Raw genomic sequence first — 72,089 nt, forward strand, 5'->3', positions numbered from 1 at the left:
AACATAACATCATTCAAATTTCACATTACCAAACATGAAATAAGTTAAAACATTCACAACATAATAAATATAATATAAACTTACCCAAATATGATAGCTAGCAACAAGCGACGACGATTACCTGACGACTTTTCCTTTCCCCTATTTATCAATAGATTGATTCATTTCTTGATCTAAATATAATAATTTTATTCAATTAATGACAGCCTCTGGACGTACTAATGTCTAAAGTGTGAATACTAAAATAAAAATATATGAAATTAAGGCGGTGTTTGCAAGTATATGGGCCAGGTTGTAATAGAGTTTGTTTACAACAAAACACAAGGTAAGTATTTTGAGGATCGTACCTGAGGGATTGCAGTTTAGAGAAAATTGTTATTAAGTTAATTAGCAAAAATAATTACTAATCTACTTGAGTTATGAATTAGTAGTGTTAATATCGAAGCAAGTTGATAATAATATTAATAAACTATATAAATTTAAATAAACCTAAATCTACTCTTAAGTTCATGTATCAACTTCTCTTATCCCTTTGTTTTGACTGTACGAGTTCATTTAGCAAATTAATTATTGATTTTAGTAGTGTTAATATCTAATTATTTTAACAAATTAATTATTGATGTAGGGCTTTATTCAATTAGCTAGTCGTCAACCTAGTTGTGCCTCTCGGTATCCAACTAAGTTAATGAGTTGGCAAGAACTACTTATCTCTCGACCTCACAGTTCAGACCAGTTTGGGGCTAAGGTGTTTATGGATAGACCATACCAATTTTGGGTTAATTCTCATCTAAATGACTTTCTAGGGTCGTTAAGCCTGGGGTTTAAGATATTCCTCTCACAAAGAGTTGATCCACTAAGAAACTCTATCCTTCAATGACTTAATTAGGTTAAAAAAAGAATAAATTGATTCTAATATTTACACAAACATTCAACTAGCAATGTTAAAGAAAGAGATATAAAGAATAGAATAAGGAAAAGAGAAGCTCATGTATTTATTGAACAAAGCAAGCCTCTAGAACAATATCCACTCGCGGAAGTCTTACTTCAGAATAGGATATTCTGATTACAAGAACATAAAATACCCTAAGTGAAAACTAAGAACAAAATAAAAACCTAAGAATAATTTTTGTCTCCCTAAAATTGTGTATTTAAACTTATTACAATGGCCTTTATATATGATGAACATGGAATATTAAATTACCTAAATTATCCTTGAAGTCTTTAGAGTTTGACTGGGAAAAATACTCCTAATTTCCCTAAAAAAATGCAATTATCTCGTGCATCGGCTTTTTGGGCTGTGTAGGGGCGGTGTTGTAACACAAGCATGTAGTGTTGCAACTTCGGATCCAACATCGCGACATCAAAGGGATGTGTCACAACACCGAAGGCAGTGTTGCTTTAGGGCTTTGTTTTTGCTTCTATCTTTGATATTCCAACCTTGGTGTTTTGGTGTCATGACATAGGCATTATTTTTTTCCAGAATATGCATCTTTAGCTCCTGATTTTTCCTACAAGACCATGTAATCTTATTTAGATGTATAAAATGTAATAAAAACTACTAAAAAGCATAAATTACTACTTTAAGAATGAAAACCTAAATATATACTAAGATGCTTCAGTTTAACTATTAAATAAGCTAAAGTTAAGTGTAAAAAGTATGTAAATACTAGTAAATCGTGGCAGATCAATCCCTCACACTTAACTTGTTGCTTTTCTTCGAGCAACCAAGACACATATATAAGAAAAAGAGAAAAAATAAAAAAATTAATGTGAAAATGAATTGATTTCTTTCTTTAAACACTCTAGATTTAGTGAAGATGGATGTAAATAAGAACCTCACAACTGAAGTCCCCCACACTTAACTTTTTGCTTGTCCTCAAGCAAACTAGGTCTAGACACACAACATGCAATAAGAATACGTCTATTGGATTTTATTACTACTAAAGAACATGATTATCAAATATTAAAGGTATAACAATTCTTATCACACATGTAACTTAATCTTGATAGTTCGATACCTTGAAATTTTTTAAAAGTAGATTAGAACTAGTATACAAAGTTACATTACTAACAAATTAGAAGTAGTTTCCATGACCAACTATTTAACAATATCACTATTAACATAAATTAAATAGATATGTAGCAGACACAATCATGTGAATCAAAAAAATATTTATCATGTATAGCTGTTAGCTATTCTAGAAGATTATGCACAGAGAACGCTTAAGTCACATTTTTCTTTTAGGTATGTAACATTCTGAGGCTTAGGACGGTATGAGTTCAAAGAAAGATATTACTCAAAACGGTTCAAACACTAGAAATAGTTAGGTACATGACATTGTTCCTTTTCTTCCCCCTTAATGTCCTACCCAAGCTCACCACCTTTTGTCTCCATCACTCACCTACCTTATCTCTCCATGTAGGAAGATACAATATAATACTAGCAATTATGGTCATCTTAATGAGTTTTGGTGCACTGATGATTAATTTTTCTCACTTTTGTGACTTTTTGTTTTGCCACTTGAATTTTTACTCTTTTCACAGTGCTTTTGTTTCTATTCTGTATTTTTTCTTATCATTTTTACTTTTGACTTTTTTCTAGATTTTTCTTTGCCTCACAGTTTTTCGTGACCTATAATCATTGTATCACATTTTTTCTTCCTTTTTCACTCTTTATTTTGAAACCACTGTGATGTATCTACCTAAACCCTCAATATCTATGGCTTGATGTCTATTTTGAAATGTATTAAAGGACCAAGGATAGGGAAGAGTTCAAATTTTATGCATGGTCTTTGGGTTTCAATTTTTTTGGTTCGTCAAAAAGGAGTTATTAATCTCAAATAAGGAGACTAGGGATGGTCATTTGAGAACTAACTATTCAAACAATGCCTTTGTTCATCCCTAAACATCCCACCATACACAATTTCTTTCATGCTTCAGATTAAATCGAATGAATAATAATCAATTCAAGCATTCATGCTTCTATGACTATCTATAAGACTTATATCTCATATGGCTTCATCAAACATTCTTGCCTAGGTACTTCTAATCTATTATGGAATTTAACTAAGTAACCTAATCAATTTCCCTTTAAAAATAATCAAATTATCTCCTATCAATAAAAAATTTCATGCTTGAAAAAAATCATTACATGCTTTATTATTTTCAACCACTATTCACAGTATTAATATAACCCAAGCATCATGTAACAAAAACAATAAAAAAATTTTAATGAAATAATCAACTAAAATAAAGCAACACAAAAAAATTAATCCTATGTACTTCCCCACACTTTAGGACATACATTATCCTTGACGTAAAGAAAATAAAAGCATGAAAAAAAACCTCCTTATTTCTGTGATAGTCTCTATGTGTTTCAGGCGAATGAAAGAGTACCTAAAATATTCTACAAAAAGAAATATGAAATATAATGTATAGAAAATAAAAATAAAAAATAAGAGGAAAAAAGAAGAAGTGTTGATAATGGATGACAAAACATCTTAGATGAACTTTTCCCTTCAATGTTGCAAGGTTTCGTTCTGTTTAGGATGTCGCAACATCAAGCCTAGTTTCTGGCTTCTTTGATTTTATTTCGATTCTATCACTCCATGGTATCTACACTTGCCATGGGAGGAAAAAAACTAAATACAACTATGATTAATAAAAATAAAAGAAAAAAGAAACAAAAATTAAAGTAAGAAATATAAGTTCTTTAAAAACAAGGACGATCCATGTTGCCACCATAGAAGAACTTCTAGTTGGTTCTCGACACTTCGATTTGACATTTGTTCTGCTGTCGATATATATGAACCAGCCTCTTCAATTAATTCCAATGATGTTGCCTTATTTTTGACAGACGTGACATCCACGTTACGAGCCACTTGGTACCAAATCTGAGCCAACCTCAAATCATTTTTCGGGGTATTATTGCCTCGAGCTTCCTTCCTTCCATGTCGCATGAAGTTTTAGTCACTCGAGCTTTATTTCCCTTGTCAAATGAGAATGAATCGAACTCATCGATCTCTTCAACTGATACCTTTTTTGCTATGGCCAGAAAGTGTATTGGCTCTTCTACATTTTCATTCTGAATCGATTTAAGCTCCATGTTAGTAGTTAATTCTACTTTTACATCCATGACTAGATCTACTATTCTGTCTGATTCTACGTCAATTGGATCAGAGACCACTTCATTCATATTCAATTCATCCCCATGATCTCCAGTTCCAAATTATTGTTGACTACTATTGTTTAATTTAGGGTGGTATACAATAAAACAAAAGTCCTCTAGATCAAGGTTGGGAACATCATGCACGACCTCTTCCCTAGGAGATAATGCCAAGGATATTTCTTACAGCTTCTTCATCTATTCTATCATGTCTGACATGTTTGATAATCTTTTGAAGCCAGACGACTCAGCAGTTTTGTATGAGGGCATCTTATGCAAATCACAAGGAGGCTCATCTTAGTGTTTAGGCATATCATCATCTTTATCATACGAATCATAAAGAGGTTCATATAAGTACTCATTGTCCTCACACCCTTCATCATCGCTCTATTGGTTTGTCGTGGCTTCACTCGACCAACCTGTTATGTAGTTCAATTCATTGTCCCAAGAAGTTCCTTCATCATTAAACCACCTATAATAAAAAAATTTGAGAAACACAATTAATGAATATAAAAATTAGTACACTATCTAGCTCATTCATTTTTTGACAAATCTTAATTAAAAGTAATTGATTTAATAACGAGTATCATCGTTGCAATCCTTGGCAACAACGCCAACAACTTGACCACCTCCAGACGTACTAACGTCCATAGTGTGAATATTGCAATAAAAAGATAGGAAATTGAGGCGGGGTCTGCAAGTATACCGGTCAGGTTGTAATATATTATGTTTACAACAAAACACTTGGTAAGTATTTCGAGTATCATACCGAAAGGATTGTAGTTTAGGGAAAACTGCTATTAAGACAATTATCAAAAATAATTACTAATCTACTTGAGTCACAAATTAGTAGTATCGAAGCAAGATGACAATATTATTAACTAACTAAATAAATTTAAAAAAACCTAAATCTACTCCTAAGTTCATGTATTGACTTCTCTTATCCCTTGTTTCGATTATGCGAGTTCCTTTAGCATAGATCAATTTGTTTTACCTAATTAATTACTAATGTAGGGCTTTATTCAACCAACTAGTCATCAACCTAGTTGCACCTTTTGACGTGCAACTAACCTAATGAGTCAGCAAGAACTACTTATCTCTTAACCTCACAATCCAGACTATTTCAAGGGTAAGGTGTTAATGGATAGACCATACCAATTTTGGGTTAATTCACATATAAATGACTTCCTAGGGTCGTCAAGCCTAGGATTTAAGTTCTTCCCCTCCCAAACAGCTGACCCACTAAGAAAATCTATCCTTAAATCGATTAATTAGGTGAAAACAATTGAAACATGCGAAATATATATAAAGCATAAATTGAGTCTAATATTTACACAAACATTCAACTAACAATGTTAAAAAAAGAGATAAAAAGAATAGAATAAGGAAAAGAGATGCTCATGGATTTATTGATGAAAGCGTGGCTCTAGAATAATCTCCACTCGTGAAAGTCTTACTTTGGAATAGGATATTTCTATTACAAGAACATAAAATACCGTAAGTGAAAATTAGAACTAAATAAAAACCTAAGAATAATTTTGTCTCCCTAAAATTGTTAGGTTAAATTAATTACAATGGCCTTTATACAGGATGAACTTTGAATATTAAAGTGCCCAAATTATCCTTGAAGTCCTTAGAGTTTGTCTAGGACAAATACTCCTAATTTCCCTAAAAAAAGTAATTATCTCATGCAGGGACTTTTTGGGTGTGTAGGGGCAGTGTTGTGACACAAGCCTGCAGTGTTACAACATCGGATCCAGTGTCGCGACATCAAAGGGTCGTGTCGTGACACCGAAGGAAATTTCGCTCTAGGGCTTTGTTTTTGCTTATCCCTTCGGTGTTGCAACATTGGTGTCTTGGAGTTGCAACATAGGCATCAATTTTAACCTGAATATGCATCTTTAGCTCACGATTTGTCCTACAAGACCATGTAACCTTATTTAGATATATAAATTGTAACAAAACTAATAAAACACATAAATTACTACTTTAAGCATGAAAACCTAAATATATACTAAGATGCTTTGATTTAACTATTAAACAAGCTAAAGTTGTGTAAAAATGATATAAATAATAGTGTAATTTGTGGCAGATCAATTAACTAACTCAATATCATAAAATATTTAAATTTACATTTTTGACTCTTTAACAACATTTTACGCTTTTACGCTAAACTTTTACATTTTCTTCAATTTAATCACTAAACTCGAAACTCCAATTAAATCACAAATTCACTCAAATAAGGCAATCCAAATTTTGGTTTATGTATAAAAAACTCATTATTATCAATAAAGTACAAGAATTTCATGATAAATTTATTATTTTATCATATTAGTCCTTAAACTTAAAACTAACTAAAGTCACTTACAAAATAGTCCTATCTAACATCCAAGCTTAATAATCCATGAAACTACAAAAACATTACAAATTCTTCAATGACATAATTTTGAACATTTAATAGTTTTACAAATTAGTCCTTGGGTTAACTAGGTTAAGTTACAACGATCTTAAAAACATAAAAATCACTAAAAATGTGCTTAGATTGATTGGAGAATAGTAAATAAAGAAGATGAATGATGTCTTTTCTTTTTGTTTATTATTATTATTACTTTTAACATTAAAATAATAAACATTTTAATTATAAAACTACTTAATTAAGATATAAAATCGATCACTAATATTAACCTTGGCCTAATTACCAATTAGTTTTAGTAGTCAATTAGGCCTTTTAAACTAATAAAGATGGACTTTTGTGACTTTTATGATTTAGCCCTTTTATTTAATTAACTATTTAAAAGTAACCACTATTTCTGACACCACTGAAAAAGGGTTGTTACAATTCTCCCCCTAAAGGAATTTTTGTGTTAAAAAATCTTACTAAAAAAGAGGTTCGAGTATTGTATTTTCATAGTCTCATTGGGTTCCCAGACAGCTTACTCGATACCATGACGCTGCCAAATAACTTTTACCAACGATAGCAGTTTGTTTCAAAGTTCTTTAACTTCCAAAGCTAAAGTATTAACTGGTTCTTCACTACAGGTCATACCAGGCTACAAATCTATGTCAATCAAAGAAATCACATGGGAATGATCTTATCTATATCGTTTCAAGATTGAGACATGAAAAGCATTATGAATCTTTTCAAGTTTTGTCGATTAATGCCAAACGGTAGGCTACTGGACTTATTCTTTTAATAACTTCGTATGGACCAATAAACCTTGGGGTGAGTCTTCCTTTCTGGCCGAAACAAAGAACCTTCTTCCAAGGTGAAACTTTCAGGAATAATTTCTCACATACCTGAAACTTAATGTCATTTGTTTTTAAATCAACATACAATTTCTAATGATCTGACGCAGCTTTCAAAAATCCTGAATAATCTTGACTTTATATTCAGTCTCGCAAATAAAATATGTACCACAAATCTTTCTATCACTTAAGTCAGTCCAATACAATAGAGTTCTGCATTTATGTCCATATAAAGCTTCGTATGGTGCCATTTTAATACTTTACTAGTAACTGTTACCATAAGTAAATTCAACCAACATAATAAACTTTTCCTAGCTACCTTTAAACACAAGTATACAACACCAGATCATATCTTCAATACCTGAATTACTCGCTTTGACTGTCCATCCGTTTGTGGATGAAAAGTTGTACTGAATTGCAGTTTGGCACGCAAAGACTCATGTAGCTTACCCTAAAACTTACAAGTAAACCTCGGATCACGATCAGAAATAATATATAGTGGAACACCGTGTAATCTGACTATTTCTGAAACATACAACTCTACCACTTAATCAAGTGTGTAATTCGTACATACGGGTATAAAATGTACAGACTTCGTTAACCAATCAACTATCACCCAGATTGCGTCTTTCTTTCTTGGCGTTAATGGAAACCCCAATACAAAGTCCATAGTAACACACTCCCATTTCCACTCAAGAATCATAATAGGCTGCAACAACCCGGATGGAACCTAATGCTCGACTTTTACCTATTAGCGTACAAAGCATTTAGATGCGAATTCAAAAATGTCACGTTTCATTCTCGGGTAAAAATAAATTTGTTTAAAATCGCAATACATTTTTGTGCTTCTCGGGTGTAATGAATAAACACTATTGTTAGCTTTATTTAAAATAATCTGTTTCAACTGTGAACCATCAAGTACACATAACCGGTTATGGAAATATAAATTGCTATCCGTACCAATACTAAAATCAGCTATCTAACCATTTTTAACCATTTTTTGTTTAGCTAGCAAATCTGGATCACGAAATTGTAACTTCCGAATGTTCTTTAAAAATAAAGGTTTAACCCTCAACTTAGCTAAAATAGAACCATCACACTGCAACAGAAGCTGAGCATTCATCAATTGAAGAGCAAAAAGATAAGCATTGACAACGACCTTTTCTTTGCCCGGATGATTGTTTATTATCAAATTGCAATCTTTGAGCAACTCTAGCCACCTCCATTGTCACAGATTCAACTCATTTTGTGACGTTAAATATTTCAGACTTTTGTGATCAGTATAAACGTGACATTTCTCCCTGTATAGATAACGATGCCAGAATTTCAACGTAAAAAACAATTGTAGCTAACTCAAGATCATGCTTCGGGTAATTATTTTTATGAATTTTAAGCTGTCGAGAAGCATATGCAATAACCTTGCCCTCCTACATCAAAACACATCCCAAACCGTTTAAAGAAACATCAATGTAAACAACAAATTCTTTCCCAGATTTGGGCTGTGTCAACATTGGTGCCTTAGTCAACATATTTTTCAACTGATCAAAACTTTGTTGAACTTTCTCAGACCATACAAAGCTAACATCTTTCTGTAATAGTTTTGTCGTAGGTAACGCTATTATCAAAAATTTCTTAACAAACCATCGATAATATCCAGTTAGTCCCAGGAAACTACGTACTTTATAAATGTTTCACTGAGGTTTCTAGTTTAGAATACAAGAAATCTTGTTTGGATCAACCTGTATCCCTTCAGCGGAAATCACATGACCGAGAAATTTTACTTCTTTAAACCAAATTATGCGTTTACTAAACTTTACGTACAATTTATTTTCACACAAGGTCTATAATACGATCCTTAAATGTTGATCATGTTCACATTCATTTCTGGAAAAAATCAGAATATCGTCAATAAAAACAATAATGAACCTGTCGAGGTGTAGCTAAAAAACTAGATTCATGAGCCAAAATGTATAACTAGAAATTCATATTGTCCGTAACGGGTTATGAACATTATTTTCGGCACGTCGACATCTTTCACTCCCAACTTATAGTAACCAGATCTGAGATCAATCTTCGAAAACACTGTGAATCCTTTCAATTGATAGAATAAATCATCAAATACAAAGTAATGGATATTTATTTTTTATCGTCAAATTTTTTAATTGTCGATAAGCTATACACAACCTCATTGATGCATCTTTATTTTTCACAAACAAAACAGGTGCACCTTAAGGTGATGTACTTAGTCGACTAAAACCTTTGTCAATTAATTCTTGCAATTGAGCTTTTAGTTCTTTTAATTTGATTGGAGTCATTCAACATTAAGCAATCAAAATCGGAGCAGACCTTGGCATTAACTGAATAACAAATTCAACTTCTCGCTCTAGTGGTAAATACCGCCCGACAACTCTTCAGGAACAATACTTGTAAGCTCGTATACTTTCGGGACCTGATCAACTTTCTTTTCTGATACTCGAATAAATTTCTATGCTGAAATCACTTAAATTATATTTAAAACACAAGTAGAATTCGTGGATTCAATAGAAATCAATTAACCATTCTGACATATCAAATCAATCTATTTTTAACGGCAATTCACAATAGCATCATGAATAGTCAATCAATCCATTCCCAGGATAATGTTAAATTCATTAAATGGTAGTAATATCAAATCAGTAGGAAAGTTGTAGCCTTGAATATTTAGTGGACACTATTTGCATATCAAGTCTACTACGACAGTCTGGCCTAATGGGTTTGTTACTTTAATGACATATTTTGTCGACCCAATTGGTAAATTCTTTTTGATTACTAATGTAGTGCATACATATGAATGTGTCGATCTAGGGTCAAGTACATAGTAACATCAAATATAGAAAAAGTACCAGCAATAACATCAAGAGCTGAAGCTCCTTACATGCATAAATTACATTAGCTCTGGCAGGAGCTCAATCTTCAGATTGATCAGTAGAATCCTTGGTCCCACTTCTGCTAACTCCTATGGCACCATTATTTCTTGGTCGTCTACCTCTAATAGAAGTAACAACAGGTTTTGCATTTTGATCTCTCTTTGAATCAGTTCATTTTGGGTAATCACTCTTGAAATGATCAAGAGATCCGCAAATAAGGTAGGATACATCTTTCAACCTACACTCACCAAAGTGATACCAAAAATATTAACTATATTTTGGTTTGTTTACATTTTGGACGCTACCTGCACAGATGACCGAAGGCATTGGTGATTTCATGTTGTTCTGCTTCGATCAATCTTTGCCCAAAAACTCAGATGGTGCTGAGAAACGACTATTCAATTCTTTCATGTTCTTTAGTGTGAGAGTAGAAAATGTTCTGGTTGAGTTACTGTAAACTAAAAAATATATAAAATTTTTCCTATATAATTCATCATCTTTTTACTTAAATTTGTTGTTAAAACCAAGTAATTGTTTAATAAATTAATGAAATATCCGACAATATGAAATTAGGACATGAGAATTATTAAAATGTGATTTTATGCTTTATTCTATAGTTTTCATGCATAAAATGGCTTATTTTATATTAGTTTGAGCATATTATATTTTTAAGCAATAAAGTAGGCCATGCATGATTAAATTAAATAATAAAACACCAAGTTATATTTAATAATTCATTTTAAATATTTCATTAATAAATTGGATTTTAATTAATTAAGTAAATTAATTAATTGAAGTGGTTAAAATTATATTATTTGGTCTGCTTAACTATCTACTATTTTTGGACAGGTTTGAGAATTTTCTTCTAATTGCAAAACCATCCAAATTGGGGACCAAGTTAACCCAATTTTCGGCTGCACATGGCTGATCATAAATCAATTTTTGGTTTAATTACACAAGGTCCTTGAAGAGTTAAAGAAATTAGAGATTTTCCCCAAGATTTGCTAGTGACGGAGTCTTAGTCCTGAGTTGTGGTGGCATTCAAATTTACCAAGAATCAAGCAAAATCAACCACATTTCCTCAATTCATGGCCAACTATCCCTGGAAGAAGTTTCAAAAGATGACACTCCTATTTTTAGTAAACTAGCTCCCTTGCCTCACCTATAAATAAGATCTCATTTCTCACTTTTTCAACCATCCCTCAATCACCCCTCAAACATCATTCTCTCTTTTCTCCAAATTCTCTTAGTCTTTTCCATTCCCATGCTTAGCATCATCTCTTCAAAGAGATTTTAGCAATTAAGCCTATTAAAGAACCCTTGCTTAGCCACCTTGGAGAGCCATCAGCAAAGAAGCAAAGCAAAGGAACAAAGGAGCCTCGTTAGTCAAAGTCTTGGGTGATAGCCACTCTGAATTGGGTTTAATCTTCCTTTTCTTTAATTTAATATAAATATGTTTTCTATGTGTTCTTTGTTCTTGTTTAGAACAATGTTAACTTAATTTTATTTAAGCTAGGATGATTGCTTTGATTAAATAATATTTATTTGATTCATGCTTACAATGTTTGTGCCCCAATCGACCATGTTTTCAATTAAAATCAAGTTTATATTTCATTCATACGTGATTGAAATGCACCTGAATTAGCTGAGTGATCCTAACCAGACGATGGCTAATGGACACATAATTGAAATGTGCATGCTCAATTTAGATCCTGACTCGATTAAATTGTAGGTTGCATAACAACTCTGACCTAGCTTTGTTATGTGCATAGTTTTTAGATTTGTGTAATTAAATTGTTTCAAACCAGACACATCCCTGTTACCTCACACGCATGCTAAGAAACCTTTAGTAAATAAAGATCAGTAAAATGCGTATTTACTAAGTAAAGGATTTCGAAAGGACCTAATATGGTTTCCAAACTCATGAAAGATCGAGTTGCCATGAAATGTTTTTCCAAATGTTATTAAGCATGTTGATAATAAATTGAGTTTAATTAAAGTAATTGTCCTAGTTTATTTATGTCATAATTGTTACAAATTGTGTTTAATTTTACTAAAATCTATTTCATTCATATAGTTTGCATACTTATGATAATTTGCATTAGAGATCATTGCATTTAGTTTAATATATTTTAATCACCACTTCTCAACTATATTGTGTTTTTATTTACCAAATTGTTATATAATTTTACAAATTAAGTGACTTAGCACAAGTACAATCCCTTTGGAGACGATAACTTGATACTTACTTATTACTTGATAACGACTGTGTACACTTGCACAAACCTATGCGTTACAGTTACGTTTATGGAAGTCAAGAGCTTTCGTCTCTTTATCTTTCTTGTGATTGTAAACTTCTTCCATTTTCTAAGCTCTATAAAACAATACCACAAATTCTTTGATTTCAATAGCACCAATTAACAACTTAATTTCATCCTTTAAACCATCTCCAAACTATATACACATTTCTTCCTCAGAACATACAATTTCACGAGGATATTTTTTGAGTTGAACAAACTCGCGCTCATATTCTACAACTATTCTATTACCCTATGTAAAATTGAGGAATTCCTTTTTCTTCTTATCGGGATATCTTTTAGTGATGTATTTCTTCTAGACCTCAGTTTTAAAGAATTCCCAGTTCACTCATTCCTTAGGTACAACCACAATTAGAACTGTCCACCAGTAAAAAGCCTCCTCTTTTAAGAACGCCACAACACATTTCAAATAGCCATCTGTAGGACACAACACCTCATCCAGAACCCACTATGTATGTTCTAACCAGTACTTAGCTCTGGCCATATCATCACCCACCTTACCATAGAACTCTTCAGCTCCACACTTTCGGACTTTATCAATAGAAATTCTATGGGTATTTGGTCATACAGGGCTTTGAGGATGAGGTGATAAGGGTTGTCGAGCCGTAGGATTAGCTCTCATGTACGTATTAAACATATCTTTCTTTATAAGGAAAAAGGCATTGGGAGCCTCTTCTCTAGGCTCTTGAAACTTAGGTACATTATGGGAAGCCCCTTGATCGTTGGCTGCAATATTACTCTGAGCATCACCAAAATATAAACAATTGGAATCAGTTGAAATCTTTAATCTACAAGAAAACAAGTCAAACTATCAGGAGTCATCACACTATCACATGTTATAAAGTGGCATGTATTTCTAGGCTTAATACATGCTACGTTCAGTCCTGCAGTTGACTAAAATATAACTCTGACACCATTAAATGTAACACCCAATCCCTAATCTAGTTGTCTAACCCAAAATATAAGGCATTACGACTTTAAACCTTGAACATTTCTCATAAAATCATTCAAAAACAAATAAATAAATCATTACCATTAAATTATAGACTATTCAATCAACTTGGGACCTAAATCGAGCTTATGGAACATTTAAAACATACCAGAAATAGTTCTTTATTAAAATGAAACTTTTAAAATTTTTTGAGTAAAAAGTGAAAACGGGACACACCGTGTGGCTAGGCCGTGTGGTAGAGCTCGGCTCGTGTGGCCAAATTGTGTAATAATTTTTGCCCATGTAACTCAGGGTTAGATGGCCATGTCACCAGGCTGTATAACTCTCCAAAGCTGTATGGACAATCCTACACCAAAAATTAAAAAGGCCACATGGTCGTGTCATGCAACCATGTGGCAGACCATGTCCCATCCTTCTATGCCCAAAAACACCTTTAAACATAAGTCATTTCACATACCAAAACTTAAACTTCAAGTTATACATTAACCATCATTAAAACTTATTAAAATTGTGCCAAACCATGTCAAAATACATCAATACACAATCAACCTATGTGACTGACCAATATGCCCTCATTGGCACCACAATTCAAACGTATACAACATCCATTCAACCCAAGCATATATCTCAAGTTAAACTCAATCGATCATCACCTAAATTCTAGATACCAAGTGCTAAAGTTCAACCATTTAAATGAAATCATCAAATGCCCATATATCTCATCCTAATTTCATACCTTAGCATAACCAAATTGACCATTTCAACTAAACACAAAACATTCCAAGTTTCCTATTGACATAAACATACAAAAACAACCATTAAAAGTGCCATTAAATACAATATCATTCATTCATGATCACATATTTCAACCAACCAACATATCAATAAGATTTGTATCCAAACATTCACTATAATCTTCAAAAGGCACAACATATAACCATAGTTTTTATGCCATACATAACCAAATCTCCATTTACATGCCACTTATAACCAAGCCAAAATAAGCAAATAGTTATCGAATGAGTTGCCAAATAGTGTGATCTCGAATAATGCTCCAATCGACAATTAAAGTCTAATGATCTACAAAGAAGAAAATTAACTAAAGTAAGCTTACATAAAGCTTAGTAAGTTTGTAAAACAAAACATTGCATCCGCATTAATTTAATTACAAGTCATACATATCTTGAAACGAACAATCCTTTGTCATATTCCAACATTTGAACTATCCACATAATTCAACTTGGATGATTCTTATCACCAGAATACAACATGTTAAATAATCATGTACTTAAATATGAATCATCATATCATTTTATTCCATTTTCATTTTCATAGTTAACTGAATTGTCTACAGAACAATCGTAAATCAACTTCGGATACACGAGAGCGTAATGCTCATACGAGCTAACATAAAGACATTAACAGGTATACGATGTTGCTCAGACAAGGTTCAGAGAATCTGCAACACATACAGAATCTCAAGCCATCGGTACGGTATCCATCACCGACACATAGTACCTAGTAAAATTAACATTGGCACAAAGTGCCTGCTACTAAAACACCAGTACAAAGTACCTGCTACTAAAATCACCAGAATGTAACACCCATACTCGACCTGGGCGCCAAGCTGAATATTGAGAAGCCACACCACTGTCTCACTACTTGTTCATCTAACACAACATGTTATTTATCATACATCTTTTTTTTTCATCAATAGTAACATAACATTATCATGAATTATAAACCATACATTAACTTTTTGTTGGCAAACCGTACCAAAAATTCATAAAATAGAATAACATAGGTATTAATCATGCATTAGGACCATTTATCAAAATTTCGTAAAAATATTATGTAGGTATCGATACCGAATTTATGGTGCCGATATTTCCTTTAAGTGGTATCAATACCACCTGGAAAATTGATACCAAACAAGCATTCTGTTTCTCACCAAATTTTGAAACATTGGTAAAAGATTGGTACATTTTACAAGGTATCGATAATTACACCCCGAGTATCAATAGTTGGGCCAAGGTATCGATACCAAATTGGTATTCTAACTCCCTGCACTTTCAAAAATACAGATGTATCATTTTAAAAGCCTTAATATCAATACCTCTGCTTCAGGTTACAAAAATTCAGCATATAAGAGAATTTAAATCATTCAAACTTAGTTCCTAAACATCATGCTTCATTGACATAGTCACATAAGCACCAAAATGTCTAAACAATAATCCAAGAACAATGTCCAAATTCACAAGCTTCCAAACATACACAATATGCAAATAATCACAAATACGTCTTAACAAAATCAATATAATGTCTAACACATTGCCTTTTTATTCCCTAGAGCTCGAATAAGCAAAACACGTACTATAATGAATAAAGAATAGCTTGGATCAATCCTTCGACGGTCACGTTGCTCGCACCGAGAATGAAACTACTCTACAAAAGATAAAATGGAGTGGGTTTGCTTAACAACCTCAGTGAATGCGTAGACCAACCACTACGCAAACAAGTCATGATGCATCAACCAAACAACATACACCATATTCCCAAAACGTCATTAACTAAGTGTTAGAATTCACATATTTAATCATATTTCATGCATTCTTTTACACCCTATTTATACGAACATTTAAGCATACATATATATATATTCTGGCACATATCAATCACATATAAGCACATATAATTACAAACAATCACATTTAGTCACGGTGTATGATAATTTGGCTCTTGGATTTATGAAACATAAGGTGGACTCTACCACCACTCATTGAATACACGAATATCCAACACACCACACATTGACTCGTAGAGTCAAACATATCTCATAAGCGAACCATATAGCTAACGCTTTCCAGCACACTACAGATACATATCCCAGTGAATGGAACTTGACTCACATTCCCTTATCTCTCCAAAACTATCCCTAGGCCTCAATGCCCCACATATCAAAACACATACAAGTGACAACGCAAAAATATCCATAATGAGATCAAATGTTACTTATTGATTATCTGCACATATTCATTGCATAATCACGTCATTAGCACATTATACACACTGTCACATGGCATGAATAACATTCCCTCATATTTACCATCACAACAGTCATCACAACATGTTCATATTTCATTACATCATAATTCTCTTTATCATAATTTACAAACATATTGATCACATATTTAGCATAGGTAAAATAAGATTTACACTCGAAATTTAGAGAAGGGGTTTAGGCTACCTCTAAATTCCCAAATACACAACGAATCATCTACAAGTAGCGATTCTAAAACACTCACCGAAATATTCACTTTTACCGAAAAACCTAAGGCGTAGACAAGTTTCCCTTTGCCTTTATGCCTACTCGTTAAAGGTCCTATCGACTCTGACACTTCAACAAGACAAACCACACATATATTCAGTCAAAAATTAGTCATTAACTCACCTCAAACAGCCACAAACACAAGCCAAAGCTACATTCTTTTCTAATCAAAACCTTTAACACAACAAACTTAAAATTCGAATAACTCAGTCTTCACTTAATATTTTTGCATGAAACGAATTCCATTCATCTACATATTCATATAAGACTAATTGTAAACCTTTAAACTACACAAAACTATATGTTTTAAAGTATCAAAAATTTTCGACAAGTTTTGGCCCTTATAGCAAAAATTCATTAAACCCTGAGAAATCCTTAACGAAACTTCAAAGTTACTTTAGAAAGCTTTTAATTAGGTTAAAAATAATTGAAAAACACTTTAACACCAAGTTTTTATCCCAAAATCGAAATTCACTATTAAAGACTTGATTTTTGACTTTTAATCAAAACATGCAATTTAACGGCTAAAAATTTAGTTTCCAAGACCCAATAACATTAAAAACTAATAAGAATGCGAATGGTTACCTTTAATGAGAGGAATAACGAGTTTTTGATGCAAATCCAGAAACCCTCAAGTAGAGAAGATGATGAAAGTGGTGAGATTTTTTGGTAATTTCTAGAGGATTGAGAGAGGTTTAATGTTAGGAAATGATAGAAAATCAAAGTATTAAAGTTTTGGAGTCAAAAATCAATTGAAAGAGTGAAGAGGAGAAAGAGACGACAACACTAAAGAGATGGGAAGAAGCATTCGTGAAAATAACTGGGAATGGGGGTTTATAGATTGATTTTGAAAAATTGGTTTAATTCATCATAAAGAATCACAACTTTTACCCTTTTACAAATCAGTCCCTTTTCTAAAATTAATGAAATTCAAAACTTGTTTCCCAAAATTAACTTAACTTTATGAAAATCATTGTCGAAAATAATTTTGAGTACCAACCTTACGAAATTCTGAGCTCATAAAGGCCAAAATTCCTAAAATTTCTCTAAACTCCTAGGCCTTATTTTGGGGTGTGACAACTTCCCCCCACTAAATGAAATTTCGTCCTTGAAATTTACCTGAGCTAAATAAATAGGAATACTAATGTCTGTTCGCTTCCTCGGTTTCCTAAGTAGCCTCTTCCACTTTATGTTATTGCCACAAAACTTTAACCAGTGGGACTCTCTTGTTTCGTAACACTTTCACTTCATGGTCTAAAATCTCTATTAGTTCCTCATAAAAAGTGATATTATGTTGAACCTCAATCTCCTTTACTGGCACAATATGCAATGGATCTAAACGATACTTTTGAAGCATAGGCACATGGAAAACATCATGGATTTGCTCAAATTCTAACAATAACTTGAGTTTATATGCTATCGGTCCAACCCTATTGATAACCTCATATGGTTAACATACCTTAGACTTAACTTGCCCTTCCTACCAAATCCTAAAACCCTCTTCCATGGGGAAACTTTCAAGAACACCTTATCGCCAACTTCAAACTCTACATATCTACATTTTAAATTCGTATATGATTTCTACCTATCTACCACTACTTTCAATCTCTCACATATCAACTTTGCCTTTCCTTCAGTCTCGTGAACTAAATCTAGTCCAACGACCCTCTTTTAATCCAATTCCATCCAACACAAAAGAGTACTACACTTCCTACCATACAACACCTCAAAAGGTGCCATGCGAATACTTCCTTGAAAACTATTATTGTAAGTGAACTCTACTAAGGGCAGATATCGCTCCCAACTACCACTGAACTTAATCACACAGCTTCGCAACATATTTTTAACACTTGAATTACCCTCTTAGATTGACCATCAGTTTGGGGATGTTAAGTCACTAATAACTCTTGAAAAAAAGGTACATTGGAGGCCTCTAAATATAATTAATTGGTTACAATTAAGTGAATACATTTGCATTTTTAGAATATTTTTAGAACACTGAATAACAAAGCTTAGTTTGTGATATAATGGTAATTATTTGTTGCTTTTCATTTGGGGAATAAAGGTGTGGTTTTGTGTGAACACAGGTGTAGGAAGAGCAAAAAGATGAAGATGGAAAACAAGGGAAGTGAAATATTGCCGCGGCATTTGGTGGAATTGATTGCCAACAAAATTCCATGGCAATTCCGAGAAGATGACTCAGCACTTTATCCATATCATTCTCAGCCAGCTGTGTGTGTACCAAAAAATCCAACCTGAAAAGTGGAATGAAAAAAAGTGTGCTAAGGTGGGATGGATCTACCCAATAAAAGGAGAGAGAAGAAGAAAAAGAGGAGAAGAATTTGTGTGAGAAAGAAGTTAGTGTCAATAATCCTCTCTCTATACAGAGAAAAACTCTATTGGAAACTTTCAGAGAAAGAAAGTGTAGCAGCTATTGAGAGCAGAATACAGACATGAAGAACGGGAAGAGACATCTATTCTAGATTCACGTACGATCGGAAGATAAAAGAGAAGCTGGAGTGTTGCGAGAAATCCTACAGTTCTGCCTTTAGTTCTTCTGATTTTTTAGATTGAAAAATTGTTTAAATATTGATGAATGATTTTAACTTGGTGTTAACTTTTCCGTCCATGAACTAAATATTTTCTGGGTTGGAGTTATTTGGGTGAATTTTCTATCATCTTTAATGTTCATGAGTTGAAATTGTCTATGCCACTATTTCATTCAATTTTTACTTATTCTAAATAAATGCATGCAAGATTTAGACATAGTTGATTGTGTGTTGTGTTCTTTGAGGTATTTTTAATTCTAAAAAGGTTAAATATACTAGATTTAGAATCATTTGAGGCAAGTAAATATTTGACAGAATATTTGTAGCACTCTAGATATAGATGTTGCGAGTTGTGCAAAGAGAAGAACATTCATTACAATTATTAATCCAGAGTTCTGTAGATGTATAGTAACTTAGATTTTTTGCTTAAAATCTAGCTATCGAAATAGGCAAGTTACACTAGTGACTCTCTGAGCAGTTGATTAGACAATATTTTTCCATGACATTATTTTGATATGAGCATTTCATTTGAATAATTTCAGCCGTATTCATTCAGCAACAAGATTACTCTTACTTTTCTCTATAACTTGCCAATACATTTTATTTGCCGTATCAATTTTCTGTTTTTAGCATTAAATTACATTAATTTATTATACCAACATCTCATTCAATTTAAGAATATTTCTTGTTATTTAGTATATTTAATAGGATTAAAATAACTTAATCAATATCTTACCAATTTGCAATCCCTGTGGAGACGATACTTACTTATAACTTTATTACTTGAATGACATGTACACTTGCACAATTGCATTAATTATTTACACGCAACAAGTTTTTGGCATCGTTTCCGGGGATCAGTTGCATTGGTGAAAAGTTAATTTTTTATTATTCTTGTTATTTTTGCTAGAATAGTTAAGTAGTATTTTATTTGATTTTTTAGGTTTGTACTAGTGCATGGGAAGAAGTAGTCAAAAGGATAAAGAATAATGTTTTGATCTTATGATTGAAAGGACACTAAGGCGAAGAAAAAAAGCATTAAGAGAAGTAGAGAGGGTTATAAATTATCCAATCAGGGAAGATCAGGTACTCTAGAATGAAAGGAATGTTGATATTCCTTAAATTTTAGATGATAAAGATAGACCCATCAGAGAACATGTAGTGCCTACTTTGGGTGGTCTAAGTCTAGGAACTGTTAGGCCACATATTCAAGCTCAGCATTTTGATTTAAAACCAGTAATGTTTCAGATGTTGTAGACAGTAAGACAGTTTAGTGGTTTGCTAACTGAAGATCCCAGATTTCACTTGAGACATTTTCTTGAAGTCAATGACTCATTCAGGCAGCAGGGTGTTCTTGAAGACACCTTGAGATCAATTTTTGCCCTTATTCATTGCAAGATCGTGCCAGATCATGGGGTGGCATCTTGGAATGAACCGAGTGAGAGATTTCTAATTTGGTACAATCCTCCCAACGTGAATGCCAAGCTGAGGAATGCCATTACATCATTCAGGCAATCTGAAGATGAGACATTATACGAAGCATGAGAGCATTTCAAGGAATTAATTAGAAAATTCCCGATGCATGGTTTTCAGCATTGGACACAAATGAAAATGTTCTAAAATGGATTAAATGCTTATACGTGAATGGTGGTGGATGCATCTGCTAATGGGATGTTGCTTGAGAAATCCTACAATGAAGCATATGAAATTTTAGAAAGAATAGCAAATAATGATTATCAGTACCCCACTACCAAAGTTGGTACTGGTAGAAGAGTTGCTAGAGCAAGAACTTGATGTAATTACATCGTTAATAGCTCACGTATCATCCTTAACAATTCTAATTAAAACTCTGAAAAGACCCTCTGTAGTGTAAGAGATGAAGGTTGCAGAACTAAAATGCATATACTGTGGAGAATATCATGTTTTTTATGAATGCCCATCCAATCCAGCCTCTGCATATTACATGGTAAATTTTAATCGTAGCAACAACAATCCCTACTCCAATACCTACAATCCAGGGTGGAAGCAACATCCAAATTTCAAATAGAGAAATCAGGGAATGAGGAATGCCAGCAATGTTAATAGACAGAATGTGGCCGGTGTACCACCTGGACACAGTCAACCAATGTCATAGAAAAATATGCAATAAAGTTCATCATCTTCAACATCAGCTATGGAAGCTTTATTAAAAGAGTATATGGCTAAGAATGATGCAATTATTCATAGTCAGATAGCTTTTTTAAGAGCTCTGGATAATCAAGTGGGACAAATTGCCACTGCATTAAGCTCCAGACAGCGAGGAGCATTGCCTAGTGACAAAGAAAGTTCTAGATCTCAAGAAAAAGAACAATGTAAAGCAATAACACTCTGGATTGGCACTCAAGTGCTAGGAGTTGTGAATGATGCCTTGTTTGAGGATGAAAGTTCTGAAGTTCCCAGAATTGAAACAAACTACAAAAGATGAGAGTAGACAAAAACATATAGAAGCATATTAATCTTACTGAGCCAATACAAATGCCATGGCAAAGAAACCTCAACAAATGGAAGGAAGGCCACCGCCACCTTTTTCCTAGTGTTTCCAAAATTCGAAACAAGGTGCTCAATTCAAGAAATATCTAGAGGTCTTACAGCAATTACACATCAACATACCATTGGTGGAAGCATTAGAACAAATGTTTAACTATGTGAAATTCATGAAAGATATCCTATCCCAGAAGAGAAGGTTAGGGGAGTTCAAAACTGTTGCACTTATTGAAGGGTGCACAGTAATGGTGAAGAAGAAATTGCCATCAAAATTAAAAGTTCCAGGGTGTTTCACTATACCCTGTTCGATTGGAAACCATTATATAGGTGAATCATTTTGCGATTTAGGTGCAAATATCAATCTAATGCATATTTCTATTTTTAGGAAACTTGGGATAGGAAAGGGAAAACCTACTATATTCACACTACAACTAGTTGATAGATCATATGTCCGTCTAGAAGGTAAAATTGAAGATGTACTAGTAAGAGTTGAGAAGTTCATCTTTCCAGCAGATTTTATTATTCTGGAATGGGAAACAGATAAAGAGGTACCTATAATACTTGGATGACCTTTCCTAGCAAATGGTCAAACATTGATTGATGTACAGAAAGGTGATTTAACCATGACAATTAATGATCAACAGTTTACTTTTAATGTGTTTGATGCTCTAAAGTGTGCAGGCCCAGATGAAAGATGCCATGCTATAGAATTTGTTGACATTGTAATTTAGGAAGAATTTGCAGGAAATATGCACAACAATTCTGTTGCAGGCTCTGTCGAATTAAATGAAATAAGTTTGACTGAGGAATCTAAAGAATTGATGAAAACTCGGCAATTTGAAAATGGATGCAGCAGGAGCTTTGAATCATTATATTTATCAAGTACACTTAATTGGGAGAAGCGTGTATTTATTTCTATCGAGCTTACAACTTATCAGGAGATACAGTTACTGCAGGTCGTAAAAAAAATCCAAGAAAGCTTTAGGATGGACAATTGCGGATATCAAATGAATAAGCCCAGCAATTTGCATGCACAAAATAATACTTGAAGATTACCATGGCAAATGTATTGAACATCAAAGGAGACTGAATCCTTCCATGAAGGAAGTAGTTAAGAAGGAGATTATCCAATAGTTGGATGCCTGGATTATATACCCAATTTCGGATAGCTCTTACGCGAGCCCTATTCAGTGTGTACCCAAGAAAGGAGGAGTCACAGTATTCAGCAATGATAACAATAAACTCATTCCCACATGTACTGTCACAGTTTGGAGAGTTTGTATGGATTATCGAAAGCTCAACAAAGTAACGAAGAAGGGTCATTTCCTTTCGCCTTTATAGTATAGATGATGGACAGACTAGTAAGGAAAGCCTTCTACTATTTTTTAAATGGCTAATCAGGGTACAACCAAATTGCCATATCTCCTACTGATCAAGAAAAAACCACACTTACCTATCCTTATGGAACATTTGCTTTCAGAAGAATGCCTTTTGGGTTATGTAATGTCCTGACAACATTCCAGCTTTGCATTATGGCAATGTTTTTTGACATGGTGGAGAAATTCCTTGAAGTATTTATGAATGATTTTTCGGTGTCCGGCAATAATTTTAAAGATTCCTTAAAAAATTTGGAGTCAATACTTTGTCGATGAAAAGAAACAAATCTTGTGGTGAATTGGGAAAAATGTCACTTCATGCTTTCTGAAGGCATTTTTTTGGGCCATAAAATTTCACTGCAAGGAATTGTAGTCGACATATCAAAAATAGAAGTCATTGACAAGATGCCACCACCCAATTCAGTGAAAGGAATTAGAAGCTTCCTCAGGCATGCTACATTTTACCGTCGCTTCATCAAGGATTTTTCTAAGATATCAAAACCTCTATGTCAATTGTTGGAGCAAAATAGACCATTTCATTTTAATGAGTTATGCTCAAAGGCATTCAAAGAGTTAAAGGAAAGAACAACTATAGTACCAATAGTCACTGCATCAGACTGGACTCTACCATTTGAACTAATGTATGATGCAAGTGAATTTGTTGTTGGAGTAGTGCTAGGGTGAAAAAAAACCAAGATGTTTCATTCTATATATTATGCTAGTCACACGCTGACAGGTTCACGGTTCAACTAAACCACCACGGAGAAAGAATTGTTAACAATGGTGATTGCCTTTGAAAAATTTAGAGCTTATTTAGTAGGTATCAAGGTCACAGTTTATATAGATCATTCTGCCATCAAATACTTGGTGGCAAAATAAGAGGCAAAACCTATACTTATTAGATGGATATTATTGTTGCAGGAATTTGATTTGGAATTTAAAGATAAGAAAGGCACTGAAAATTAAGTGGCTAATCACTTGTTACAACTGGAAGCAGGGAATTAGTATGGTAAAGGTCAAATGATTACAGAAGAATTCCCTGATGAGCAGATATTGTTGGCTATGACATTGCCATGGGATGCTGATATTATTAACTTTCTAGTCAGTGGGTTGTTGCCACCTAGCTCCATTATCACAGACAAAGGAAATTCCTTCATGATGTCAAGCAATATTATTGGGACGAGCCATTTCTATTCAAGTAGTGTGCAGATCAAGTAATTCGAAGATGTATTACAAATGATAAATTTCAAAGTATATTGCATCACTGTCACTCTGCATCTTATGGTGGACATTTTGGAAGCATGAGAAGTGCTGTAAAAGTTCTCCAATCTGGTTTTTTTTGGCACACCATGTTTAAAGATGCTAATGAGTTCTGTAAAAACTATGATCGCTGTCAAAACACTGGTAACTTATCAAGAAGACCCGAGATGCCACTGTAATACATTTTAGCGGTAGATTTCCTTGATGTTTGGGGAATTGATTACATGGGTCAATTTCCACCATCCAAGGGAAAACTCTATAAAAATCTATATTCTTGTCGCTATGGATTATGTCTCCAAATGGGTTGAAGCTGTGGCCTTACCAACAAATGATGTCAATGCTCTAAACTGATATTGAGTTAAACATAAAATTGTCACGACATATCATCCACGGCAATTTGTACCTAGACAACAAGTCTTTCTTTTTAATTCCAGAGTTAAACTATTTTCCTGGCAACTTAATGTCGAGATGGTTTGGACCATTTGAAGTTCAACGTATATATCCTCACAGAGCTATCGACGTTAAAGATGGAAAAATAGGATCCACTTTTAAAGTCAATGGTCAACACTTGAAACACTATTTTGGAGCTCCTATAATGTGTGACAAAAATTTCCTTTTTGTTATTCACTTAACTTTATTTTACTTTATTTTTATTTTTATTCACTAAACTCATTTAATTTTTCCTTTTTGTTACAAGTTTTACCCTTGGGCCAGAATAAGTACAGCTTAAGAGAAAAAGATTTAAGAAGGCTGTTGGAAAACCGTTCAATTTGACATTAATGACCAGGACAGGCTGCAATGTTACAAGAAAGCTATAAAGAAATCCACCCAACCCAATTGAAGTAATTTCTTTCGTTTATAAGCTTTAATTTTATTTATTATATATTTCATGATAATTCATTTTTGTTTTTATCTGTTTTATGTATTAATATAGTTGTTATTCATTTTGCTTTGTCATATTCATGCATTGAGGATAATGCATCCCTTAGGTTTGGGAGTGTGTTGTGCATATAAACTGCATTATTAATTGTTCATACAATTTTTTTATGTTTTTGCCATAACGTTCAATTGCCATTTAACTACCGGATTATGTGAGTATATGGTTATCAATGAGGATAATAATTCTTCTATGTAAACTTAGAAAATAGGGTGACAGTTGTTTAGGCATGTTTAGCACAGGGCAGTTGTTGAAAATTACTTTCTAAAAGTAGAATAATTGAAATATAAATGCAATTAGGTTATAGTAGCATTCTTTGAATAAATTTAGGACTTCTTGACTTAATTTCAGTATAGTAATAGGGTATAATTTTTTCATGGTATAATAATATGAATACTCTAATGTTTCAACCTGTTGAGTAGTTCAATAATATTTTGTTTTCTCCATTATATTATTGACTAGAAAAATGAGTTCAAATATGAGTATTTGTCTAAAAAATAAATAAATGTACATATTCTAGGGACACTCCACTGAATCTTGAGGCTAAATTGCTAAGAAGGTAGTTGTTTGCTTCATCCATCTTTTTTGTTAAAAGCTTTGTTTCATGAGTGATTCATATTCAAATTCTAACATGATATAATATGTGGCAGTCGAGTGTGTGCTCCATTGAGGTTGTCAAGTATATAATCAAATGACAATATGAACTCCTTAGGAAATTGTGTTGAAAAATTGAATAATATGCTAAAAATAATAGTTTAGAAAAGAGATAACCTAAATATATTTTGAAAAATCTACTATAGTTTTAATTGCTAAAACATTTAGAGAATTTTACCTTTAGGAACCATTTTCTACACTGCATTTGCTAAATAGGTTTACAATAATTATAAGCATTTTTTTTCTGTGTTTCAGTATAAGGTTGGTGAGAATAGAGATACATAGTATGCTTATAACGATTTGGTAGTAAAATTTGTGACTGATTGTTTTGGCAATTCCATGCATTCATGTATATTCAAACATCATTTGCTTGAGGACAAGCAATAATTCAGGTTTAGGGGTGTGATAGCTCTTGAAAAGGTTACATTTAAGGCCTCTAACTAGAATTAATTGGTTGTAATTAAGTGAATACATTTTCATTTTTATGATATTTTTAGAACATTGTATAAAAAACCTTGGATTGTGACATTGGTCATCATTTGTTACTTCTATCACTTGGGGAAGAAAGTTGAGGTTTTGTGTTAACACAGGTGTAAGAAGAGCAACAATGAAGTGGGAAAATAAGGGAACTGAAATATTGCTGTTGGAATTACTAGAATTGATTGCCAATAGAATTGCTAAGGAAATTTTGGGAAGATCACTTATAACTTTATCCACATCATTCTTAGCCAGGTATGCTGTACCAGAAAATCAAACCTGAAAAGAGGAATGAAAAAAGTGTGTTGAGGTAGGAGAGATCTACCCAATAAAAGAAGGAGAGAGAAGAAGAAAAAGAAGAGGAGAATTTGTGTGAGAAAGAGACTTGTAATAACAATCCTCTCTCTACACAGAGAAAATCTCCATTCGAGAATTTTAGAGAAAGAAAGGGTAGCAATTACTGGGAGTAGAATACAAACGTAAAGAAGGGGAAGAGACATCTATTCTTGATTCACTTACAATCGAAAGATAAAAGAGAAGCTGGAGTGTCATGAGAAATCCAGCAGTTCTGCCTTTAGTTTTCCTGATTTTTATGATTCAAAAATTATTTAAATGTTGATGAATGATTTTAACTTGGTGTTAACTTTTCCACCCATGAACTAAATCTTTTCTGGGTTGGAGTTATTTGGGTGAATTTTCTATCATCTTTAATGTTCATGACTTGAGATTGTCTATGCCACTGTTTTATTCAATTTTTTCTTATTCTAAATACATGCATGCAAGCTCTAAATATAGTTGATTGTGTGTTGTGTTCTTTGATTTATTTTTAATTCCAAAAAGGTTAAATATACTAGATCTAGAATCGTTTGAGGCAAGTAAATATTTGACAAAATATTCGTAGCACTCTAGACATAGATGTTGTGAGTTGTACAAAGAAGAACATTGCAGTTATTAATCAAGAGTTCTGTAAACGTACAGTAACTAGATTTTGAGCTTAAAATCTAGCTATCGAAAGAGGCAGGTTATTGGGCCCTTATTTTCTAAGATTTCCTCACCAGCACGGGGTACAATTCCTCGTTGCTGGTACAATAACATCACCAGTGATGGGAAAACTAAGATCCCAGTTTACCTTGCAGCGTAGTCAGCTATTTCTTGGTGAAGTATTGTACCCACTTTAATTTTTCGACCCTTGACAATAGAATGTATCAGACACATTCTGTCTAGGGTGACTATGGTGCTGTGAGTAGAGGGCTTTAGTCTGCAGTTGACAAAGAAAAACCAAATTTTCAAACTGCTCTCTCGACACATAAGTCTATCACCAACAGGTCTCATTTTTCATCTGTGATGTCATTCACGAACTCGGAGTGTTCGTTGACATCAACCTTTGTGTTGTACAGATCGTTGATATTTGTAGCGTCCCATGGTATTAAACCTTCTCGAATGAAAGTAAACTCTAACTCATGATCATAGATATTGGTATAGAAATCACGTACTAGTGAAGGCGAGTAGCTTCCAATATGGTTGCAAAAAGTTTCCCACTTTGACTTCGAGATGGTTTTGAAAAGACTTGTTTACCCAAATCTTGTTGTGGCGAAAGAGAAATTCCCTGCTCGAGATCTCAGGTGACCAATTCCCCATTTTCTAAAAGTAGATAGTGGCATTAGGTTAATGCTAGCTCCCAAGTCGCATAAAGCCTTACCCAAATAATGATTGCCAATTGAACATGGGATTGTAAAGCTCCTAATATCTTTTAATTTAGAGGGTAACTTGTTCATCAAAACAGTACTACAGCCTTCTTTGAGTGCGACAGTTTCAATATCAGTGAGCTTTTACTTCTTGGACAATAGGTCTTTCATAAATTTCCCATAACTTGGAATTTGTACCAGAGCATCTACTAAAGGAATCTTGATCTACAACTGCTTCAGTGTGTCCAGGAATTTGTACCATAGCCTTAGAATGTTCTTTCCCCCTCGGACCAGGATTTTTTGTGTCACTAAGTAATGAACCTGGTGGTCGAGTATTCAGATTTGAAGCATGTTGTATTAACTGTGCCTCCAATGCTCGAATGGAAGATGAATTCGCTTGGACGATAGCTTCCGTGCGAGTAATATGCTCCCGTATTCATGCCTCAAGAGTTGCTAACAGGTCAGAAGTAGAAGCTTGAGTGTACAGTTGTTGTCGATGTCCTTTAATATGTTAATTTGGTATTGAAGAGTGTTATGACTGCATCAGATTTTTGTGTCGATGTGTCTGGTCTTGTTTTGGATGCATCTGATATGTGTTAATTTCCTTTTCTTGGATTATAATTTCCCTAAGTAGATGTATTCCCATATCTGAATGTCGCAATATTTTGTCTAGCATTCTGAGTTACCTTAAAGGATTGGTTGTGTACAGAGTTGTTTTAAGAATTTCCACATGTATTGTTGCAGATGTTACTAATATAACAGGCATTCTTTGCATGTTGTGGACAATCTTCATAACTATGGTTGTTACTGCAAATCTCACAAGAAAAAGTAGAAACATCAACTTGCTGAGTCACTTGTATAGGTGCAACGCCACTCATCCCTTGCATATTTTTAATCATGTTTGTGAGAGAAGAAACTTGAGCACTTAGAGCGATTATTGCATCCAATTCAATAAATCCTGGAGTAGTTTTTGCTTGTGTAGCTCTAGAGACAGGGTATTGATAATCATTCTAAGCAATTCTATCAAGAATTCTAGCAGCATTATTATAAGTACAATCCAACAGAGGTCCATTGGCTGATGCGTTAACAAGATTTCTTGTATGTGAATTTAGCCCATTATAAAAAATTTCGATTTATGTTTTGGTTGAATGCCGTACATGGGACATCGTTGAAGTAAGGATTTATAACGTTCCAATGTGGTGTGAAGATTTTTATCTTCCAGTTGATGATAAGCAATAATATCAGTTCCAAGACGAGCATTCATTGTCGGTGGGCTAAATCGCAAAACAAATTCTGTTGCTAGTTCATCCCAAGAAGTAATTGATCTGGAAGGTAGTCCAAAAAACCAAGTACGTGCTCTTCCCTGTAAGGAATAAGGAAATAATGGCATCTTCAAGGCATCATCAAGAACGCCTTGCTGACTAAAGGAAGCATAGATCAATAAAAGGATTTAAGAAGTTCTCTTGCATCTTCATGTGGCAGTCCAACATATTTTTTCATTAGAATTCAGCAATTGAAACATTACTAGCTTGAGTTTGAAATTCCCAGCTTGGATTGCTAGCCTAACAACTCCTGGTTGCAAATTATCCAAGACAGGTACTACAAAATCTCGTATTGTCCTATTTTGTATGCGAGCATATTGCGGCAACAATGGGTTATTAACATTTAGCTACTGCATTAGGGGTGTGGCTGCATTGTTCCCTGGTAGGGCCGTATTTCTTTGCTCTCGAAGTCTATTCCAAACAGTCCTTTCAATTTATAGATCAAAAGCGACAAGAAAGTTTGAATTTCTTCGGGTCATAAAACACCTAAAATGAAGTTAAAGAAATAGCAACGAAGAAAAGAATCAGTTAGTGAATACTAAATATTATATAAGGAAACTAAAGTGTAAAAACACACAAAAACAAAAATAAACATCAAACAAACGCCATCCTCGGTAACGGCGCCAAAAACTTGATCGGTTGTTGAACGTCACAGCAACAATGTGCAAGTGTACACTGTCGATGCAAGTATAGTAGATTGATGTGAGTCTGTCAAATATCAATCCCATAGAGATGGGTGTCTTTTGTCTATTAATATCAGTGCAATAAATTGATAATAACGAGATGAATTGTAAGGATAGTTGCTGATGCAATAACTTGAGAGCAATAAAATAAAATATGATAATGCTAAACTGGGATCCCCAACATGAATCTTCAGTAGAATACTAAGTGCTCACAAGGTACAAAAGTATAGGTGATTGTCGATGCAATAAAATTCAATGTATACCTTACTCAGCATTACTCCTCTATTTAATCTCAGACTTCACCATGCATATTAACCTCATCTTCTAGTCATGGCATTATGGCACTATTAAGAACAAGTGGACTAAATTCCTCTAATCCTCACTTAACTTCCGATGTAATGCTTGTTGGCTCAAATTGTCACTGCACTTTCCAGTGTCAGTGACTGCAATAACACTTCTGTGTTAAAAATTTCAAACCCCAAGATTAAACAATAAAAACAAGCTTAAATAAGATAACAATTCACCAAGAATTCATCAGTACTTCCATACAATCATATATTAGAGAGTAATCACCAGCATTTAGAAAGAAATAAGAAAGAATCGAATGGAGAATACTATCCCTAGACAACTCGACTAAATCTCTCTATTCCCTCTTATCACACACTTAGGTCTCCTAGTCAGGACCTAGTCTGCATCTGGTATTCACGTCGGCTCACCTGTGAGAGGTTTAAGCTTCCATGGCCGCAAGCTCCGAGGTCCGATGATGAAGATGATGATGGAGAAAAAAAACTAAAGAAGACCCCTTTTTCTTTTCATGTCCATCTTTTATGTCCTCCCCATAGTACATGTGTCATTTCCCTAAAATTATTCTGTCCTTGTTCGTATAGGTTGGTGTATAGGTTGGTTATACTAGACTGGACAGCTCACACAATTTTGGTTCTTATCCAAACACCTGCCAGGTGCGGTGACAATTCTTAATGCAATCTGGAATTTACCCATGCAACAACATTGCAGACACCTGTTAGGTGCGGTGACCATTCTAGACACAATCTGGAATTAACTCATGCAGCGACATTAATGCAATAAGGTAAAAAAATTAAGGACAAAATAGGCTAGGATTCATTGAGTTATAAAATGCAATTTACTAAACTGAAAATGCTAAAATGTATGCTAAGAATAACTAAATGGGAACAATTTAACCAATAAGTCGGGGAAAACCTATGTTCGTTCTCATGCTATCATATGCTTAGGGGATATTTAGCAAAATTCCACAAAATTGTCCATAGGTATCGATACTGATATCCAGGTATCAATAACTTCCTAAAGTGGTATCGCCACCACTTGGAAAAACCATACCAATTGAGCACTCTATTTCTCAATTTAAAAATCCATCTATCAAAAAATATCGGTACCACAGGATGAAGTATCGATATTTATCCCCGAATATCAATACTCGAGAAAAGGTATCGATACCAAATCTCTATTCTGTTTCCCGTACATTTTATCACAGAGGTACCGATTTTTAAAGCCCAATATCGATACCGCTGCTACTGGAGCTAAAAATACAGCATAGTAAGGCACATAATTCATCTTAAATAATTCCTAAACATCATGCATCATATACTAAGTTAAAAAAAATTTCATACAGCTCAATCAATAATACAAAATAAGAAAAATGATTCCGATCAAATATCATCCCGCTAACATCAATATTCAATATTCCTAACATAAAAATAACACAAAATTCTTATAGGTAAATCAAAATGGTAAAACTCAATATCTCAAAATAGTTCTACCCCATTGCCAAATTTCCCGAAATGAATAATAAAATAATGAATCACCTACGAAGAATAACCAGACTTCCTTAGATCAATCCCTTGAAATCCACATCGCCCACTCCAATGACACTAATATGCAAATGTTGAAATGAGGGGATGAGCTTTTAGAAGCACAGTGAATGCAAGAATGTCCACAACATAAACACATCATCATGCAACACAACCAGAAATTTATTCACAAGTAGTACATTCTTAAGTCTAGCATCATACAATACTAAACCATACAGAGTCTAAAGGTCATTCTCATAGCACATATAGATAGTCATTCAAGCGTAGGACATATTCCACACAATTATATAACATAAGATATAAAAGCACTTGGATTATGGAACATGTAGTGAGCTCTATCATCACACATCGGATACACAGATCTCCTTATACAACATAGACTCGTAGAGTCAAACATGTCCCAAAAGTATAGTGTATAGCTAACACTCTCCTTATTACCCCTCACATATCCCGTTGAATGGAGCTTGGCTCACATTTCCTTATCCCTCCAACATGTCTCAGAGCCTCAATGCTCAACACCTCTATACATATAAGTGAGTACTCACAATCCTGTGCCATGCCAACTATATCTAATGGTTCCAAGATCACAAGGCCAAAATATCTGGAAGGCATCACATATTACTTATCGGTTAACCATGCACTACCATTGTGTATTAACATCACTTGCAAAACACTAGCATAGTCATATAACATATATATTACACATTTATCACATGTATATAATTGTACTTTACACAATGAGCACCATATCCACATATCACATATCATGCATATTATACAGCCAGAAGACAAGTATAGTTCAAGAAAACTTACACTCACAACATAGAGTAAGGGTTTAGGCTACATCTAAATTCCCGATAACGCATGACTTGTGTTTACAAGTAGCAATTCTATACACTCACCATTTTATGCTTTTGTTAAAAATCGAAAGCTCAACTAACGTTTCTCTAGCTCGTAGAAAGTTCTAACAAATCCAAAGCTTTACACATATACATCACACAGTAACCACAGTCAAATATCAACCCATAATCTACTCAAACAAACTAAGACACAAGCTTTAAGCTAAGTTCTCATGTGACTTAAACTATTAACATAATAAACTTTATATACTAATATCTCGACCTATACTCAACCTTTTTGCTTAAAATAAATTTTGTTCATCTACTTAATCATCTACACCTAATTCGCAACTTTCAAAATAGCCAAATCTACTCAATTCATGGTATCTACATTTTTTGACATCTTTTAGGCAATTTTCATAACATTCATTAAAATAGGAGAAATCATTAATGAAACTTCTAAATAAGTTTAAAAACCTTTCAATCATGCTAAAATGAGTAGAAAAACATGTTATAACAATTTTTTTATGCAAAACCTTAAAATCCACCATTAATGGCTCGATTTTTGGCTTTTATTTCAAACATACGATTTGAGGGCTAACAAGTCAGGTTTAGAGTCTAAATAACATTAGCAACTTATGAATTCATGAATGATTTCCTTTGGCAGAAGAATGAACAAGCTTTGACAAAAATTTGGAAACCTCTTATATGAAGAATATGATAAAATATATGGAGTTTTTCGGTGTTTTTCTTAAAGGTTTATGGTACTAAGCGACTTAGGAATGATAGAAAATCAATACATTGTGATTTGGAATAAAAAAATTGATTGAGAAAGCAAGGGAATATAAAGGGGTAGCAACTATAACTTTGAAACAACAACTATCATGATTTTTTTGCTGAAAGTAAGGGTTTTTAGGTTCAATTTTAAAAACTAGTCTAATTGCCACATAAAAGCTCACAGTGTTGACTATGTTACAAATCAATCCTTTTTCAAAATTAAGGGTTTCTAGAACACTTTTTCAAAAATTGATTTCACAGTTAATATGGCATAGTCGAACACACTATCGAGTACCAACCTTACAAAATTTCGAGCTCATATAGACCAAAATTCCTAAAATACCCCTAAAACTCCTAGGCCTTATTTTGGGGTGTTACAAATTCCACCTCTAACGGTTGTTTTTATTGAATTTGCTATGACAAAGTTGGCCACACTTGAAGTTTAGCACACAAACCACAATCACTAGCTAAACTCAAGCGCGCAAGCATAGCTCTTAACTCCGTCATCGACTTCCTACTCAAAGCATAAGCAACAACATTTGCCTTGCAGGGGTGATACTCAATCACACAACCATAGTCCTTTCAAAGCTCAATCCAATGCCTTTGTCTTAAATTTAACTCTTTTTGGGAATGGAGGTACTTAAGGCTCTTATTATCAGTGTAAATCACACACTTCTGTCAATAAAGATAATGGTGCCATATCTTAAGCACAAACACCACAGCACTAACTCAAAATCATGAGCAGGATAGTTTTGTTCATGTGTTTTCAACTGCCTTGAAGCATAAGCCACAACTTTACCCTCTTGCACCAACACACAACCAAGCCTTGTATATGAAGCGTCACTGTAAACCACAAAATATTTTCCATGTTGCAGTTGAATCAACACAGGTGCCTTCATCAACACTGCCTTAAGCTAATTGAAACTCTTCTGCCTTTCACCAGTTTATTCAAACACCACACTCTTCTAAAGTAGTTTTGTTAAGGGTGTAGCAATGAGAGAAAACCCTTCAACTAATCTACGATAGTAACCAGCTAAACCTAAGAAACTTTGAACTTCCTTAACACTCCTAGGCGGCTTCCATTCTAAAATTGCCTCAATCTTCTTTGGGTCTACACGAATCCCTTCTGTCGAAGCCACATGACCTAATAATGTCACTTCCTTAAAGCTAAAATTCACATTTACTCAACTTCACAAACAAATTTTTATCCTGAATAATTTGTAGAACAACAATTAAGTGCTCATCATGATGCTCTTCATAACGAGAATACACTAAGATGTCGTCTATGAAGACAACCAAAAACTAATCCAAGTATGAATAAAATAATCAGTTTATCAAATCCATGAATCGGCAGAGGCATCAATTAATCCAAATGGCATCACCAAAAACTCATAATGCTCATACCGAGTCCGAAAAATAGTTTTCAACACATCCAACTCCTTTACCTTCAATTGGTATTACCCAGACCTTAAATCAATATTTGAGAACATTATTGCACCTGGAAACTGATCAAACAAGTCATTAATTCGAGGAAAGGGATACTTATTCTTAATAGTTAACTTCTTCAACTACCTTTAATTAATGCACATCCTCAAGGTACCATCCTTCTTCTTCAAAAATGAAACTGGTGCACCTCATGGAGATAAACTTGGTCGAATGAACCCTCTATTAAGAAACTCTTGCAACTGAATCTTCAATTCCTTGAGCTCCTTTGGGCACATATGATAGGGTGCAATAGACACCGGTGCAATACCAGGATAAAGCTCAATATCAAACTCAACTTCACGATCCAGTGGTAAACTAGGCAACTCTTCAGGAAATACATCAAGAAAATCCCTAACAGTACGAATATCATGATCTCTCAACTCCTTACTAATTGAACTTATCACGTAGGCTAAGTAAGCATCACAACCTATTCCTATCATCTTTTCAGCCTTCATTGTCAAAACCATATTAGACATAAAACTCGATCTTTCACCCACAACAACTATTTCCAAACCATCACTATTCCTTAAAGTAATTCATTTCGTATCAAATTCTACCTTAGCCTTATTCTCAATCAACCAATCTATTCCCAAAGTAACATCAAACCTGTAAAATGATAATTCCATAAGATCAATAGGGAAAACATGCGCTTGTATCATAAGGGAAAACTTACGACAAACTCTATTCATAATAACATTATCTTTAAAGGAACTAATTACAGTCATGCCCAAATGAATTATCTCCACAGGAGTCCCTAGTTGACTAACTAATTCACTCAAAATGTACGAATACATAGAACCAAAATCAACTAAGGTAAACAACGGGATAGATCGCAAAGTGAAAGTACCTCAAATAACATCAGTTAGCCAAACTTCACCTATGGAGCAACAGTGTGAGCAACAATCTGCTGTTTAATTGATCTCTCATTACTTCTACCACGACCTTGTCCTCTAGTAGGTGTAAAAACAAGTATCGAACTCTGAGTCTGCGAAACCTCTACTCTATTTAGGTAACCCCTCAGAAAATGTTCCTTTGAACCACACTTATAGTAACCACCAGTCAACTTACGACACTCTCCAAGATGTGTAAAATCAAAATGAGAACAAAACGATCATCTAGAACCACCAACCGAACCATCAGTTCTATTCACCACATTGCTCTACTACCTAGACTGACTTAGTCGAGTCCCACGTTTTACACCTCTACCAGAACTATAATTATCACACCCTCTCTTTGGCGGATGTCCTAAAGCACCATCAGAAACCCTCTTACTAGTATCAACCAACATAGAACGAGTTGGCTCAGCCAAAATCTCCTCCACAGCCTTGGCTTTTCCAACAAGCACATTAAACAACTCTATATTTTGGGCCATTAAATAAACCTGACGATAATCCATAAAAGTAACATGTTTTTAATCCTATTATTGATGTGTTTTTGGATTATTTATCATGTAAATTAGTGAATTTGATGCTCCTAATCCTTTAAATTCATGTTTCTATACTTAAGTGAGCATAGGACAAGAGCGAAAAATCAGACAAAATCAGACAAAAAGAGTTGTATTTAGGATCCACATGGCCTAGGCATTTCCACACGGGCAAGGCACACGCCCGTGTGAGCCACACGAGCTAGCCACACGCCTATGTGCCAGTCTGTGTCGATCTCGCGCCCTGCTTCTCTTTTACACAAAAAAACTTAATTTTTGGGGTTTTTGAGCATTGTAAAGTTTATAAATATATATTAGAAGAGGACCTAAGGGGATAGACAGAGAAGACTGAAGAAAAGACTCGAAGAACGCCATCGAAATCATCTTAGAAGTGAATCTCCTTCAAGATTAAAGACCCCTATTTAATTTCTTTAGAAGTTTATTTGGGTTCTTTATGTCTTGTTGTTATCTTAACTTTGAGATGTTTCTCTTTAGGATGATGAACTAAATTCCCTAAATACCTAGGGAAGATAAACCTATGATGAATCTTATTATTTGATTTTGATTTACATGATAAATACTTGATTCTTGTTCTCAATTATGTATGATTATTTCATGGTTTAGTAATCTAAGGATATTAATTCATGTTTAATGTGCTTTTTTGAGTGGAGCAAAAGTCCCTGTTTAAGAGTAAATCTAGCATAATTGAGTGGAGTTGCATGCAATCATAGAAATAGGACGACATAAATCTACCGGATTAGAGTCAAATCTAATATGGGAATCCATAGATCGAGTTAATGCGACAATAGTGGTTTTAATGAGAAAAATATTTTAATTAATGAACTTAGAGCCAGTTGTTCTTACTCTTGAAAGAGATATTAACATAATTTAGGGATTTCTACGAATCAAGACACAAGTGAATAAATCATTTAATTCAGATTTGAAATAATAGGTGAAGTCTAGGTGGATTCTTTCGTGGGTATTCTCTCTCTCATTGGTATCTTCAATTATTTTCCTATTTTATTCTTTATTTCTTTCTTAGTTAAATTAGTTTAGTAATTTTAGAATAAAAAAATCACTCTGAATTGTTGGCTAAATAATAGAAAAACAGTAATTACTAGTACTTTTAATCCTCGTGGATACGATATTCCCTATTGTTCGATAGGTGCACTTGCTGGAACGACGGAAATGTGCAAGTGTACACAATCACAACAAGTAATAAAGCAACAAGTAAATGTCGAGTTATCATACCCACTGGGACTGTGAAAAGAATTATTTATGAATGCTATTTAAAAAACTTTGGTGAAGAAAAATATTTTGTTTGAAGAGGGTGATTAAAAGCTAAGATTTTAAACTAAATGAACTAAATAAATAAATCTCAAATGCACGACTTTAAAATACGATTTCGATCAAGATGACATAATTGTGTTAGATTAATTAAATTTCTTAACTTATAATTATTAAACTCATGTTTATATTGTTATGAATAAGTTCACGGCAACTCGGTAATTTGCTAACTTATGAACATACTCACCTACCAAAATCCATTTATCTCTTCACTATACCCCTATGTCAATTCAACCGATTAAACAAATCATAATAGGAAAATATGTTATTGCACATACATATTAAATTGAAATAATCCCTTGTAGATATACCTATGTCAATTTAAACAATTAACTCGATTTAATAAGCACATAAAAGACTATGTGAGGTAACAAAGTATCCTTACCTTGAAACAGTTTAATCACTATAATCTTGCAAGTTATGCAAGGCAAATGTATTGTCAGATACCGTTGCTAATCTAATCATCAACTACCTTAGATGATTAAACATGCACTGATTAAGTACTGTGCCCATTAATTACAATTTCAATCCATTTAAATAATTAATTCAGTAGTTACCTAACAATTGTAATGCAAGAATAACGTAGTCATGATTTTACTTAATCAAGCATCTTACCGAGGCCTATAACAACATAAACACAATTTCAATAACTTTAACAAACGAAATGTAATCAACCTAACACGAATTAAATTCAACCTAAATTGATTAAATTAACCATTCCAACAACATAAATATTTATAGATATGTTCAGCATAACAAAAACAGAAATTAAAGAGATAGGGAACAAGAATCAAATCCGGTGTTTTTCCGTGGCTTGACTAGTTGCTCTGTTCTTCCTTCTCCGTTGTCCTTGTCAACCAAGGCTGCAATGAATACTTAAGTGCTGCTCCAAATAGCTGATGAATGCCCTTTTCCCAATAGGAGAAATCGGCAAGAGAGCAAGGGAATTTTGGAATGGAAAAGAATAGAGAAACTGGAGAGAAGAGAGAAAAGATGTGAATTCTTGTGGTGTGTTTCCCAAATGACCAGCCTAAGGGGGTTCTTATAGCTGAGGATGGCTGCTAAAAATAGCTGAAATTATCAACTAAAAAGTCGTCACTTGGCCGGCCACACATGTGGCAAGGTTGATAGTTTCAACTTTGCTAATTTAGGCTTGTGGTAAATCAATAAAGCCAACAATTGTGGAGGGGTTTGAATGCAACTTGAGCAAGTCTTCAAGGGTCTCTCTGTAAGCTTAAAAAATTAGCTAATAAGCTGATTTGGGTCAGCTCTTGGGACGATTTTTGGGCTGTTCATTTCTTTGTCGGTTCGGTTTAGTAGATTTAGTTCAACTGGACCTTATTTTCATAATTAATTAATAATAATTTATTAACATAAATTATATTAGATATAAATTAAAATTAATTATATTGTGAATTAATACATATAATTTTGGACCGTCTTAGGCTGAAATTTAGTTTGCCTCAATACTTCAAATTGCTTCTCGATTTTGAGCTTCTAGTAGTGTCTGCTGAGCCATTTTTCGCCAGTTGTGCAAATCTGTCGAAAATAACCAAAATTCATCAAAATTAATTGTAAAATTAACTAAAATTCAACATGTTCACATTTTAAGTGCTATTTAATTATTTTTTAAAAATTAATTATTTTTCGACAAGAATTTTATTGAAATTGTATAATTTTAAGTTAAAAAGGATATGTAAAAATGTGTAAATTTTCGTGTTTCCACACCCCCAAACTTAATTCATTGCTCGTCCCAAGTAATGCACAAATTAAAAAGAATTACTCAAAAAACACCTTTGAAAATTTCCTTCAGAATAACATTCTTCCCGGAATTATGAATTTAATATACTTATGCTCAAAATAAGAAATTTTATAGTTATGCTACTTAAGTATACATATCGTTCAAATTAATCTCAACAACTATTATGATAGCACAATTAGACTAAATGCTTCCTTAACAAGACATGTTAACCCTTACCAATTTGATATTATTTCCTTATTCAAGATTAAGCTGCAATCATTAAGTTTAACTTATGACTTCATATGTTGAACATAGCAATTTCTCTCCACTAATGTAGGTAGCATAGAAAACTTTAATCAATAGGTCTTTAAAAAGGTTGTAACATAGCTAGGCTAGATGTAGGTAAAAGATAGATAAATTTAGGCTTTTAAGCCCTACACTCAGCTTCAATCGGACCCTTAGAATAATTTCCCTCAATACACCAACTTACTTTGCTTTCACATGCTCCTTTGTACATCTATTTTCTTTCAAGTACATGTGCTTTTTTTTAGCATTTTACTGTATGTACTACAATTTTTAGAGCATTTGATACTTCTTTCAACTCCCACAAACTTATTTTCAAAGAATATTCTGAATAGTACTGAGTCTAGTGTTTGAGACAATTTAAAGATAATTAAGAAAGAAGTGATGGCTAAATATTACAAAGGTTCAAATAAAATTAGGCCATATAGTCTCAAAGTTGGGTTTCAAAGGATAAAATTTCATCGAGGTTGGCTTGAAAGGCTCAAACGGCCCAAACAAGAGTTGCCTAAATCATTTTGAACATTTCATGCTTCCTAGGATTTCACCTTAAGAAACTACTAAGTCAATTCTAGACACTTAAACTTTCATGCATGCCTACCTTTCTTAAGGAACTAAAAAGTTTTATGGTACGATTTGCATGCTTTATTAAAAATACATTTATATCATTATTAAGCTAACATAACAATTTATTAAAATAATAGAACTTTATTTATACTGAAGTTTAGCATACTTAACAAAATTTCAAATTATTAAACAAAATATGTCCTAATCATAATTAAAAGAACTATATATCCTGGGTGGAAATAATTTCAATTTTTCAGTCCCCCTACTTAAAATGAACAATGTCCTCATTGTTTAAAGTGAATAGATACTATACACCAGATAGCATTCTAGAACAAAGGAGGTGAGTCAATTTGACTGCTTAAGTACCAAGCTCTTTCTAAATCCAATCCTAGACATGTATATATTTATTGCCACACTTTATAATTCGCCACTTGTTCAATTTTATTAATGATTTTCATCCCTTGTTTTATTATGCAAAAATTCATAATTATCTTTATCCTAAAATAACCTAAGAACATAAATAAAATAAAGTCGAGATCCCCCTTTATTTATTTGCAGATCCATCTGAATTCGACTCATCTTTTGCTCCATCATTATTGTCTTTGCATGAATCTCTTCGCTCCTTTTTCGATAATGGGCTCCATGGTTCAAAAATGTAATCTGGAAACTCAGGCACAAAAATAAATGAGTCATTGTAAATTGTCGTAAGTGCACTTCTCATTGAGTCATCCCTTATTTTTGAGTATTTCCAGTAGGTTTGTTGCTGCGACTACATATGTTGCATTATGTCCATTAACTTTTATAGCTTATCTCGAAGATCTAGGTGAGGTGGTTGAGCTCTGAACATTGAAGTCTCGATATCAGGTTCAGCGTTTAGTTCCATTGGTTCCACCTTATCAGGGACTTCTACCAATTGCACTAGCTTGATCTTTGTTGGATCTTTTTCTTCTTTTTTTTTGGGATCCTCACTTTCTTCAACTAGTTGCTGTAGAACAGAGTCTCCAGCTATTCAATAGAGGTCTCAATCTATGATTGTGCCCTGGCAATAGCCTGTCTTCTTTGCGTTTGCAAGAATTTTAGCTTTCAAGCACATAATTATTATCGTAAAGGGAAAGTAAGCTGGGCCAGAACGTGAACGTCTAACGACATAAAATTCCGTATTTCCCTCAGGATACTTTTTCCCACATCAATGGTCTTCCCAGTTAAAATCGAGTATAATAAGACCATTTGCTCTAATGAGATTGTAGTCCCATGTGAGCTAGGCATAAGACTGAATCGGATGAACTATAACCATACCTTTGCAAGTGGTGTCCAATATTCTGTCTGACAAGTGTGGATTCCTTGCTTTGACACAGTTCACTTAGAACCTGGACCTGTAAGTTCCTTGAGAATTTTTTACAAATTTTCGGACTCTATATTGCTCATCAAGGAGGAATATTCGCTGTTTTCAAAATCAGGCAATTCAAGAACTCATTAATAGTGTTTGAAGTTATTGGTACCTTGATTCTGCGAACTGGAACTTCTGTAACTTGCTTAAGGTTAAATTCACATAGAATTCGCACACTAACTCCTCATCCACACTAGGTCTCTTCTCACAAAACAACTCCCAATTGAGAGTTTCAGCAACCTGACGAATACGCGCTATAAAACAATTATAGTTGCTTTCTTTCAATGTGAAACCTTTCTCTGGATGCATTTGTTGATTCGTGAAGATACTCTCATATCTTGCTTTGGCTTCTTCACAGTGGAACTTGTTTTGTGATTCGTCAATTTGGGCAAATGCACGAGTTCTCTTGTGAGGCATGATTAACCTGATCATAAGATGGTAACAATTATTTTCTAAAAAATTTAATTAATATAAAATATTAATAATCCAGTAAATTGAAAAATTAGTTAATTAAATTAAAATTTAGGAGAAAAATTAGTCTTACCACTTTTTTTGTAAAATTAAAAGTTCTTAAGAAAAATAATTTTGAATCAAAAGATGGAAAATTAAAATAGGTTGAGGAGATTTTGTCTAAGGATGGGTGAAAGGATGGTGTGCCACTCAGGTATGCAAGGCAGCAGCGCGTAGTAGGGGATGGATGTGAGCATCGTGAGAATCGTTTAGTAGGCCAGCTGTGGGTGAGTGCGTGGTGCTGCTGACCGATCAGCTAGGCGATGCTGTGGCTAGGGAATTGTTAGGAGGTTTCAACACTTAAGGGTTTTGGTGTTTTTGGAGGGAATGGTGTATGAATGAAAAAAAAGAGAATAGATGGGTGGAATTTATAGTGAAAGGAGTAGGAGCTAGAGTAGAATTCTTAAAAATTTTAAGTTCTAATTATACTTAAAGTAAATAACAATTAATAATTAATATAATGCATATTAAATTATTCTGTGCTATTAATTTATTAAGATAAAAACTTATCGAATAAAATATGATTAAATTAAAACTAATTCTAACTCTAAATAAAGCAGACAATAATAAATATATATTATAATGGATATAATTATATATTAATAATTATCATCTTTTCTTTTTTTCTTTTTTTATTGAACTAAAAACATTTATTTTAGATGCTTTTTGAAAATATTTACAAAAAGAGGCATATAATTTTTAATATTTACAAAAAGAGCAACCAAATTTTTTAAAAAATAATTCAATTAAGTTCCTAGACTTAATGAAATTTCAAGATTGAGTTGCAACATAAAACTTGATCAAAATTGACCCTTTTATTTGAAAAATAAAAATTTATTTTGTTATTTAGGGAATAATTTCTTGGAAAATTATGTTAAAATCAATTCCCAAGAAAGATTGGAGAGGTCACAAGCGATCCTACTTAAGTTTCAATCTCCTAGACAGAATTTATTTAAACATGCTAATCCTAAAAATATACTCTAAATCATTTCTTCAAACAGAAAAACAAGAAAAATTAAATATCTGATAAAATGAATGAGATTTGATTTCGTTTAATTTTATCTCCCAAGTAATGCTTCAAACGTTGAGCATTAGCTCAAAAATTACCTCCCTTACCTTGAAGTTCAACAACTCCGTATGTATAGACTCGATGAATCATAAATGGACCGGACCAACGTGATTTTAACTTACCTGGAAAGAACTTTAATCTGGAATTGAATAACAAGACTTGCTGGCCTGCTTCAAATTCTCGAACATGAATGTGCTTTTCATGCCATTTCTTGAGTCCCTCCTTAAGTAATTCGGCATTCTCGTATGAAGACATTCGAAATTCTTCTAACTCATTAAGTTGAAGCATTTGTTTCCCTTTGGAACTTTTATGATCAAAGTTGAGTCGTTGGAGAGCCCAGTAAGCTTTGTGTTCTAACTCCAAGGGTAGATGGCAGGCTTTCCCAAAGACTAACCTATAGGGTGACATCCCTAAAAATGTCTTGTATGCTGTCCTGTAAGCCCATATAGCATCATACAGTCTTTTGGACCAATCTCGTTTGTTCGGGCAAACTACCTTCTCAAGTATGCCTTTGATCTCCTTGTCTGCTAGTTCAACTTGCCCATTCGTCTGTGAATAGTAAGCTGTAGCGACCTTGTCCTTCACTCCATGTTTATCTCAAAACCATTTCAACCATTTGTTCAAAAAATGGGACCCTACATCACTGATGACGGCTCTTGGGGTTCCAAACCTTGTGAACACATGTTTTTGCAAAAACTTCATTACAACCATAGCATCGTTTGTCGGATATGCCTCTACCTCAACTTACTTAGACACATAGTATACTGCTACTAATATGTACTTTTGACCAAAAGATAGAGGAAAATGATCGAGAAAGTCAATACCCCAAACATCGAATAATTCTACCTCAAAGATGTTTGTTCGAGGCATCTCATTTCTATTGGTGACATTTTTGACCCTATGAAATCGATCACAACTCTTTACATGAGCATATGCATCTTTAAATAGTGTTGGCCAAAAGAATCCGGCTTGCAATACCTTGGCTATAGTACTTGTACCTCTAAAGTGTCCCCCACTCAGAGCTGAGTGACAATGGTATAAAATTTTATGTACTTCATCTTCTTCCACGCATCTTCTGATCATTTGATCTGCACACTTTTTAAACAAATACGGTTCTTCCCAGAAATAGTACTTCACATTGTGAAGAAAAATTTTCTTTTGATGATATGTCTTATCACTCGGCATCAAACCACAAGCTAAAAGGTTAGCAATAACAGAAAACCAAGGGGTATTATGGACATGATTTTAACTTCAGTATGTGTTCATCTGGAAATATCTCTCGAATTGGTATAAGAGGAGAGTTCCCTTCTTGCGGCTCCAATCTGGACAAGTGGTCTGTTACTTGGTTTTCCAGTCCCTTTCGATCTTGAATTTTTAGATCAAACTCTTGAAGTAGAAGTATCGATCGGATCAGTCTCGGCATAGCGTCTTTCTTGGCAAATAAATACTTAATTGTCGAGTGGTTCGTATAAACAGTCACGTTGGTACCTTTAAGATAAGATCGAAACTTGTCAAAAGCAAATACAATAACAAGGAACTCTTTTTCTGTTACCGTGTAATTCAGTTGAGCTCCTGTCAGAGTCCGACTCACATAGTATATGGGATGAAAAACTTTGTTCCTTCGCTGACCCATGATAGCTCCAATTGCGAAGTCACTTGCATCACACATCAATTCAACTGGAAAATCCCAGTCTGGTGTGACTACTATGGGTGCCGAGACTAACTGACTCTTCAAATCGTTGAAAGCTCTTAAGCACTCCTCATCAAATTTAAATGTCGTGTTCATTTCCAAAAATTTGCATAAGGGGTTTAGGAACTTTGGAGAAGTCCTTGATGAATCTTCGATAGAAACCGGTGTGGCCCAAAAAGCTCCTAACACCCTTTACAGATATTGGAGGTGGGAGTTTCTCAATAACACCTACCTTTACTTTATCTACCTCAATTCCATGTCTTTTTATTCGATGCCCTAGAATAATACCTTCGCGTACCATGAAATAGCAGTCATCCCAGTTAAGTACAAGGTTTGTTTCTTCGTTTCGCCTTAGTACCTTGGTAAGATTGGCTAGGCAATCATCATATGTATCTTTGAATACTGAAAAATCATCCATAAAAACTTCCAAATATTTTTCAACCATGTCAGTAAAAATAGACATCATACATCTTTGAAATGTAGCAGGTGCATTACATAAACAAAATGGCATGCGCCTAAATGCAAATGTACCGTACGGGCAGGTGAATGTTGTCTTGTATTGATCTTCCAATGCTACTATAATCTGATTATACCCCGAGTATCCATCGATAAAATAGTAATAATCTTGCCCTGCGAGTCTATAAAGCACTGGTCCAAAAATGACAAAGGAAAGTGATCTTTCCTAGTTGCCTTGTTCAGCTTCCGATAATCGATGCAAATTCTCCATCCCGTAACCATTCTAGTCAGTATCAACTCGTTATACTGATTTTCAATTACCGTGATACCTCCTTTCTTTGACACGCACTGGACCGGACTTACCCATGAACTATTTGAGAGGGGGTAAATTATACCCACATCTAACCACTTGATGATTTCTTTGTTGACTATGTCCTTCATGATGGGGTTCAATCTTCGTTGTCCATCAATCGTCCCTTTTTCTCCATCTTCTAAGATAATCTTGTGCATGCATACAGATGGACTAATTTCGTGAATATCAATTATGGTCCATCCGATAGCTTTTTTGAGTTGTTTCAACACTAGGATGAGTTTCTCTTCTTGCTCAGTAGTTAATTTTGTTGAAACAATCACAGGCAAAGTACAAGAGTTACCTAAATAAACATATGTCAAATGTGAGGGAAGTACCTTCAGTTCTAATTTAGGTGGTTCCTCGATTGACGCTTTTGTTTGGGCATAATTCCTTTTCTCTAACTCCAAAGATTCAAAGCGAGATTGCAGATTAAATCCCCTTTGAGTAGCTTCTAACAATGCTAAGTATTCATCCTCCTCTTCATCATTTGGAGGATCTGAGGTCAAAATTGGTTCTAATGGGTCCTCAACATAATTGAGTTCCTTCTCCACGATTAAATCCTATAAATCAGACACTGCAGAACAATCATTAATTATGTCAGGAAATCGCATGGACTTAAAAACGTTAAATGTTACCTGATCATCCTGAACACGCATAGTAAGCTCACCTTTCTGCACATCAATAAGGTCCTTCCAGTTGCTAAGAATGGTCTTCCTAGGATGATTGGAACCTCTTTGTTTACTTCAAAGTCTAGAATCACAAAGTCAGCAAGAAAGATAAATTTGTCTACAGGTACCAATACGTCCTCGATTTTTCCTTCTAGATATGCTAAAGATCGATCTGCTAATTGAAGTGTAGCCGTAGTAGATCTAACTTCACCCATCCCCAACTTTCTAAATATTGACATGGGCATCAAGTTGATACTCGTACCCAAGTCACATAGTGCATTACCACAATATGTTGCTCTAATATTGCAAGGTATGGTAAAACATCGAGGATCCTTCAATTTTTAGCATAGTTTGTCTTGAATATATGCATTGCATTCCTTTGTTAGGGCTACCATATCAAATTCTCCAAGCCTTTGTTTTTTAGACAAGATATCTTTCACGAATTTGACGTATTTTGGGATTTGTTCAAGTGTTTCAACCAACGGGATGTTGATATCAAGTTGCTTGAATACGTCTAGGAACTTCTTGAATTGAATTTCCTGCTTCTGCTTCTGAAGTCTTTGAGGGTAGGGTGGTGGAGGTTTCTTTACTAGAACTAGTTGATTCATTTTCTGTGGCAATTATGCATCTAACGGAGTTATTAGTTGATTAGAATTAGCTAGTTCAGAAGTTACCTAGTCAAATTTTACAGATTCAATTTCTGGTAAAACTGGAATTTCAACACTCGGTTGAACTTCCTTCGAGTCTTGAGCGTCGGCTGGCTCCTTCTCAACTTCAACAGAATTGGGCTCTAAAGTCTTTCTGCTCCTCAATGTTAACGCTTTATAATGGTCCTTCCCTAGATTCCTCGGATTCTCTATATCACTAGGCAAAGCACCTTGTGGTCGGTTTCTGAGTTCAATTGCAAGCTGGCCCACTTAATTCTCTAAATTCCTTAGAGAGGCATCATTTTTCGCCATGTATGCCTTTAATAGATTCTCTAGGCTATTGGATGGTTTAGCTTGGGTTGGTTTCTAAGCTTGTTTGGAAAAACTAGGTGGTTGGGACAATCTAGGTTGGACATAATTGTTACTGGTTCCTACCCCTTGGTTACTTTAGAAAAAATTCGGGTGGTTTCGCCATGATAGGCTATGAAAAATTGGATTCCAGCCCTTGCCTTCCTCGATTTTGGTTCTGGTTACCCATGTAATACACAGATTTTGGGTTCGATGGACATTCTTCAAACAAATGTCCTTCCCTACAATAAACACAGGCTACATTTTCAAATTAATTCAGTGGCTGTGCTGCAAAACTATTACACCCATTAGTAGTAAGATTTTTTAACATTAAGGATATTGATGATACATGAGATGCGAGTGAAGTAAGAGCCTCTACTTTATGTATTCCAGCGACTCATCTTCTTGACGCTGCTCGATTGGTTGGCCATTGATAACTATTACTGGCAATGCTCTCAATGATTTCATAAGCCTCATTATAAAAGTTAGAAAGGAGAGCACCATTAGCAGAAGCGTCCACTACCATCCTCGTGTGAGAATTGAGACCATTATAAAATGTCTCAAGTTGTATTCAACGTGGGATTCCGTGATGAGGGCACTTCATAATAATTCTTTGTACCTTTCCTATGCCTTATACAATGACTCATCATCCATTTTTTGGAAAGTAGTGATCTCGTTCCTCAACTTAGCATTCTTGCTAGGCGGGAAATACTTCATAAGGAATTTTTCTGCTAACTCTTGCCATGTTGAAATTGAGTTTGGTGGTAATGAGTTCAACCAAGCTCGAGCTCTGTCCCTTAGTGAATATGGGAACAACTTCAATCGTAATGCATCTTCGGGCACTCTGGCTAACATGACTGGCTTCAACTCGAACTATTGTGCCTCAATTTCGGGTCTTCTAATACCCGGATTAAGATCATGAAATACTGGCACGGCATACTGTCACAAAGATCTATCCTTATCATCAGTAATAAGGATAGGATTTTTAGCATGGTTTGCTACGTTTTCTTGATTCAGATTTTCAAAGTTCATCTCTTCAGTCCTTCTCTGACTTGCTTGTCTTCTTTGCTGTCGAAAAGTTCATTCAATCTCAGGGTCTACAAGGAGTAAATCGATGATTTGGTCAATACACATAAACACCTAAAATAATCACAGAAAAATTAACTAAGTTAAAATTTGAACAGAAAATAAACCAAAATGCAAAACTGACAACTTCACAAATAATGATTTTTTTAAAACACAGTCCCCAGCAACGGCGCCAAAAATTTGTAACGATGGAAATGTGCCAGTGTACACAATCACAAAAAGTAATAAAGTGACAAGTAAATGACGAGTTATCGTACCCATAGGGACTGTGAAAAGAATTATTTATCAATGCTAATAAAACGATTTGGGTCAGCTCTTGGGACGATTTTTGGGCTGTCCATTTCTTGGTCGGTTCGGTTTACTCGGTCTAGTTCAAGAGGACCTCGTTTTCATAATAATTAATAATAATTTATTAAACCAAATTAAATTGGATATAAATTAAAATTAATTATATTATGAATTAATACGTACAATTTTGGGCCGTCTTTAGGCTGAAATTTAGTTAGTCTCGATACTTTAAATTGCTTCTCGATTTTGTCCTTCTAGTAGTGTCTACCGAGCCATTTTTCACCTTTTGTGCAAATCTGTCGAAAATAACCAAAATTCATCAAAATTAAGTATAAAATTAACTAAAATTCAACATGTTCATATTTTAAGTGCACTTTAATTATTTTTTAAAAATTAATTATTTTTTCAACAATAATTTTATCGAAATTGTATGATTTTAAGTTAAAAAGGGTATGTAAAAATGTGTAAATTTCCATGTTTCCACTTGCCTTAGTTGTATTTATAGTTAGTTTAGTGAAAATCAAGTTTATTGCTCCGTTTCTGGGGACTAAAATATTAGGAACACTTGATTTTTATTAATTTAGCCATTTATTTTTATTGCATTTTATTGTTGTTTTTAGTTTTGTTTTTGTTTTCTAAGTTTTTTTCTTTTATTTGCTTCTGACAAGTTCTTTTAGTGTATGACTAGAAGAAACATGTCAGGACCTTTAGTATTTGATAGTGAAATTGAAAGTACAGCTCGCAGAAACCATAGAGAAGAAAAGAAGAGTCGACAGAATATAGTGGAAGAGCAAGAGGACGTTATTATTGTTACTTAGGAGATGGATGATAATCAGAATAATTAGCTTCCTCCTGTGGTTGCTGCGAATCCTGCAAATCCGAATCATGTTCCTCGTACTATGTATGATTATACCTAGTCTAATCTAACTGGGACAGAATCAAGTATTGTGTGACCCACCATTGCTATGAATAATTTTAAGCTGAAGTCGAACACTATTCAGATGATTCAACAGTTTGTTCAGTTCGATGGTTTGCAAGAAGTAGGTCCAAATACTCATTTGACTAATTTCTTGGAAGTCTACTATACTTTCAAGATAAATGAAATTTCTGATGATGTCATTCACCTACGATTGTTTCCTTCTCATTGATTAATAAATCTAAACAGTGGTTGAAATCCCTACCACGAGGTTCGATCACCACATGGGACCAAATGACTGAAAAATTCTTGTTGAAGTACTTTCCACCAACTAAGACAGCTAAGTTGAGGAATGATATCTCTTCCTTCGTGCAGATAGACTTAGAGATCCTATATGATGCATGAGAGAGGTATAAGGATTTATTAAGAAGATGCCCTCACCATGGGTTACCTTTATGGCTATAGGTTCAAACCTTCTACAACGGTTTGAATCCCTCAACTAGGCAATTAATTGATGCAGTAGTTGATGGTACATTGAACAATAAGACACCTAAAGTGGCTTATGATATAGAAGAGATGTCACTGAATAATTATCAGTGGCAAGTCATGAGGAAGAAGCCTAATGGAGCAGCTGGTGTTTTCAATCTAGATGCAGTCACCACGTTATCAAATCAGGTAGAACAATTAAATAAGAAAATTGACGGTTTATGTGTTTCTACGCAGGTACATCCGGTGATGCAAGACAATGCAAATAGAGGAGGAATGAGCAATCCAAAATATTTGCCCTACGGTCATAGCACAGGGAATGAACAAATCAACTATATGGGTAATAATTCTAGGGCTCAGAATAATCCCTACAATAACACTTATAATGCAGGTTGGAGGAACCATCCCAATTTCTCTTGGGGTGGTTGAGGAAATCAAAGACCACAACCCTCTCCAAGCTTCCAACAACCATCTTACCAGCAAGACAAGAAGTCAAACCTTGAAAAGATGTTAACGAAGTTTATCTCAGTGTCAGAAACCCATTTTCAAAACACTGAGGCAACACTTAAAAATTAGAAAGCGTCAATTCAAAGGCTTGAGAACCAAATCAGCCAACTTGCAACGTTGATTTCAGAACGACCACAAGGTAGCTTGCCTAGCAACACTAAAAGTAACCCAAGAGAGCAGCTTCATGCAATTACTGTTCGAGATGAAGAAGGGTTAGTGAAATCGGAACCAAAACCAAGGCAAGAAAGTGTGGTAAGTAAAGGAAAGGTTGAGGTGAGCCAGAATGAACAAAATCCAAATGGTAAGAAATATAAATCTCGAGTACCATATCCTAACGCGACAAAAAAAGACCACATGAACGAAAAATTTGGTAAATTTCTTAAACTTCTTAAAAAGTTACATATTAACTTACCGTTTATTGAAGCTATTTCTTAGATGCCCAATTCCCTTAAATTCTTAAAGGAACTTTTGGCAAACAAATGGAAGTTAGATGATTCATCGCACGTGGAGCTAAACACAGTTTGCTCAGCAATTTTGCAAAATAAGCTACCCAACAAATTGAAAGATCTGGAAAGGTTTACTATTCCTTGTTTAATTGGTAGTTTAAATGTGAATAATGCTTTAGCTAATTTAGGGGCTAGTATTAATGTCATGCCCTATAAAATGTTTAAACAATTAGGTCTTGGGAAACTAAAACAAACTAGGATGAGTATTCAATTGGTAGATAGAACCATTAGATTTCCTAGGGGTATTATTGAATATGTACTTGTGAAAATTGATAAATTCATATTCTCGATTGATTTTGTTGTTTTAGACATGGGTGAGGATAGTGACGTACCTTTAATTTTAGGACGACCATTTTTAGCAACTGACAGAACTATTATAGATGTTGGTACAGGTGAATTAATACTTCGTGTAGGTGACGAAACAATTACACTCCAAGCTCGTAATTCTGTTAAGACATCTAGTGATCGAGATGATTATACGAGTTCTGTTAAATTTAGTAACCTTATGGCTCAAACTTCTTTGTAGGAAATCCCTAGGAAAAATGTGATGGAGCAACATTTTAGTCCATGCGACAAAAATAGAACGACTCATGAAAAACGAATGCTACAGATCGATGAACTAGATGAATAACGGACACATGTCAAGGAGAAACTGATAATACACGATGCAGAACCAAAGCGATGCCATGACGAGCATAAGGATGGAACGAACCAATTTAAGGTTAGGGACCAGGTATTGTTGGATAAAACGGACCCTCAAATTGCCACTTCAAAGCTTAATGCAAACAGAACAACTCCTTTTACGGTATTGAATGTCTTCCCTTATGGTATAATCGAGATAACTCATTCTAAGTTCGGCAGTTTTAAGGTAAATATTACTCGACTTAAACCTTATTTTGATAATACAATTGACAGCGAGAAAGAGGAGTTTTGACTCTGCGAACCATCGTAACAGTGCAAATACAAGGTAAGTTGAGCTTAAACTTTAAATAAGCTTTTCTTGGGAGGCAACCCGAGTATTAACACTGCTAATTCATTTATTTTTATTTTTAATTCATGTTAAATAAGGATTTTTTTAACCCACATGGCCTGGACACACGGGCATGCCCTGGGCCGTGTGTACTAAAAGGGGTTCGATAGTGACTTACACGGCCTGGACACACGGGGGTGTCCTTCGCCGTGTAGATCTTAAGACTTAGTTTTAAAATTTTAAGAAAATCAACAATGAGTTACACGGCTTGGACACACGGCCGTGTCATTGGCCGTATGGATCTTGGGACTTAATTTTTCCAAAAAATCAACAGAGGCACGGCCTACAATAGTCCACATATCGTGCGACATGACTGTGTTGCCCACACGGCCGGAACAGACGGGCGTGTCCTAAAGCATGTAAAACCTGGAGCTATTCTTTTCATCATTAAAACAAGTTAGAGAGTTACACGGATGAGGCACACGGCCGTGTGCGGGACACGGCCAGACCACACAGGCATGGGGGTTGCCGTACGGGTGTGGGGGTTTCTGCATAGGCTTGTGGGAAGCAAAGGAGCTAGCACACAGCTATGTGACACGGCTATGTGTGCTACACGACCTGGACACACGAGCGTGTCCGAGGCCGTGTGAAGACTGGGGCTTAAATTTTAAGACGCATACGGGCTAGAAATGAACCACACATTTGGCCCAACACAGGCCTTACACAACCGTGTTCCCTTTTAAAAACCCTAATCCCATTTTATTTTTTTACTTTACTTTGTCTTCTTCCTCAAATCCCTAGCCGCCACTCACCCCCAACAACCCCTCTCTCCGGTCACTGTCGTTCTGCACTGCCTCACTTCCTCACTGCACACCTCCGCCCTCACCACTTCCCCTCCCCAAGTCGTCCCCTCCCCTCTCCGTTTTTCCTTCTTCTTTCTCCCTTCTTTCTTTCTCTCCTCCCTCACTTCTCCCCCACGCCCTACTAGCACTTCACCCTTGTTCAAACACCATTGCGCCACCGTCCTCTCCCTGTCATCGTCGCCTACATTCCCTCCGGTCACCACTCACCACCGTTTGCCCTCCTTTCTTTCATTCTTTATTTCTTATTTCTTATTTCTTATTTCTTATTTCTTATTTCTTATTTCTTATTTCTTATTTCGTATTTTCATTAGTTATTTTACTTTGTTTATTTATTGTTTATTATCTATTATTTATTTTTAGTTCTATTCCTTTCGTTTACTTGTTACTGTTTTTTATTTTTATTTTTCTTTAATCCATTTTTTGTCCTTCATGCTCCTATTTTCATTTCTTATTACAAATCTTATTATGCTTCTTCCTTACTCTATTATTTAGATTTCCTTGCTCACTGTGGCTATTATTCGTGTTCTTTGTTCTTAGTATTTGAATTGTTTCATTATTTATACTTTTTATTCTTAGTATATTTTATGTGTTCTTATTTTATTATTGATGCTATTTCATGTCTATTGACTACCTGATATTAGTAAATAGTATTGTCGGAGTTGATTTTCTAGTCGGGCGATTTCGATTTCAAGGCGTGTCTTAGGGTACTTCTTAGTGTCATCTTTTAAATTCCACAATTGTTTTTCAACCTTTTTGTCTATTTATTTGATGATGTGTATTTTATTTTATTTTCTGATAGTTAATTGCTTTCTTGAAGGCACATCATGACGAACATAGGAAACAAGTCCAAGTTCATCGTCTCCGCTGCAAAAAAGCGGAAGACCCCTAGCACGACCTTTTCCTCAAGCGATTCTACTGAGGCTCGTCACCCTTATCTCTAATTTTTTGCGAGTCCCCAGGAGGACTTATTCCAGCTCCTTCGAGTGTGACCACTTGGTTTGGGCCAATGTATCGACTTGGCCACTTTGGAGCAAGTCCACATCGATGATCTTGTTTGGGCCTTTTTTACCACAGCCCCATGAGACCAATTCTTCTCCATCATCGAGCCTAGATTCATGGAGCTGACTTTGGAGTTTTGCTTGACATTTCATCCCCAGCATGCGATGACATCGCATGACGAGCAGGGCACCATCACTTTCAGACTCGGTGGCCTAGTGCGCTATATGAGTGTACTAGAGATTGGCATTGCTTTGGGCCTCTATACTGTGGATTTTATGAGTACCGAGAATTTCCTCCACCTATATCGACACATCCACTACTCCCCCTCTTGTTGTTGGACAAATCTTATGGCAAGTACGACCCCTATGACGCGAGTCACTCGAAGAGGACTTATATCCCTCCAACTTTGCAGTACATACATGCCCTTTTAGCTCATACTTTTACTGGCAGGAGAGAGAGCACTGGCATCGTCAGTACTACCAATGCTTACTTTCTATGGAGCATGGCCACCGGACATATCTTTGACCTGGCCTATTACATTGCACTAGCCTTCTGCCATCAGACATATCGCCATAGGAAGGACCCTAATTGTTTACGTCTTTACGTGACTCGACTCGCTCAACACTTCAGTCTCATCGACACATCAGAGTAGTCCTCTACACGTATTCTAGTCGGCCAGATGTCTCCACAGGAAATCTCGACCATGATCCATATGAGGATGATAGAGCGGCTTCGTGGAGTTGATCCTCCTCAGTACCATTTACTTTATTCTGATTCTCAAAATAACCCATAGGACTTCACAGATGATGTCCCACTATATCACGAGGATCCACCTCATCCTCCACCTTCGAGTCATCATCCTATTCTTCTGCTGCCACTTTGACGGACCCTTCCAAGCGTTTCACTCGCTTCGAGCCGTATTGCTTTCAGAGGTTCAAAGTATTGATGCGACTTTACAGCAGATCTGCCAGCTTCTCCATATCTCCTCCTCAGCGCCGATGACTCACGACACCGACACGTCTGATGATGAGGACCATTAAGTCCATTTATTTTATTTTATTTTTACTTTCATTGTTTATTTTTATGTTTATTGTAATTTTCTTAGTCTTATTTCATTTTTACTTTTGAATTGTATTTTTATTTTTATGGTTGTTTCTAATTGAGTATAATCCATTAATCTTCTTCACTATTTGTATTTATTTTCTTATTAGTTTGCTTGAAATCGTGCTCTACATTTAGATTTGCCTACAATTCCGCTTTTCACTATTCTAGGGATTTCATCCAATATTTAGGCCAGTTTCAGTTTTCTCCCTCTCTTATGATATTCTGTTTATACTGTGGTTATCTATGTTTGTACATTGAGGACAATGTACATCTTAAGTGTGGGCAGGTTATTTATATAATTATTAGAAAATCTCTAAATTATGTCTTGTGTTTAAGTAATTTTCTCATACTACTATTGTAACGCTCGGGTTTGTGCAAGTGTACATAATTGTTATCAAGTAATAAGTAAGTATCGAGTTATCGTCTCCACAGGGATTGTATTTGTGCTAAGTCACTTAATTTGTAACAAATTATATTAACAAATTGGTAAATAAAAAAACACAATATTGTTTAGAAGTAGTGATTAAAATATATTAAACTAAATGCAATGATCCCTAATAAAAATTATCCTAAATATGCAAACAATATGAATGAAATAGATTTTAGTAAAATTAAACACAATTTGCAACAATTATAACATAAATAAACTAGGATAGATACTTTAATTAAACTCAATTTATTATCAACATGCTTAATAACATTCGGAAAAACATTCCATGGCAACTCGATCTTTCATGAGTTTGGAAACCACATTAGGTCCTTTCGGAGTCCTTTCTTAGGAAATACACATTTTACTGATTCTTATTTACTAAGGGTTTCTAAGCATTCGTGTGAGGTAACAGGGACGTGTTAGGTTTGAAACAATTTAATCACACAAATCTAAAAACTATGCAAATAACAGAGCTTGGTTAGAGTTGTTATGGAACCTACAATTTAATCCGGTTAGGATCTAAATTGAGCATGCACATTTCAATTATGTGTCCATTAGCCGTCGTCTGGTTAGGATCGCTTAGCTAATTCAGGTGCATTTTGATCACGTATGAACGAAATGTAGACTTGATTTTAATTGAAAACACGATCGATTGAGGCACAAACATTATAAGCATGAATCAAATAAATATTATTTAATTAAAATAATCATCCTAGCTGAAATAAAATTAAGCTATCATTGTTGTAAACAAGAACAAAGAACACATAGTAAACATCTTTATATTAAATTAAAGAAAAGAACAATTCAGAGTGTCTGTCACCCAAGACTCTGACTGACGTGGCTCCTTCGCTTTTTTGCTTTGCTCCTTTGCTGATGGCTCTCCAAGGTGGCCGACCAAGGGTTCTTTAACAGGCTTAATTTCTAAAATCCTTATGCAAGGATGATGAATGAGAATGATAGCTAAAAGAGTTGAGAGAATGATGAATGAGTGAGAGATGATGGGATGAGGGATGATTGATAAAGTGAGAAATGAGCTCTTATTTATAGGTGAGTCAAGGGAGGTAGTTTGCTAAAACTAAGAGTGTCCATCCTTTGAAACTTCCTCCAAGAGTGGCTGACCATGAATTGAGGAAAGGTGGCTGATTTTTCCTTGATTTTTGGTCAATTTGAGTGCCACAACAACTCAGGACTAAGACTCGATCATAAGCAAATCTTCAGGAAAATCTCTAGTTTCTTTAACTCTTCAAGGACTTTGTATAATTAAACCAAAAAATGGTTTATGACATCCATGTGCAGCCAAAATTCGGGTTGACTTGGTCTCCAATTTGGACGATATTGCAATTCGAAGAAAACTCTCAAACCTGTCCAAAAATTGTAGATAGTTTAGAGGACCAAATAATGTAATTTAACCACTTTAATTAATCAATTTACTTGATTAATTAAAACCCAATTTATTAATTAATTATTAAAAATAAATTATTAAATATAACTTTATATTTTATTATTTAATCTAATCATTCATGGCCCACTTTATAGCTTAAAAATATAATATGCTCAAATTAATATAAAATAATCATTTTATGCATGAAAATTATATAATAAAGTATAAAATCACATTTTAATAATTTCTATGTCCTAATTTCATATTTTCGCATATTTCATTAATTTATTAAATAATTACTTGGTTTTAACAACAAATTTAAGTAAAAAGGTAATGAATTATATAGGAAAAATCCTATATATTTTTCAGTTTACACACCCCCAAACTTAAATCATTGCTCGTCCCAAGTAATGTTCATGCACAACACAAGGTCTTGCTAAGGAAAATTTTGCTCAGAGTGTAAGTAGCATCAATCTTTGTCTCATAATCATGCACCAATAAATTCATGCTCATAGACCTTCTTTATTAACAAGTAACTCATATACAAACATTTTGAAAATTTTATTCTAAGTTTCAAGATATGCCAACATGAATCATAGTTTGCATGTATGTCACAGCCATAGATAATATTTTTCATTCAACACAATTTCTCATCAATCAAGCAAAACAATCATAAGATGTAACGCCTTGAATTTGGGCCTAGATGAAAATAGGTCTTGAGCGTGGGAACACATAAAAATTTATGTGTGCAAGAAAATGACAAAAATGAATGTCTACTTCAGTGGTTAAGTGATTTGGGTGTGTTTAGGAGTGTCTGAGAAGTCCTACAATCAAACCTAGGGTCTAAAAAAATTTTACTTTTTCCTCTTAAGTAAACCTTGACTCTGGACTGTAGGTCTTATAAATGAATGTGGTAGATTTACATCACAAAAAGAGCCTGTGGTGTAGTGGCAAGGTGGCGACATAGGTGTGACAAGGAGGTGGCGTCACAGGTGTGGTAAGGAGGTCAGAGGTTCAAGTCTCATTGCATGCAAATGGGGTTATTTATTTTACTCATGAGGAGGCAAAAGTTGGTGTTGGATTTGAACTCTATGTTGGAGAGTTTGAATGGGTCAAATGAGTGATTTAAGGAAGGGATCATGGAGAGGTAAGGGGAGGGAATCAAGGGAAGTTGGGTAGGTGAAAGTTGGTGCCAAAATGGGGTTTTTGCTTTTGGAAATTCGGCCAGTCTGTTGTAGGGATGCCATTTTTCTTTTAGTAATTTCGGCTTTTGGCTCATTTTGTCTGCTTTTGAAATAGTGATGTGGGTAGTGGCTGATTTTACTCTAGTCATTCCTTTCATTTTAGTTCTTTTCGCCTTTTTCCAAAATCGATCAATACCCCATCGAGCAATACCCCTTTTCTCTATTATTTTTCTTTTCAATAATTGCTACTTGTGTTGATTCTCCCTTTATTCTCCTCCTCTTGGCACTTTTCTACTCTTCTTGTTTCTCAAATTGACCGAACCAATCCCTTCTCTTCCTCCAATCTTAATCATTCAAAGTTTTTCTTCTCACTTACTTAAAATTGAATTCTCCTTCTCTTTATTTCTTTTTCTGCAACTTTTCATCTCTATCAACCTTCAATATTCTTTCTTAATCTGGAATTAAGCCTAATATTAGTTATCTTTTCTTCTTCATCTGTTCTGATTTGGTAGACATTTGATTGTTGTTCGTGACTGATTCTCTTCCTTCCCATCTGCTTTAATCCGCGTCGTCAAGGTTTGTTGGTTCTGTGGCCAAATGCTAGTTCTCTTGTTGGCCGTGTGTTTTCCTTAGGTTAGTATTTGATTAACCTTGGTTTTTGGATATTGATGCTTAATAATGGTTGTTGTACAGATAAACCACAGGGAGGTGAGATCGTTTCATAACCATACGGCTTAGGAAGTATAAGCCGATTTAGTTAAGGTAGGTATTCATCTTGGGTTTGGCTTTTGTATTAGAAATGCTTGTTAAATCTTATTAATGAAATGGCTAACCGAGTACCTTAATCGAATATAGGTTCTACGTTCATGGGCTACTGCGTTTTTCTTCAACAAGGTGTGTACACACACCATTCCAATTGTAGATAGGCAAATGCTGAAATCCCGAAATGCCAAAAAGCCAAAAGTAAAGCTACGGCTATCACATGAGCACATGAACGCACGTGTGGATAAGTCGATACATTGATAGAGGTCACCATAAGCGATCTCGTGGTCTTAAGCCGTTTTTGGGCCAAATAGATCGAAATGGGCTAAGTGGGCCCAATGGACCGTGGGCCCTACGCGATTAAAATTTTCTTGGATGGATAGGAAATAATGAGTCGACCATGACAATCGCATCGCCAAGGGAAGTTTTAGGCTTAGTGGGCCACACAAACATATGGGCCCACTTAGGCCCATTTAGACCATTATGACCATTTAGGTTATCTGTGTCACTCGAGGCGAATGTAGACCTTCGAAAAGGTTGTTAAAAAAACCAAAATACCCCCATAGGGTAAAATGACCGAAATACTTCCATAGGGTAAAATAACCGAAATACCTCCATAGGGTAAAATGACTGTTATACCCCTAGGAATTGAAATGTGTGTATGACCGACTTGTTCTAATATATATAACTGATACTGAGTATGATATACTACATACACGTATGATTTATGACACGACATACTACATGGGGTTGGGATCTTGTATTGGAGGAAGTGATTGATATGTGAGGGTCCTGTTGGATCACCAGCACCCCTACGGTGCAGCGAAAAAATAAAAATTCGGCGACCCTGACCACGAATCCATGTGTGAGGAACGAGTCAGGGTGATAAAGGTTACTAAATTACCAAATTTTTATTCTGAGTAGACAGCAACGCCTCAACAACGAGTAGTCTGATTTGCTATCGAACCAAGCCACAATCTATCGTGACCCCGGCCTCTACGTAATCCACCCAGTTTATTATGAACGGAAGGAATCCCCAAAACAGTTTTGAAAAGAATTTTCTTATATATCTTTTTTAGGGTTTCTAGAAATTTAAATGAATATAATAATATTTTAAACCAAAAATTATAATTACATTAATTATAATATAATTTCGGTAAACAATATATTTATTTGAATTTATAAGCTAACCAAATTCATGTTCTCATAATGCGTTCAACAACCTTGTATATAATGTGTTCGATATTTGATTACCCAATTAAATTAATTTTATAATTAATTTAATTCAAGCGACAACCAAACACAATACCAACTATGTTTTATTCCGTTCATTTCAACTATAGGATGTGACCCTGTAGGTTTCTGTAACGTTAGCAGTAATAATAGAACAATTCCAATGTTACAAACAATGAGTCGCATCTAGCAATGCATCATTGCTACCTAAGTCACAAGAAATCATGATTCGATATAACCTTTCATGATTAACCTTTTATGCAATAATCCTTAAGTCATTTATCTCTGGATTGGACACAAGTCATGGAATAGTCACACTTGCATAGTACATTCCATGTTCCTTGATATCTTAAGCAGACTACGATATACAAATAAGTATGACATCTCATATCAACTTATTTGACCATGGCCATGCATTTCTAGTCTCACTCAATCAAGTGGCCTAAGATATTACTCCTATTATGTTGGAGGGGCTTATCCTATCTCGATCAACCATATCCCTCTACATAGATCAGGGTATATCCAACATCAGACTTTATAGAACAACCAGTTACGGTCTACGTTTGACTGTATAAAAATATACAACACACGATGTTGGGATTATGATGATCTCAAGTCTGAGGATCATATACATATTAATCACTATGAGTAATGTTGTGACAATTACATAATAATCCAAGAAACATACTCATAATGGGTCAGTCCAATATGTTGTTCTCTAACACACATATTCATGCATCGATTATGACATTCCATATCAATGACAACTCTTTATCATCAACCAACTACATGTTAGTCTTAATGCATTATCGTTGTCCTATCCAGCAATAATACTTGACTAAGGAACTTTTAAGAATAATCATATTATTCTTAGGACATTATGATAAAACAATTTATTTATACACACAGAAAAGAAACTAAAATAATAATGGTAATGCCTTATATTAATAAACATGATAAATCAAGTATGTTATTACAACCATCTCATGATTGATCTTTGGGCATACTCTAACAATCTCCCACTAGGACTAAGACCAATCACTTATATATCTAATACCAAGCGACTTAGTGTGACGATCATGCTTCTGCTGTGTTAGAGGCTTGGTGAGGGGATCAGCAATGTTATCATAAGTAGGTACTCTGCATATCTCTACATCCCCTCGTCGATAATCTTTCGAATAAGATGATAGCTCCTAAGTATATGTTTGGATCGCTGGTGAGATCTAGGTTCTTTAGCTTGTGCAATGGCTCCATTGTTATCACATCGGAGTTCTATAGCATCTGATATGCTAGGCACAACCCCTAGTTCAGTAATGAACTTTTTGATCCAAACCGCTTCTTTTGCTACCTCACTGGCTGCAATATACTCGGCCTCTTTTGTAGAATTGGCTACTGTACTTTTCTTGGAACTCTTTCAGCTCATAGCACCACCATTAAGGCAAAACACAAAACCTGATTATGATCGAGAATCGTCCTTATCAGTTTGGAAGCTGGCATCAGTGTAACCTTTTACACTTAACTCTTCCTCACCTTCATATATTAGGAAAGTATCCTTAGTTCTTCTCAAGTACTTAAAGATATTCTTGATTGTGGTCCAGTGACCTTCACCGGGATCTACTTGGTATCTGCTCATCATACTTAAGGCATATGAGACATCTAGACTTGTACATAACATGGCATACATGATAGATCCAATAGCAGAAGCATATGGAATTTTACTCATGCGTTCTTTCTCTTGTGGAGTTGAAGGACACATTTCCTTCGAGAGCAAAATATCATGTCTCAAAGGTAGGAATTCTCTCTTAGATTCTTCCATACTGAACCTTTTCAGTGCTTTATCTATGTATGTACTTTGGCTTAGACCTAGTAGTCGTCTTGATCTATCTCTATAGATCTTTACTCCAAAGATGTAAGTGGCTTCGTCCAGGTCTTTCATAGAAAAACAACTTCCTAACCAAGTGTTAATAGACTGCAAGGTAGGTATGTCATTTCCTATGATAAGTATGTCATCCACATACAGTACCAAGAATGTTATAGTGCTCCCACTAACTTTCTTGTAAACACATGGCTCATCTTCATCTTTGATAAAACCAAACTCATTTATTGCATCATTAAAATGAAGATTCCAGTTTCGAGAAGCTTGCTTTAATCCATAAATGGATCTTTGTAGCTTACATACCTTTCCATCATCCTTTGGATTGACAAAACCTTCAGGTTGTGTGATGTACACATCCTCTTCAAGTTTCCCGTTAAGGAAAGCTGTTTTGACATCCATCTGCTAAATTTCATAGTCATAAAATGCAGCTATAGCGAGCAAGATTCTAATGGATTTAAACATAGCTACAGGAGAAAATGTTTCATCATAGTCAACACCATGAACTTGGCAAAAACCTTTAGTGACTAATCGCCCCTTGTATCTTTATACATTACCATCCATGTCGATCTTTTTTTTTTTTGAAAACCCACTTGCACCCTATGGGTTTAACCCCTTCGGGTGGGTCAACCAAAGTCCATACTTGGTTTTCCTACATGGAATCCATCTCAGTCATCAAGTTCAATCTTTTTCCCACTTCCTTTTCTAAAAACAAATTCTCTCTCTAGGAAGACACCAGTCCAAGCAACAAGTATTTTGTTCTTAATGGGATTAAAGAAATAATATCCTTTGGTTTCTTTTGGATACCCACATTTTTCAGATTTGGGTTCAAGCTTAGTAGACGTCTGACGTTTAACATAAGCTTCGCAACCCCAAATTCTCATAAAAGACATACTGGGACGTTTCCCAGTCCACATCTCATATGGCATCTTTTGAACCGATTTAGATGGAACACGATTTAGTGTGAAAGCAACTGTCTCAAGTGCATGTCCCGAAAAAAAAGTCGGCAGATCAGCATGACTCATCATGGATCGAACCATGTCTAACAAAGTTTGATTTCTTCTCTCAGAAACTCCATTCCATTAAGGAGTACCAGGAGGAGTAAGTTGTTAGACAATCCCTCATTGCTTCAAAAGATCATCAAACTCTAAGCTCATATACTCCCCACCTCGATCAGATCGAAGTGTCTTGATAGTTTTTACTAGTTGATTTTGTACTTCATTTTTGAATTCCTTAAACTTTTTAAGGGATTCAGACTTATGGCGCATGATATAAACATACCCATATATACTGAAATCATCAGTGAAAGTAATGAAGTAGTGAAATCCTCCTCTAGCTTGTGTATTTATTGGCCCACATACATCAGAATGTATTAGGCCCAATAAATCACTAGCTCGTTCACTTTTAGCAGTAAAAGGAGATTTAGTCATTTTTCCCAATAAGCAAGATTCACATACTTCAAATTGTTCGAAAACAAATGAATCCAAGAGACCATCCTTACGTAGCTTGGATATGCGTTCCTCACTTATGTGGCCCAAACGATAATGCCATAGATAAGTTTGATTTGAGTCATTTATTTTTGATCTTTTAGTATTTATGTTGTAAATGGGATTCATTTGATCTAAAATATAGAAGCCATTAATCAATTGTGCCGAACCATAGAAAACATTATTGAGATAAAAGGAACAACAATTATTGTTAATAATTATCTCAAAACCAATTTTGTCTAAACAAGAAATTGAAATAATGTTTTTAGTCAAACTGGGCACATAATAACAATCCTCTAAACATAAACCAAGTCCACTAGGCAAAAATAAATTATATGTTCCCACAGCTAATGCATCAACTTTTGCTCCATTTCCAACTCGTAGGTCCACATCTCCTCTAGCCAAAGTCCTACTCCTTTGCAGTCCCTTTACAGAAGTACAAATGTGAGAACCACAACCAGTATCTAATACCCATGAAGTAGTAGTTGACAAATTAATATCAATAACATAAATACCTGAAGCAGACGTTCCGCTTATTTTGGCCTTCTTGACTTCCTCAAGATAGATAAGGCAGTTCTGCTTCCAATGTCTAGTCACACCACAATGAAAACAGTTTCCTTCCTTAGCCACCCCACCTTTAGGTTTCAATGCAGCCTTTACTTTTCCAGGCTTGGGCCTACCTTTGCCCTTGGGCTTTGTCTGAAATTTTGCCTTTCCCTTTCCCTTGTTATTACGGACCATCAGTATAGGCTTGGGTCCAACCTTTTTCATGTTGCCTTTAGTAGTTCGTAACATACTGAGCAACTGTGGCAGAGTCCTATCAATTTCATTCATATTGAAATTGAGGACAAAATGGCTGTAGCTATCTGGAAACGATTGCAGAATAACATCAGTGGCCAACTCTTGGCTCAATGGAAACCCGAGCTTAGACAGGCTTTCAATATAGCCAATCATCTTAAGGACATGAGGTCTTACTGGGCTTCCTTCAGCCAGCTTCCATTGGAATAGGGCCTTAGAGATATCGAACCTCTCTTACCGTGCTTGCCCCTGATAAAGTTCTTTCAGGTGCTCAATCATTTCATAAGCAACCATGTCCTCATGTTGCTTCTAAAGCTTAGGATTCATAGTGGCAAGCATAAGACATCCAATGTCTACCATGTCATCGAGATGCTTCTTTTAAGCATCTCTATCAGGCCTTAAGGCATTAACGGGTGGTTCGTTAGGAACTAGTTGTTCAATGACATATAATTTTCGTTCTTGTTTGAGGACAATCCTCAAGTTATGGAACCAATCAAGAAAATTTAAACCATTCAACTTGTCCTTCTCAAGGAACGATCATAATAAGATTGTATTAGTGTTTGCAGCCATAATATATCTACAATAATAAAATTATGCGTGTGAAAATTTATCAAATTTATATCAATCATTAAAAGGACTTAATTAAAGGATGTTCCCACTATTTTATTACAAAAGTAATACCCTCATATATTAGTTTCGGAAAGACTTTCTCAAAAAGTATTTCTAGTGGGTCAAGGATCCATATTTCACCTCCTCTTAAGTCAGCTTTGGCTTTACTCTCAAGATTATGGTTATCTAGGTAAGCAACACTTGCTAATTACATCATATGTAACTCCTAAAGTTTGGTGAACAACTCTTGTTCTAATCATCTTATGATTTATCCAAATTACTTGCCTCTAGGTTTCTAATTCTAATCATCTTATGATTTATCCAAATTACTTGCCTCTAGGTTTCTAATCCTATTAGAATAACCTAGTTAAGTCATTAACCAATTTTAACCAGTGAATATCACTTGTTTATTCTTCGCGTTTAACCAAGATAAATACTAGTACTTCACTTTAGCAGAACCTACACAGTATTCATCGAGGCCTTAACGAGGGCAAAATTGAAAAGCTATGTTAACTTAATATTTTAATAGAGGGATTTTATTAAGATCGTTCCATCTCACCAATTATGGTTTACATTAGTCCATTTAGCCATTTAATTGATCTCATCAATTAATGTGGTTCATTATTATCAAATTTTAACATGTTTAAAATTTGGTATGCTTTAGACATCCATAGCATCTCATACATGAATTAAGCAATAAATAAATGCAATAGTTATAGCCCATAAACTAAGGTGGTGCAACCCAAGCCAATGGGAGAACTAAAACGAAACCTAAAGGTGTAAGCTGTTTCTCAAGCTATCAGTCCATACTGGTTGGCCCATCTTCCTTCTCGGCTAGTCCACAGTAACTCTTGCAAATTACAATATGCAGAAACTCGTTTTACATACGAGGGAGTAAGATGAGAAAAGAAATACAAGAGAATAGTAGTAAGGCACCACATGCAGGCCGTATTTATAAAATTACAACCTTTTATCAAATGGGCTATTGGGCTATAACTATGCATGTCAAACACCGTGCATGTCAAAAATAGCATACATGATTAAACACTTTGTTAAGATGAATTATAACATATCCTTTCAACTTTTATGGCCCCCCAAATTTTATTTATTATAAAACATACTTTAAGAAGATGGGGGCTGAGGCGGTGAAGGGAGCGGGCTGAAATGCTAAAATCTCGAAATACCAAAAAGCCAAAAGTACAGCTATGACTATCACACGAGTGCACGAATGCACATGTGGATAAGTCGGTACAACGATAGATGTCACCACGAGCGATGTCGTGGTCTTAAGCCATTTTTGGGCCAAATAGACAGAAATTGCCTAAGTGGGCCCAATGGGTCATGGGCCCTACGTGATTAAAATTTTCTTGGATAGATAGGAAATAATGAGTCGGCCATGGCGATTGCATGGCCAAGGGCAGTTTTGGGCTTAGTGGGCCATACAAACATATGGGCCCACTTAGGCCAATTTACACCATTACGACCATTTAGGTTATCTGTGTCGCTCGAGGCAAATGTAGACCTTCGAAAAAGTTGTTAAAATAACCAAAATACCCCTATAGGGTAAAATGACCGAAATAACTCCATAGGGTAAAATGACTGTTATACCCCTAGGAATTGAAATGTTTCCATGACCGACTTGTTCTAATATATATAACTATTATTGAGTATGATATTCTACATACACGTATGATTTATGACACGACATACTACGTGGGGTTGGGATCTTGTATTGGAGGAAATGATTGATATGTGAGGGTGCTGTTGGATCACCGGCACCCCTACAGTGCAGCGAAAAAATGAAAATTTGGCGACCCTGACCATGGATCCATGTGTGAGGAACGAATCGGGGTGATAAAGGTTACGAAATTACCGAATGTTTATTCTGAGTAGACAGCAACGCCTCAACAACGAGTAGTCTGATCTGCTATCGAACCAAGCCACAATCTACCGTGACCCCAGCCTCTACGTAATCCACCCAGTTTATTATGAACGGAAGGAATCCCCAAAACAGTTTTGAAAAGAATTTTCTTTGACGGGTGCTAGACCCAAGCAAAGAAAAAATAGGATTCTTATATATCTTTTTTTAGGGTTTCTAGAAATTTAAATGAATATAATAATATTTTAAACCAAAAATTATAATCACATTAATTATAATATAATTTCGGTAAACCATATATTTATTTGAATTTATATGCTAACCAAATACATGTTCTCATAATGCGTTCAACAACCTTGTATATAATGTGTTCGATATTTGATTACCCAATTAAATTAATTTTATAATTAACTTAGTTCAAGCGACAACCAAACACAATACCAACTATGTTTTATTCCGTTCATTTCAACTATAGGGTGTGACCCTGTAGGTTCCTGTAACATTAGCAGTAATAATAGAACGATTCCAATGTTACAAACAATGAGTGGCATCTAGCAATGCATCATTGCTACCTAAGTCACAAGAAATCATGATTCGATATAACCTTTCATGATTAACCTTTTATGCAATAATCCTTAAGTCATTTATCTCTGGATTGGACACAAGTCATGGAATAGTCACACTTGCATAGTACATTCCATGTTCCTTGATATCTTAAGCAGACTACAATATACAAATAAGTATGACATCTCATATCAACTTATTTGACCATGGCCATGCATTTCTAGTCTCACTCAATCAAGTGGCCTAAGATATTACTCCTATTATGTTGGAGGGGCTTATCCTATCTCGATCAACCATATCCCTCTACATAGATCAGGGTATATCCAACATCAGACTTTATAGAACAACCAGTTACGGTCTACGTTTGGCTGTATGAAAATATACAACTCACGATGTTGGGATTATGATTATCTCAAGTCTGAGGATCATATACATATTAATCACTATGAGTAATGTTGTGACAATTACATAATAATCCAAGAAACATACTCATAATAGGTCAGTCCAATATGTTGTTCTCTAACACACATATTCATGCATCGATTATGACATTCCATATCAATGACAACTCTTTATCATCAATCAACTACATGTTAGTCTTAATGCATTATCGTTGTCCTATCCAACAATAATACTTGACTAAGGAACTTTTAAGAATAATCATATTATTCTTAGGACATTATGATAAAACAATTTATTTATACACACAGAAAAGAAACTGAAATAATAATGGTAACTCCTTATATTAATAAACATGATAAATCAAGTATGTTATTACAACCATCTCATGATTGATCTTTGGGCATACTCTAATAGGTCGCACGGGTCGCATGAGACGACTGTGGACCCACCAATGGCTTTAAGCTGATTATGTGATTGACAGCTCTACTGTAATATTGGTTAGTGCCACAACCGGTGCTACACAAGGAGTGTAGGGATGGGTGGGTGGATTTAATCCCCACTGGAGTGTATGGTTGGGCAGGAGATAGAGTGCAGGATTTATGCATTACATATACTGATTCTGATATTGTGATGGGCTTAGGCCCAGATATATGTGATATGTGTCATTTCTTATGGGCTCTGCCCTAACCGAGACTGATAGGGGCTAAGGCCATTTCCCACCATTACCGTAATGGGCTAAGGCTCACACTGATACTGTTACTATTAATGGCTCAGGCCTAGATTGATTATGTTTCTTTAATAAAGGGATTACACACTGAGTTTTCATAAACTCACCCCATTTTTAACCTTTCAGGTAATCTCCAACGTTAGAGATGCTACGAGGGACTCGGAGAGGGCCACACAACTGCACTTATTTTATTCTATTTTGCTCATTTACTTAAGCAATTTGATTTTGATTCGGGTTGTAATTAGGCCTCGATAATTTTTGAATTTTAAATTTTTGATTTGATGTGATTGTGATTTATATCTGCTTGAAGTACAACACGGTTTTCCAAAATAATAACTATTTTCTAACACTACGGTTCCGCACCTTAATTTTTAAATATCACGTTTTCGTAAATCATTTGCATTAACTTAAGCTTCAACAACAATAAGGTTTGGAAGGTAATAACTTTTTTTAATAAACCTCAATTGAAAATAAACAAATGCAAATTGAGGTTTTATACAAGTTTTAAATGGCAAGAAGTTTGAAATTTCAAGAAGGGTTTTTCATGAAAACATGGTTTTCGAAAAACACTTTAATGTGACATGCCAGATTCGGGCCTAACTTCTAGGCCAGGTTTGGGGTGTTACATAAGGCTTATTTATTATCTTCATATGTTGGACTTAATACTTCTTCTTCACTAATTTAGGTGACATAATCATCAAATCAATAGGTCTTTTATAAGGTTGTAATGGGACTTGGTTAAAGGTGGGGATTTTAAGAGATGGGACATTTCAGTTTCAAAATCATAACCTTTAACTTGTCTTGGATATCTCAAAATTCAACCTTTTTCTTCAAGTGAACCTGTGGAACTCCCCCAAACTTATTTTGAACACATACTCATACATTTTCTTTTTGGAGACTGAGCAAATTTTTCTTCACTCTTTCTTTGTCTTTGTTGTTGTTTTTCTTTTGATAAGCATGAGCACATACATCTTTATGAAAATTTCCTCAAATGTTGATTACCAAGACAACTTTAGTTAAGATAGGTGCACAAAATTAGGATAATTTTAAAAAGATGGTACTGGCTTATAATGTAGGTTTATTACAATGAACAGGCCTTTTAGCTCAAAATTATAGTTTCAAGGGTCTAATATCATAAGGTGGGCTTGAAAAGGATCAAACGATCTAAACAAAAATGGTACCTATATCATCTTAGATTTTTATGTCCCCTAGGATTTCGCCTCAAGAAAGTTACTAAGTCAATTCTAAAGATATAAACCTTCATGCTTGTCTAATCTTAAGAGAAACTAAGTTTTCATGGCAAACATTACCTAAGACTAAGATCATAAAAACATTCCATTTTTCATGATAACATACAATCACTCAGATAAAATCATCATTCATGCTTGCATACAAGCTATCTTATTAAAAAGAATTTCACTAAATATTCATTTATTAAGACATACTTATGAAAGAATGATTTGAAACATACTTGAAAATTTTAAAATTTTGAGCAATTTGCCTTACCCCCTTTAAAAAGAAGCAATGTCCTCATTGCGAGAATAAAGTAATGAATGAAAACTGAACACCAAGTAGGGTTGTAAAGAAAGAGAGGTGAGTCATTAAGATTGCTTAAATACCAAGTCTTTCCTAATAACCCAATCCTAGACATGTTCATTTCCATTGCCACATCACTTAATCTTTTTCTTTCTAAAGAAGTATTTATTCATTCTTTCTATGTTTAATTTTGCAAAAATTAAATCCTAATTACTAAAGAAGTAAATTCCTAAAGACCTAAAAATAATTAAATAAATAACAAGACAAGAATCCCCCATTTTATTTTTCTGACTTATTCCCCTTATCTTCTTTAGCTCCATCTTCACTTTCATCGTCAGTCTCTTCCGTCTATGTCTCAAAGGTAGCATCTGGAACAAAAGTATTAGAGATATTCTTAAAATTATTTCGAATTGAATCATATCTAATTTTTGCATATTTCCAGTAAGTTTGTTGCTAATTGTGCATGAACATGCACATATCCATCAAAATTGACAACTCTAATTTCCTTGAAGTACTTGCAGAAGTCGGCATGGGAGTTGTATATTCAGGTTTAACACTTAGCTTGACTAGTTCTTCTTCTGGCTCAATCCTAGGTCCAGGGTTTTCAGCTCCTTCAGCTTGTTGAGGACTATTTGGTTCCTTGTTAGATTCTTCTTCATCAGTGTCTGTAACTGAATTAGCTGTAGTTTCTGTTTTATTTGTTGACTCTTCAGTTTCTGGCTTCATTGGTTCCTCTTGCTCACCTTGGTTCAACTCATGCACTCTTTCTACCAACCTTCCAAAATCATGACCTGTAATACACCCTTAAACATACTGCCCCTTCAAATTTGCTTGTGTTTTAACACAGACCCTTAAGTAAAGTGAAGTGACTAATGATGGGAAATAAGCACTTCCTACCTTCTTTTTAGCACAATCATGAATCTCCTTAAGGATAATTTTCCCAACATTAATGGATTTTTCTGTCCAGATTGCGTATAACAAGAGCATTCGTTCCATCGAGATGGTGGAACTGTGTGAGATAGGCATAAAACTGTAGCGAACAAAATAAAACCATACCTTTGCTACTGGTTTTAAGTATTCTCTTCGACAAGAATGGCTCCCATACTTTCTTATAATCTATTGGGATCATGTATTTGTCACAACATCAAGCACTTGTTGAAGAGATTCCGAATTGATATTGGTTATCATAGCGTAGTACTCATCTTCTTCAACATCAGGTAAATTAAACAAATCATTGATGAACTTAGAAGTAAGAGGTACATTTTTCTTTCGAGCAATGACTTCAGTAGCATCTTGCGTCGTCAAACTAGCATAGAATTCTCGAACTAGTTCATCATCGGAAAGTGAATGAGCATATTACTAAATTATTTGGATCTTAAGCTATAGAATTTTGAATTAAGGTCCGCAAAATTTCCATGAAACTAAACTCACAAATCTTCTTATCATAAAATTTTTATAATTTTTGGTTTAGCCAGTAAGTACAATTTATTCTTTAAAGTTTCCCCTACTCTGTTATTTTGTAGTTTCGACCTTTCTTCACAAAAAATTAATTATCTTCTCGTACAGATTTTGGCCGATGTTATTGTTTGTATATCTTGAAAATAGTTTTAAACATATAAAATATAACCATAATTATTTTTATTCTATTTTTCATAATTTTCAGAA

General features: G+C 34.6%; 3 non-coding genes across 3 annotated transcripts; 1 reads left to right on the forward strand and 2 right to left on the reverse strand.

Moving 5' to 3' along the window:
- Positions 1-20,946: 20,946 nt before the first annotated feature.
- LOC121222832 (small nucleolar RNA R71) lies at positions 20,947-21,053 on the reverse strand. The gene has a single exon (XR_005920203.1). It is a non-coding gene; the product is annotated as a small nucleolar RNA R71 (small nucleolar RNA).
- Positions 21,054-48,415: 27,362 nt separating this feature from the next.
- LOC121222918 (small nucleolar RNA R71) lies at positions 48,416-48,521 on the forward strand. Its single transcript, XR_005920288.1, has one exon. It is a non-coding gene; the product is annotated as a small nucleolar RNA R71 (small nucleolar RNA).
- A 1,945-nt stretch (positions 48,522-50,466) lies between these two features.
- LOC121222720 (small nucleolar RNA R71) lies at positions 50,467-50,573 on the reverse strand. Its single transcript, XR_005920087.1, has one exon. It is a non-coding gene; the product is annotated as a small nucleolar RNA R71 (small nucleolar RNA).
- Between the last annotated feature and the right edge of the window lie 21,516 nt (positions 50,574-72,089).

This window comes from Gossypium hirsutum, chromosome D10 (assembly GCF_007990345.1).
Source record: "Gossypium hirsutum isolate 1008001.06 chromosome D10, Gossypium_hirsutum_v2.1, whole genome shotgun sequence".
Lineage (NCBI taxonomy): Eukaryota > Viridiplantae > Streptophyta > Magnoliopsida > Malvales > Malvaceae > Gossypium > Gossypium hirsutum.